We start from the raw sequence: 70,966 nt of genomic DNA on the forward strand, positions 1-70,966 counted from the left end.
GTATCCCTGCCTTCGGGAGGCAGTGCTCTCGGCCCGTCGGGCCGCGGCGCCTTCCAGGAGATTCTTGAGCTCTCCCTGGATTCGCCGACCCTCGGTGGTTGATGGCTCCGGCATCGTGCGGAGGAGCATCGTTGCGGCTGCCAGGTTCTGGCCAACCCCGCTGGATGCGGGCGGCGGCCTGAGCCTGACATCGTTGGCGACGCGGTGCTGGAGACCTTGGGGCAGGTGACGTATTTCTTCGACCGGGGGTTGGCCCGCCCATACCTGCCCGACGTCCCGGCGGATCGTCTCAAGCGCCCCTGTTCCCTCGTCGAGCCTGGCCTGCGCCCCGCGGACTTGCTCGAGCTGTGGGTCGTGACCCCCCCGGAACGGGGACCACAACTAGCTCCCGCGGGATGTCGGCGCGAGGCACCGGCCTAGGAAAATCACCGTCCTCCGGCATGCCAAGATGGTTGCCTTCGGAGGGATCCCCTAGCTCGACGTGGAAACATTCGCGGCTTGGGCCGCAGTCCTCGTCGTCAAGGCTGCGGCTTCCGTCGGAACAGTCGGAGAGGCAGTAGTCACATGCGGTCATGAAGTCCTGCATGGCACTGGGGTTGCCAAATCCAGAGAAATCCCAACAGATGCTGGGATCGTCATCTTCCTCGGACCCAGAGGGCCCGTAGGTCGAGACGTCCGTCAATCGGTCCCAAGGCGACCGCATATGGAACCCCAGTGGGGTTGCACTCGCCTCAATGAGAGCGCTCGCCAAAGCGAGGTCGCTTGGCCGGTTGAGGCCGAGTCGAAATGACGTAAGATGGGAGTTAGTCAGTACCTTTTGGTCGACGAGGAGCGACGTAGTCACATCGGGGACTGGTTGCACCGTCGTCTCAGGTACGAGGGCGACGTCCTGCAAGCTCTCCGCGAGTGCGCCGGCGTCGTCTTCTTGCTCGGGATCAGCGTGTCGCGGGGGGACGGCGCCTGCCTTCGTATCGAACGCGAGGTCGACGCCCGGCGTGCCCTCCGCTGGGGCGCTGGGAACGTCGATTCGCTCGACGGCCGACGAAGCGCGGCCTCCCGCTTGGCCTTGGTTGCCCCGCCTTCTCCTCCGTTGGCGGGGGAGAGGACGGGGCGAGCTCGAACGTTGTTCTTCCACCACGCGGGGAAGATGTCGTCGGTTCCGCCGCCGGTGGGCGGGTTGTCGGCCGCCATTGTCGTTGTCGCGCGGCGGTGGAAGGAGTATCATGTCGTAGCCGCCGTCGAACGACATGAACTCGAGACTCCCGAAACGGAGCACCGTCCCGGGCCGGAGAGGTTGCTGGAGACTGCCCATCTGGAGCTTGACGGGAAGCTGTTCGTCAGCACGCAGCAGGCCCCTACCTGGCGCGCCAACTGTCGGCGTTTCGAGACCGGGGGGTCCCCGAGCCGACGAGTGAGTGTGCCGCGTGCCCCAGCCCAGATGGGTCGAGCGCGTGGGTGAAAGGGAATTAGGCTTACACCTAGTTCCTATATAATTTTGGTGGTTGAATTGCCCAACACAAATAATTGGACTAACTAGTTTGCTCTAATGTATAAGTTATACAGGTGCTAAAGGTTCACACTCAGCCAATAAAAAGATCAAGTTTTGGATTCAACAAAGGAGCAAGGGCCAACCGAAGGCACCTCTGGTCTGGCGCACCGGACTGTCCGGTGTGCCACCGGACAGTGTCCGGTGCACCACCGGACATGTCTGGTGCACCAGAGGACTCCAACTCGAACTCGCCACCTTCGGGAATTTCCAGAGGCGACTCCGCTATAATTCACCGGACTGTCCGGTGTACACCGGACAGTGTCCGGTGCGCCAAGGAGGAGCGGCCTCAGGAACTCGCCAGCTTCGGAAAACTCCAACGGCTAGTCCGCTATAATTCACCGGACATGTCCGGTGTGCACCGGACTGTCCGGTGCAACTCCGGAGCAACGGCTATCCGGCGCCAACGGCTACCTGCGATGCATTTATTGCGCGCGCAGTGCGCGCAGAAGTCAGGCGCGCCCATACTGGCGCACCGGACAAGGAACAGTAGATGTCCGGTGTGCACCGGACACCCAGGCGGGCCCACAAGTCAGAAGCTCCAACGGTCAGAATCCAACGGCAGTGATGACGTGGCGGGGGCACCGGACATGTCCGGTGTGCACCGGACTGTCCGGTGCGCCATCGAACAGACAGCCTCCCAACGGCCACTTTTGGTGGTTGGGGCTATAAATACCCCAACCACCCCACCATTCATTTCATCCAAGTTTTCCACTTCCCAACTACTACAAGAGCTCTAGCATTCAATTCTAGACACACCAAAGAGATCAAATCTTCTCCAAATTCCACACGACATAATAGTGACTAGAGAGAGTGATTTGCTTGTGTCCTTTCGAGCTCTTGCGCTTGGATTGCTTTCTTCGTTCTTGATTCTTTCATTGCGATCAAACTCACTTGTAATTGATACAAGAGACACCAAACTTGTGGTGGTCCTTGTGGGAACTTTGTGTTCCAAGTGATTGAGAAGAGAAAGCTCACTCGGTCCGTGGGATCGTTTGAGAGAAGGAAGGGTTGAAAGAGACCCGGCCTTTGTGGCCTCCTCAACGGGGAGTAGGTTTGCGAAAAACGAACCTCGGTAAAACAAATCCGCGTGTCACACTTCTTATTTGCTTGCGATTTGTTTTTCCACCCTCTCTCGCGGACTCGTTTATATTTCTAACGCTAACCCGGCTTGTAGTTGTGTTTATATTGGTAAATTTCAGTTTCGCCCTATTCACCCCCCTCTAGGCGACTATCAATTGGTATCAGAGCTCGGTGCTTCATTAGAGCCTAACCGCTCGAAGTGATGTCGGGAGATCACACCAAGAAGGAGATGGAGACCGGCGAAAAGCCCACTACAAGCCACGGGAGCACTTCATCGGAAGAGTCCCGCACCAAGAGGAGGGAGAATAAGAAGAGCTCCTCCAACAAAGGGAAGGAGAAGAAATCTTCTTCTCACCACAAAGAGAAGAAGGAAAAATCTTCTTCCCACAAGCCGCATCGGAGTGGGGACAAGCAAAAGAGGATGAGGAAAGTGGTCTACTACGAGACCGACACTTCATCAACATCGACCTCCGGATCCGATGCGCCCTCCGTAACTTCTAAACGCCAAGAGCGTAAGAAGTTTAGTAAGATCCCCCTACACTATTCTCACATTTCTAAACATGCACCTCTACTTTCCGTCCCATTAGGCAAACCACCAACTTTTGATGGTGAAGATTATGCTAGGTGGAGTGATTTAATGCGATTTCATCTAACCTCACTCCACAAAAGTATATGGGATGTCGTTGAGTTTGGTGCACAGGTACCATCCGTAGGGGATAAGGATTATGATGAGGATGAGGTGGCCCAAATCAAGCACTTCAACTCTCAAGCAACAACGATACTCCTCGCCTCTTTAAGTAGAGAGGAGTATAACAAAGTTCAAGGGTTGAAGAGCGCCAAGGAGGTCTGGGATGTGCTCAAAACCGCGCACGAGGGAGATGAGCTCACAAAGATCACCAAGCGGGAAACGATCGAGGGGGAGCTCGGTCGGTTCCGGCTTCGCAAAGGGGAGGAGCCACAACACATGTACAACCGGCTCAAGACCTTGGTGAACCAAGTGCGCAACCTCGGAAGCGTAAAGTGGGATGACCATGAGGTGGTTAAGGTTATTCTAAGATCTCTTATTTTCCTTAACCCTACTCAAGTTCAATTAATTCGTGGTAATCCTAGATATACTAAAATGACCCCCGAGGAAGTAATCGGGCATTTTGTAAGTTTTGAGTGCATGGTCGAAGGCTCGAGGAAGATCAACGAGCTTGATGATCCATCTACATCCGAAGCTCAACCCGTCGCATTCAAGGCGACGGAGGAGAAGAAGGAAGAGGCTACACCAAGTCGACAACCAATAGACGCCTCCAAGCTCGACAATGAGGAAATGGCGCTCGTCATCAAGAGCTTCCGCCAAATCCTCAAGCAAAGGAGAGGGAAAGACTACAAGTCCCGCTCCAAGAAGGTTTGCTACAAGTGTGGTAAGCCCGGTCACTTCATAGCTAAATGTCCATTATCAAGTGACAGCGACAGGGGCAACGACAAGAAGGGGAGAAGAAAGGAGAAGAAGAGGTACTACAAGAAGAAGGGCGGCGATGCCCATGTTTGTCGGGAGTGGGACTCCGACGAAAGCTCAAGCGACTCCTCCGACGACGAGGATGCCGCCAACATCGCCGTCACCAAAGGACTCCTCTTCCCCAACGTCGGCCACAAGTGTCTCATGGCAAAGGACGGCAAAAAGAAGGTTAAATCTAAATCCTCCACTAAATATGAATCCTCTAGTGATGATAATGCTAGTGATGAGGAAGATAATTTGCGTACTCTTTTTGCCAACCTCAACATGCAACAAAAGGAGAAACTTAATGAATTGATTAGTGCTATTCATGAAAAGGATGACCTTTTGGACACTCAAGAGGACTTCCTTATTAAAGAAAATAAGAAGCATGTTAAGGTTAAAAATGCTTATGCTCTAGAAATTGAGAAATGTCAAAAATTATCTAGTGAGCTAAGCACTTGCCATGAAACAATAGACAACCTTAGAAATGAAAATGCTAATTTGTTAGCTAAGGTTGATTCTCATGTTTGCAATGTTTCAATTCCCAACCCTAGAGATAATAATGATGATTTGCTTGCTAGGATTGAAGAATTGAACATTTCTCTTGCTAGCCTTAGAGTAGAAAATGAAAATTTAATTGCTAAGGCTAAAGAACTAGATGTTTGCAATGTTACAATTTCCGATCTTAGAGATAATAATGATATCTTGCGTGCTAAGATCGTTGAACTTAATTCATGCAAACCCTCTACATCTATTGTTGAACATGTATCTATTTGTACTAGATGTAGAGATGTTAACATTAATGCTATACATGATCATATAGCAAAATTAGATGCCAAAATTGCCGAGCATAACTTAGAAAATGAAAAATTTAAATTTGCTAGAAGTATGCTCTATAGTGGGAGACGCCCTGGCATCAAGGATGGTATTGGCTTCCAAAGGGGAGACAATGTCAAACTTAGTGCCCCTCCTAAGAAATTGTCAAACTTTGTTAAGGGCAAGGCTCCCATGCCTCAGGATAATGAGGGTTACATTTTATACCCTGCCGGTTATCCCGAGAGCAAAATTAGGAGAATTCACTCTAGGAAGTCTCACTCTGGCCCTAATCATGCTTTTATGTATAAGGGTGAGACATCTAGTTCTAGGCAACCAACCCATGCTAAGTTGCCTAAGAAAACTCCTATTGCATCAAGTAAACATAGTCTTTCATTTAAAACTTTTGATGCATCTTATGTGTTGATTAACAAATCCGGCAAAGTAGTTGCCAAATATGTTGGGGGCAAGCACAAGGGATCAAAGACTTGTGTTTGGGTACCCAAAGTTCTTGTGTCTAATGCCAAAGGACCCAAAACCATTTGGGTACCTAAAGTCAAGAACTAAACTTGTTTTGCAGGTTTATGCATCCGGGGGCTCAAGTTGGATACTCGATAGCGGGTGCACAAACCACATGACAGGGGAGAAAAGGATGTTCTCCTCCTACGAGAAAAACCAAGATCCCCAACGAGCTATCACATTCGGGGATGGAAATCAAGGCTTGGTCAAAGGTTTGGGTAAAATTGCTATATCACCTGACCATTCCATTTCAAATGTTTTTCTTGTTGATTCATTAGATTACAATTTGCTTTCTGTATCTCAATTATGCAAAATGGGTTACAACTGTCTTTTCACTAATATAGGTGTCACTGTCTTTAGAAGAAGTGATGATTCAATAGCATTTAAAGGTGTGTTAGAGGGTCAGCTATACTTAGTAGATTTTGATAGAGCTGAACTTGACACATGCTTAATTGCTAAGACTAACATGGGTTGGCTCTGGCACCGCCGACTAGCCCATGTTGGGATGAAGAATCTTCATAAGCTTCTAAAGGGAGAGCACATTTTAGGACTAACCAATGTTCATTTTGAGAAAGACAGGATTTGTAGCGCATGTCAAGCAGGGAAGCAAGTTGGCACCCATCATCCACACAAGAACATCATGACGACCGACAGACCACTAGAGCTCCTACACATGGACCTATTCGGCCCGATTGCTTACATAAGCATCAGCGGGAGTAAGTACTGTTTAGTTATTGTGGATGATTATTCTCGCTTCACTTGGGTATTCTTTTTACAGGAAAAATCTCAAACCCAAGAGACATTAAAGGGATTCTTGAGACGGGCTCAAAATGAGTTTAGCTTAAGGATCAAGAAAATAAGAAGCGACAACGGGACGGAGTTCAAGAACTCACAAATTGAAGGCTTCCTTGAGGAGGAGGGCATCAAGCATGAGTTCTCTTCTCCCTACACTCCACAACAAAATGGTGTAGTGGAGAGGAAGAATAGAACTCTATTGGACATAGCAAGGACCATGCTTGATGAGTACAAGACTTCAGATCGGTTTTGGGCCGAGGCGGTCAACACCGCTTGCTACGCCATCAACCGGTTATATCTACACCGAATCCTCAAGAAGACATCTTATGAACTCCTAACCGGTAAAAAGCCCAACATTTCATATTTTAGAGTTTTTGGTAGCAAGTGCTTTATTCTTGTTAAAAGAGGTAGAAAATCTAAATTTGCTCCTAAAACTGTAGAAGGCTTTTTGCTTGGTTATGACTCAAACACAAGGGCATATAGGGTCTTTAACAAGTCCACTGGACTAGTTGAAGTCTCATGTGACGTTGTGTTTGATGAAACTAATGGCTCTCAAGTAGAGCAAGTTGATCTTGATGAGATAGGTATTGAAGAGGCTCCGTGCATCGCGCTAAGGAACATGTCCATTGGGGATGTGTGTCCTAAGGAATCCGAAGAGCCTCCAAATGCACAAGATCAACCGTCCTCCTCCATGCAAGCATCTCCACCAACTCAAAATGAGGAAGAGGCTCAAGTTGATGAAGAAGAAGATCAATCAAATGAGCCACCTCAAGATGACGGCAATGATCAAGGGGGAGATGCAAATGATCAAGACAAGGAGGATGAAGAGCAAAGGCCGCCACACCCAAGAGTCCACCAAGCAATTCAACGAGATCACCCCGTCGACACCATCCTCGGCGACATTCATAAGGGGGTAACCACTAGATCTCGTATTGCACATTTTTGTGAGCATTACTCGTTTGTTTCCTCTATTGAGCCTCACAGGGTGGAGGAAGCACTCCAAGATTCGGATTGGGTGGTGGCAATGCAAGAGGAGCTCAACAACTTCACTAGGAATGAGGTATGGCATTTAGTTCCACGTCCTAACCAAAATGTTGTAGGAACCAAATGGGTCTTCCGCAACAAGCAAGATGAGCATGGTGTGGTGACAAGGAACAAAGCTCGACTTGTGGCCAAGGGATACTCCCAAGTCGAAGGTTTGGATTTCGGTGAAACCTATGCACCCGTAGCTAGGCTTGAATCAATTCGCATATTATTAGCCTATGCTACTTACCATGGCTTTAAGCTTTATCAAATGGACGTGAAAAGTGCCTTCCTCAATGGACCAATCAAGGAAGAGGTCTATGTTGAGCAACCTCCCGGCTTTGAAGACAGTGAGTACCCTAACCATGTCTATAAGCTCTCTAAGGCGCTTTATGGGCTCAAGCAAGCCCCAAGAGCATGGTATGAATGCCTTAGAGATTTCCTTATTGCTAATGGCTTCAAAGTCGGAAAGGCCGATCCTACACTCTTTACTAAAACTCTTGAAAATGACTTGTTTGTATGCCAAATTTATGTTGATGATATTATATTTGGGTCTACTAACGAGTCTACATGTGAAGAGTTTAGTAGGATCATGACACAAAAGTTCGAGATGTCTATGATGGGGGAGTTGAAGTATTTCTTAGGATTTCAAGTGAAGCAACTCCAAGAAGGCACCTTCATTAGCCAAACGAAGTACACTCAAGACATTCTAAACAAGTTTGGAATGAAGGATGCCAAGCCCATCAAAACACCCATGGGAACCAATGGGCATCTCGACCTCGACACGGGAGGTAAGTCCGTGGATCAAAAGGTATACCGGTCGATGATAGGTTCTTTACTCTATTTATGTGCATCTCGACCGGATATTATGCTTTCCGTATGCATGTGTGCAAGATTCCAAGCCGACCCTAAGGAAGCTCACCTTACGGCCGTGAAACGAATCTTGAGATATTTGGCTTATACTCCTAAGTTTGGGCTTTGGTATCCTAGGGGGTCCACATTTGATTTAATTGGTTATTCGGATGCCGATTGGGCGGGGTGCAAAATTAATAGGAAGAGCACATCGGGGACTTGCCAGTTCTTGGGAAGATCCTTGGTGTCTTGGGCTTCAAAGAAGCAAAATTCGGTCGCTCTTTCCACCGCCGAAGCCGAGTACATTGCCGCAGGTCATTGTTGCGCGCAATTGCTTTGGATGAGGCAAACCCTGCGGGACTATGGTTACAAATTAACCAAAGTCCCTTTGCTATGTGATAATGAGAGTGCAATCAAGATGGCCGACAATCCCGTCGAGCATAGCCGCACTAAGCACATAGCCATTCGGTATCACTTTTTGAGGGATCACCAACAAAAGGGAGATATCGAGATTTCATACATTAATACTAAAGATCAATTAGCCGATATCTTTACCAAGCCTCTTGATGAACAATCTTTTAACAAACTTAGGCATGAGCTCAATATTCTTGATTCGCGAAATTTCTTTTGCTAGATTGCACACATAGCTCATTTATATACCTTTGATCATATGCTATGACTAATGTGTTTTCAAGTCCACTTCAAACCAAGTCATAGGTATATTGAAGGGAATTGGAGTCTTCGGCGAAGACAAAGGCTTCCACTCCGTAACTCATCCCTCGCCGACGCTCCAAGTCTCTCTCCATTCTTGGGGGAGAAAGCATGAGCACCAAGAAAAGGACTTTGTCTTTGGGGAGAAAGTAAGAGCCCAAGGCAAAAGGACCGGACTTCGTCTTTGGTATAATCTTAACTCACTCATTTATGACCACTTCGAGGGCTCTAATGATTCCGTTTTTGGCGATTCATGCCAAAGGGGGAGAAAATATGAGCCCAAAGCAAAAGGACCGCACCACCACCAATTTCAAAAACTTAGTATTGAATATTATCAATTGATTTTCCTATTATGTTAAAAAGGGGGAGAAAGTAGTATTTCAAAATGATATATCAAACCCCTCTTGAACACTAAGAGGAGGATCTCATTTAGGGGGAGTTTTGTTTAGTCAAAGGAGAAGCATTTGAAACAGGGGGAGAAAATTTCAAATCTTGAAAATGCTTTGCAAAATCTTATTCATTTACCTTTGACTATTTGCAAAAGAACTTTGAAAAGGATTTACAAAATAGTTTGCAAAAACAAAACATGTGGTGCAAGCATGGTCCAAAATGTTATATAAGAAAGAAACAATCCATGCATATCTTGTAAGTATTTAAATTGGCTCAATTCCAAGCAACCTTTACACTTACATTATGCAAGCTAGCTCTATTATGCACTTCTATATTTGCTTTGGTTTGTGTTGGCATCAATCACCAAAAAGGGGGAGATTGAAAGGGAATTAGGCTTACACCTAGTTCCTATATAATTTTGGTGGTTGAATTGCCCAACACAAATAATTGGACTAACTAGTTTGCTCTAATGTATAAGTTATACAGGTGCTAAAGGTTCACACTCAGCCAATAAAAAGATCAAGTTTTGGATTCAACAAAGGAGCAAGGGCCAACCGAAGGCACCTCTGGTCTGGCGCACCGGACTGTCCGGTGTGCCACCGGACAGTGTCCGGTGCACCACCGGACATGTCCGGTGCACCACCGGACATGTCCGGTGCACCAGAGGACTCCAACTCGAACTCGCCACCTTCGGGAATTTCCAGAGGCGACTCCGCTATAATTCACCGGACTGTCCGGTGTACACCGGACAGTGTCCGGTGCGCCAAGGAGGAGCGGCCTCAGGAACTCGCCAGCTTCGGAAAACTCCAACGGCTAGTCCGCTATAATTCACCGGACATGTCCGGTGTGCACCGGACTGTCCGGTGCAACTCCGGAGCAACGGCTATCCGGCGCCAACGGCTACCTGCGATGCATTTATTGCGCGCGCAGTGCGCGCAGAAGTCAGGCGCGCCCATACTGGCGCACCGGACAAGGAACAGTAGATGTCCGGTGTGCACCGGACACCCAGACGGGCCCACAAGTCAGAAGCTCCAACGGTCAGAATCCAACGGCAGTGATGACGTGGCGGGGGCACCGGACATGTCCGGTGTGCACCGGACTGTCCGGTGCGCCATCGAACAGACAGCCTCCCAACGGCCACTTTTGGTGGTTGGGGCTATAAATACCCCAACCACCCCACCATTCATTGCATCCAAGTTTTCCACTTCCCAACTACTACAAGAGCTCTAGCATTCAATTCTAGACACACCAAAGAGATCAAATCCTCTCCAAATTCCACACGACATAATAGTGACTAGAGAGAGTGATTTGCTTGTGTCCTTTCGAGCTCTTGCGCTTGGATTGCTTTCTTCGTTCTTGATTCTTTCATTGCGATCAAACTCACTTGTAATTGATACAAGAGACACCAAACTTGTGGTGGTCCTTGTGGGAACTTTGTGTTCCAAGTGATTGAGAAGAGAAAGCTCACTCGGTCCGTGGGATCGTTTGAGAGAGGGAAGGGTTGAAAGAGACCCGGCCTTTGTGGCCTCCTCAACGGAGAGTAGATTTGCGAAAACCGAACCTCGGTAAAACAAATCCGCGTGTCACACTTTTTATTTGCTTGCGATTTGTTTTTCCACCCTCTCTCGCGGACTCGTTTATATTTCTAACGCTAACCCGGCTTGTAGTTGTGTTTATATTGGTAAATTTCAGTTTCGCCCTATTCACCCCCCTCTAGGCGACTATCAGTGGGCGAGCGCGAAGGGGGGAGAAGCGAGGTGGCCGGAGACGGGCGTGAGAGAGGTGGAAATCCCGCGGCCTTCGTGTTCGTCCCGCGCCCAGGTCGGGTGCGCTTGCAGTAGGGGGGTTACAAGCGTCCACGCGGGTGAGGGAAGCGAGCGGCCCTAAGAGAGCGCCTGTCCCGTCCTCGTCCCGCGCGGCCAACCCTCTCTAAGAAGGCCCTGGTCCTTCCTTTTATAGGCGTAAGGAGAGGATCCAGGTGTACAATGGGGGTGTAGCAGAGTGCTACGTGTCTAGCGGAGGAAGAGCTAGCGCCCTAAGTACATGCCAATGTGGCAGCCGGAGAGATCTTGGCACCCTGCTGGCGTGATGTCGTGGCTGTCGGAGGAGCAACGGAGCCTGGCGGAGGGACAGCTGTCGGAGCGGTCGAGTCCTTGCTGACGTCCACCTGCTTCCGTAAGAGAGCTGAGAGTCGCCGTCGTCACAGAGCTTGTGGGGCGCCATCATTGCCCATCTGGCGGAGCTAGCCAGATGGGACACCGGTCTTGTTCTCCATGACCCGAGTCGGCTCGGGGTAGGATGATGATGGCGCTTCCTGTTGACGTGGCGGGCCTGTGCCCTAGGTCGGGCGACGTGGGGGCTCCTCCGAAGCTGAGGTCGAGTCTGTCTTCCGTGGCCGAGGCCGAGCCCGAGCCTCCGGGTCGGGCGAGGCGGAGATCGTTCGGCAGAGGCCCGGGCGGAGTCTGAGCCCTGGGGTCGGGCGAAGCGGAGTTCGTCGTCTTCCGGGTCTTAGCCCGAGTCCGAGCCCTGGGGTCGGGCGAAGCGGAGTTCGTCGTCTTCCGGGTCTTAGCCCGAGTCCGAGCCCTGGGGTCGGGCGGAGCGGAGCTTCCTATGGCGCCTTTGGCAAGACCTGACTTCCTGTCAGACTCACTCTGCCGAGTGGCACTGCAGTCGGAGCGGCGCAGGCGACGCTGTCCTTCTGTCAGACCGGTCAGTGGTGCGGCGAAGTGACGGCGGTCACTTCGGCTCTGCCGGGGGGGGGGGGGGGCGCGTCAGGATAAAGGTGTCAGGCCACCTTTGCGTTAAATGCTCCTGCAACTCGGTCAGTCGGTGCGGCGATTTAGTCAGGGTTGCTTCTTAGCGAAGCCGAGGCCTCGGGCGAGCCGGAGATGCGTCCGCCGTTAAAAAGGGAGGCCTCGGGCGAGACGGAAGTCCCTCGAGGTCGGCTGCCCTTGGCCGAGGCTAGGCTCGGGCGAAGCGTGATCGAGTCACTCGTATGGACTGATCCCTGACTCAATCGCACCCATCAGGCCTCTGCAGCTTTATGCTGATGGGGGTTACCAGCTGAGAATTAGGCGTCTTGAGGGTACCTCTAATTATGGTCCCTGACATTATTCTATTCAACCAGCTAATCCGTACCAGCTTCTACTATTTTTATAGTGTTTTATCTTTATAGATTACCGATGCAACAATTCAAACAACCGATTTTAATCCGAAGCGAACAACCACACTGTAGCGAAGAAGTGTGGATGGAAATAAGACGAAAAGCAACCAGTGTCATAGTATTCCTTTGATGGTGTTCTTCAGATTAGTGCGAAGACGAGGAAATAAGTGAAGCTAGAAATGATGATGATTATCTAGATTTCTAGACCCACATAGAGAGGATCAGATTTTTTATTCTGAAATATAGCTGAAAGCCACCTACCGCTGGAGTATGAAAGGAAAAGAGCCATACCCCACTACAATGACGTGACCGGGGTTTGTATTGTTTTGAGAAATCAATGAACAGCGGATTCCTATCTATTAATTGTAGCTTCCGGTCTCTCTCTCTCTCTCTGCCCGTGCTTTAAGTGCCGATTTTGTCCTTTTCTGGTGTAGGGACCATGCAGTCATGCAGACGCATCAGCTCATCATGTATATGCCCCCATCACGTTTAGCAGTGTGGCACGGGAAAACGGACGGAGAAGTACGTAAAAACCTGTCGGCTATTTCCGTTGCTGTATTTTATCATTAGAAACAGGATCAAGTTTGAAATAGTAGGAAACAAAAACGATAGTGAGATAAACGGATGTACGAAAATGAAAATAATAAGCGGAAATTGATAATTTAATATAAACATACATTATATTGATGACTGGCTAGCAAGGCAAAAAATATAAAACAAATGAATATAAAGAGACAACATTTTATTATTGTTTGCTTGGTAGTGGTGTATATATAGCTACGATTGGTGTTATTTGAGCCGTTAGACCACTCGTTATTGAGTAGAGTCGATGGCTACGATGACTACTTATGCTATATATATCGCTTAAGAATACAAGGCTTTAGTTTGTGTACTAATATATATTGAGCTTCATCCGAATTTCTTAAATGTGGAATAAAAACAGGTTAAATCTAGGAAAAAAGAGACTCACTCTCGTTTCCATCTCGTTTCTAGATTTTTTTACGGATTAAATGTGAAAAATAGTACGGGTTTCCGTCCGTTTCAACCCTACAGCGTGGTGAACTGATGATGGCATGCGAGTTGTTGTCGCCATGGTCACATATTACTACTACTACTTTACCCGGGCAGGCACATCAATCCATCCTCGTGTAAAACATGCTGAGAGACGTGGTTGGTGCAGTGGTCTTTTTTTGCTAGTAGTATACAAGTAAACTGCACAAGGCATCCGCTGGTGTTCTTTAACAAGGAAAGGAAATCTTGACCTGCAACTGCAACTGACGCCTAACGCCGCCGTGCAAATTCCGGCACCAGGCAGGACGCCGGCCAGTTACCGGCAACGTATACTCTACTCGCGTGAACATCTTTGAAGATTAGACCGATAAATTCTTCAAATTGATGAAGTCATCAAAATCGTATCGCTGTTTACAGGAATGTTATCTACCACTTCCAAAACATAACATCGTCGTTACATTTTAAAATATCCATTGTTCACGGAAAATAATAAACCAATGTCCCAACAATACTCTCTCTGTATTCTCACTAATCTACTATAAAACAGTGAATTTTTTTAAAAAAATACCCTCCAACATCTTTCTAAATGACTATTCAATTATAGTCAGCTTCTATTTCAAAACATCGACTCTAGAATGTAAGTAAGATATAGAAAGACTGTTGAAGATTGAAAATATATAAATAATGATTTTTATACAAATGACTCATTAAATAATAATCTAGAGAGTGAAATTTAAAAATACTTTTGGATATGTAAAAACCCTTGTAATTATTGCCCTACCTGTCCTTTTGCGATCTACACCATAAAAAGGAAAGACTTGCAAAATCGGGCTATTCCAACATCAACGACATTGTGTCTCTTTTCCGTCCCTGTCGTGGAATAGGACAGGCTAGGCTAGAGGCTAGGATTCAGGTTGTCGCTAGTTCGCTACCGAAGCACTATTGAAGCACATGGTGGACGATGGCTTCTCTGGCTTCATGCACATGTATATAATTATAGTATAAAATACTATATAAATAGTATAAATCGTTTTGAATTAAAGTTAAACAAACAACTTAAATATTATTTTGTATTATTTTATATTGTACTATAGTTTTTTAATACAATATTTTTTAAAAAAATTATATTGTACAAATAAGCTCTTAATGAAGCCCGATTAAAATGTAATGTACAGATGGAGGATGATTAGGTTGGATACTACTGAAACCGACCCATCTCAAAAGATAATACTCCCTCTATCCCAAATTAAAATTCGTTTTAGATTATTAATAGATCCATACAACATATTTTAAAATAGGATCTGTTTAAGACTTCGGTTCGAGATGCTCTTAGGCATGTACAACCCTATTTAATATGGTGTTTCTCGAGGTGTCTCTTGAGAGACAAGAGACATGCTCTTCGTGAAGAGCCCGTTTCTATACGACCCTCTATACATATTCTCTCTTAATTGTACTTATAGTCTAACAGAGTCTCTTGTACTTGGAAAACCGAACCAGCGTCTTAGTTTTGTACACGCCCTTAGACTACTCACATGGTAATTTAATGATGGTTTCATGCACCTTTAATAGTGTGACATCACTATCTATGACATGTCATAGTATTTAAAATAAATGAGTTTCGTGGGATGAATTTGGTTTCATGGGAATGAAACCATGTCAACCGTTTTCAAGGTCTTGACAATCGTGTGAAACATCTATTGAGAGTGATTTGTTTCATCTTCACATATTTCACTAATTTCTATTGGTTATTTAGTTAACATTTAATTAGTATGTTAGTCTATAAAATAATGAAGTGAATTTTTTATTGAGAAATATTGTTTTATTCTTAGTTTTACGACACTATCGATGATGTGGCAAAAGACTGTTATGGTGATGCCTTTTACGGTGGCAAGCCGGACACAGTAGCACGGAGGTAGGTGGCTTGTGGAGACCAAATCAAATTCACAATCAGCTGCCGTGTGCCCGTGTCACTTTTACTGATCCGTTGTTGCGCATAAAGCTGCCCGCGTGGACAGCCCCCTCCTCCTGCCCCGTGACCTCCACTGCGCGCGCGGGCACCAATGGCGGCCGCGTCGCTCAAGTTCGCCTCCCCCAAACCCTTGGCCTCCGCACCGTCCGCGCTCCTTTGCGGGCGTCGCGCCCAGGCGCGGCCCCTCCCAGCAAGTCGCCTCCCTCCGCCTACCCGCGTCGCCGTGCAGCCCCCCGCCGCGCCGGTCGCGACGCGCATCGGCTCCTTTGACAAGGTGCCCTCCCGCTCCGTTGAGCGGCTGTACTTCTGCGTTGGGTGTTGTTGTGGTGGTTGCTTCATTTCGTTTGTTGCTGTCGTGGTGGTGGTGTTGGCGCCAGGTGCTGGAGGCGCTGATCGGCGGGACCGACTTCTCCGAGGAGGATGCGGAGGCGACGCTGAAGCTGCTCCTGGACGAGAAGGACGAGGCGCGCATCTCCGCCTTCCTCGTCCTCCTCAGGGCCAAGGGCGAGACCTTCGAAGAGGTGTGGTTCGTGAGGACGCGACCAATTTCGTTACGGGCAGCCCGGGACGGCTTGGATTTCTGCGGGCGCTGATTGTTTTGTGTCGTCGACTCTGTTTCAGATCGTGGGGCTTGCGAAGGCGATGTTGAGCTGCTGCATCCGAGTCGATGGTCTGGACGACGCCGTCGACATTGTCGGGACAGGCGGCGACGGCGCAGACACCGTCAACATCTCCACCGGGTCCACCATCCTCGCCGCCGCGGCCGGCGCCAAGGTCGCTAAGGTATTGCGATTTTGCGCTTTTGGGATTATCGACCTTGGTCCTTGGATTTGGACGTTGGCTGTCCTGCTGATGCGTCGATTACGTTGAGCAGCAAGGAAGCAGGGCTAGCTCGTCGGCGTGCGGCAGCGCCGATGTGCTGGAGGCGCTCGGGGTCAACATCGAGCTTGGACCCGAGGTACAAGCACGTTTTTTTTTCATCAATTGTCAGATTCTGCTACAGGTATTCTAGTATAACACGATGGCAGCTCCGTTAACGCGCCCAAAATTAGGACGGTGATTTCCGGGGTGATTTCCCGGGTGGGACGCAAGTCCACTGTTGTTTTCTGCTTTTCCATTTGGTTTTTGGGCAACCTATTACTTTTAACCTTTCTATTTGTTGTTAGTGTACCTTTGAACTACCAGGGCATAGGGTACCTGAGGGCTTGTTTGGTTAGGGTGGATTCAAGAGTTAGAGGGGACTAGTTAAAATTGAATAGAAAGATATATAATCCCACTCAACCCCCTCCGTATCCGATCCTCATGCAACTGAGCAAGGCCAGACAAGGTCTTTTACCACCCACATACCGCAGAAGTGGCATGGAAACTTAAACTTCAGATCTGACTATCCTAGTGAAGGGAGCCTGGAGCCGCCCTTTTTTCTAGAAATATGTTGTGTGATGGCGCACCCTCAACCCCACCCACCCTATGATTGATATGAAGATTGGGACCTCTCAATTTTATTTTATTTCTACAACATGCTTATTAAGTATAGAAGGAGATACAAGTGAAATGTTAGTATTCAATTATTGTGTGTGGATTAAAATGCAAGATTATATAGTCAAACCAATGATTATGTGTACCAGTAAACTTGTGTGATTTAAGCAGTCATTTCCTGAAGCTGAAAGGTGTTCCATAGTTATGAATTTATTTCCACATTTCTCAACATTTATACGGACGAGTTTCACCCATTAGTTTAAATGCAATTCATAGATTAGGAGAATATTTATCCAGAGATGTTCCTACTCTCGCTTAGATGTCTGTATGTTCAATTGCCAGGAGAGCTTTCTTGATGTTTCAGTTTTTCAAACTAGCTGCTCATTTGTTTACTTTTGTGTGAGAGTTTGACAATATGCTTGACACGTATAGGCTCATCAGCTCATGTCTAGTTCGTGCTCCTCACTTATGACTTTATGTATTATATGATCTATTTCCAGAATGTACTACTAATTGAAAATAAGGTTCTCTGCCTCTAATAACATTTCTGTTTGTCAAAATTTTCAACTATACTCTTGAGTGGTTAACTACAACATACAGGACTATCAACTATACCTACCATTTATCTAATCGAGGGATAGTTTAAATTGCTCACACTTAGTTGGTTTAAACAGGTATATCTGTACTTTGTGCACCATATGGTCCAACCGCATAGGCAATTCCTCTGACCTTGTTGTGCTCTTGAGTGCATGAATTTACTATTGTCATATACTACTATGTTTCTTCGTCCCCTACCAAAAAGGCTTTCTGTCCATTGTCCTTGACTAACCTTCATGTACTGTATTTCAATTTTAGCATTAGCTGCCAATTGGGACTAATAGCTTAACCTTGCTACTCTTTCATATTGCAAGGGTATTAAACGATGTGTCAATGAGGTGGGTGTTGGATTCATGATGTCTGCAAATTATCATCCTGCAATGAAAATTGTCAGACCTGTGAGGAAGAAGCTTAAAATAAAGACAGTTTTCAATATCCTTGGTCCTCTACTGAATCCAGCAAGGGTGCCTCATGCTGTTATTGGTGTTTACCATGAGAATATAGTAAGCATATATTCATCTGTCCCTTTCTAGTATGATGCAACTATACAACAAACATAGTATGTCCCATGATTATCATAAAAAATGGAGATCAGATAAAGGCGTCTCGAAGATTCAGTCAACCCATTAAACTAATTCTGTCTGTCAGATTGATGCTCCTTTTAAGTTACTCTGTTGTGAGGAAATATTATTTATAGTTTCTGCAAATATAACAGCGCTTTATTGAAAATAGAAATAATCTAACAAGCTTCATATGGTTATTGTTGATCCAATGCAATACTCATTGACCCAAAGTGCTGCAATCTCTTGTCAATAGGTTACCAAGATGGCTAAGGCTGCTCAGAAATTTGGAATGAAGAGAGCATTGGTCGTCCATTCAAAGGGTTTGGATGAAATAAGCCCACTTGGTATGCACACATTTAAATAGTTTCACTCTGTCGGTGCCACTGTTTTGGCTGTGCTTGCTCAAGAAGTACCTTGTATATTCTTGGTCCGCTATGTATTTGTGGTAGAACGACGGATCCTACCGGGCAGATTGCGCAGGTTGTAGGGTGGGGAACTGGGGATTGGGCGCAAGAAGGGCGGCGGCGCTGGGGCGCCGTCGTGACCCTGGCTAGGTCGCGTTCAGGGAGAAGATCCCAGGAGACTCTGGCTTCCTCTAGGAAGCCAGAATAAATTGGTATTCCGCTTGCCTTTTATTCAAGTGTTTACAGATCTATATATAGAGCTATCTCAAGTCTATCTACTAGCTTTGGATAAGTATAACTATCTAGATAGAGCTGATCTATATCTACTAGCTTTGGATAAGTATAACTATCTAGATAGAGCCTTGGGCCCCACCTGGTGTGCCCCCTTAGGTAGCCTTGGCCCTGTTGCGCCTAACATAGGCTTGGCCATACATAACATCTCTCCCCGCCTTCTCAAACAGCTTGTCCTCGAGCTGTAAGCTGGGGTAAGCAGCACGGAACTCTTCAAGCTTTTCCCATGTGGCGTCATCTTTAGGCAGTCCACGCCACTGTACGAGAACCTGCCACACGCCCCGCTTAAGTTGAGCGCGAAGCACCTTGGCCGGCACAGGAAGCAGCTGGCCATCCATCACTGGGTCAAGCGTCCCCGGAGTTGCAGGAGGATCCCCACGATGCGGCTTCAGCAGGCTGACGTGGAAGACATCATGGATGCGGGCGCCATCTGGCAATTGCAGGCGGTAGGCTACCGACCCAATCCTTTCCTGGACACGGAAAGGGCCGGCGTAGCGAGGTCCCAGCTTCCCCTTTGCGCGCGAATGGAGGGACTAAAAGGTGCGGTGCAGCAGGCGTAGCCACACCCAGTCACCCACCTAGAACTGGACCTCCCGATGCCCAGCGTCGTAATACTTCTTGGCGAGCTGCGGGGCCTGCAAAAGTCGCTAGCGCACCTCGGCCAGCATCTCATCTCTGGAGCGTAGCATGGACGGTGGGGATCTGCCATAGACCACCTCGAAGGGAGTGGCACGCAATGCTGTGTGGTAGGAGGTATTATAGCAATACTCCGCCCAGGACAGCCAATCCACCCATGCCTGCGGTCGATCGCCGGTGACACACCGCAGATACATTGCAATAATTTTGTTGACCACCTCCGATTGTCCATCCGTCTGTGGGTGGAAGGCGGTGCTCATTGTTAGAATAGGAACCCATACCCTAATCAGGGGTTGGAAGTGATATTAAATAGAGAGAGTAACTGGGCCAAGGCCCATTACACAGGGGTATAACGGTCATTACACAGGGAATAACACAAACCCTAGACGGGTAGTCTAACACCCCCCCGCAGTCACAACTCTATCCTGTACAGATGTTGAGACTGGATCGGAAGTCTAAAAAGACACTAGACGGTAACCCCTTGGTGAAGATGTCGGCGAACTGAAGCGTGGTGGGGACGCTGAGAACGCGGACGTCACCGGCAGCGACACGCTCGCGGACGAAGTGCAGGTCGATCTCCACATGCTTCGTGCGCTGATGCTGCACGGGGTTGGTGGAGAGGTAGACCGCGCTGACGTTGTCGCAGTAGACGAGGGTGGCGCGCTGGAGGGGACTGTGAAGCTCGTGGAGGAGCTGGCGCAGCCAGGAGGCCTCGGCCACGCCGTTGGCCACGGCACGGTACTCGGCCTCAGCGCTGGAGCGAGAGACGACGGGCTGCCTCTTGGCGGCCCAAGAGACGAGGTTGGCGCCCAGGAAGACGGCGTAGCCGGAGGTGGACCGGCGCGTGTCGGGACAGCCAGCCCAGTCAGCGTCGGTGTAGACCACGAGCTCCGACGTCGGGGATGGGCGGAGTAGGAGGCCGTAGTCGAGGGAGCCGCGGAGGTAGCGTAGAATCCACTTGAGCGCAGTGAGATGGGGCTCCCGCGGAGTGTGCATGTGCAGGCACACCTGCTGGACGGCGTAGGCGATGTCGGGCCTGGAGAACGTGAGGTACTGTTGCGCGCCGGTGAGGCTCCGGTAGGACGTCGCGTCGGCGACCGGAGGCCCGTCGTCCTCAGAGAGCTTCGCCTGAGTGTCGACAGGCGTGGTGCAGGGCTTGCAGTCAGACATGCCAGCCCGCTCCAGGATGTCGATGGCGTACTGGCGCTGGTGGAGGAAGAGACCCTGAGGCCGACGTTCGGCGGTGACGCCGAGGAAGTGGTGGAGGGGCCCCAGGTCCTTCATCGCGAACTCCCGCTGAAGGGCGACGATCGTGCGGTGAAGGAGGTCGGCGGTGGATGCCGTGAGCACAATGTCGTCGACGTAGAGCAGGAGGTAGACGGTGTCGTCGCCGCGCCGGTAGATGAACAGGGACGTGTCCGACTTGGCCTCGACGAAGCCGACGGAGGCCAGGTAGGAGGCGAAGCGGCTGTACCAAGCCCGTGGCGCCTGCTTGAGGCCGTACAGGGATCGGTTCAGCCGGCAAACCAGGTCCGGACGGTCAGCGTCGACGAAGCCGGTGGGCTGGCTGCAGTAGACAGTCTCCGTCAGAGTGCCATGGAGGAAGGCATTCTTGACATCGAGCTGATTGATCGCCCAGTCGCGGGAGAGGGCGAGGGAGAGGACAGCGCGAACAGTGGAAAACTTGACGACAGGGCTGAAGGTCTCGTCGTAGTCCACTCCGGGGCGCTGGGTGAAGCCCCGAAGGACCCAACGGGCCTTGTAGCGGTCGAGGGAGCCGTCTGAGGTCAGCTTGTGGCGAAATAGCCACTTGCCGGTGACCACGTTGGTGCCTGGTGGACGCGGCACCAGGTCCCAAGTGTGGTTGGCCAAGAGGGCCGCGTACTCCTCCTCCATAGCGCGACGCCAGTGTGGGTCGGCGAGGGCAGTGCGAACGGAGGAGGGTACCGGGGAAGCGTCGGGTGGAGTGCTGGTCGTAGCGGCTGCCAAGATGAGCCGGTCGACGGGGCGGAGAACGCCAGCAGCGCGTCGAGTCACCATCGGGTGGACGTGCCCGGGGTCGCGATGGATGGCGACCGGGTGGTATACGGATGACTCGGAGTGAGCCACCGGAACGTCGGGAGCGGCTGGAGGGGCCGGCTCACGGCGGTGATAGACGACGGCGGGGTCGGCGAAGCGGGCCGCGCTCGTCGATGGGCACGCGTCGGGGGGTGCCGAGGTAGTGGCGTGGCCGCGGCGATGGTAGACGAGGGCGGGGTTGGCGAATCGAGCCGGAGTCGACGGGGCCGCGCGTGGCGCAGGCGGGGTCGACGGGGCCGTGCGTGGTGCAGGCAGGACCGACGGGGCCGCGCGTGGCGCAGGTGGGGTCGACGGGGCCGCGCGTGGCGTAGGCGGGGTCGACGGGGCCGCGCGTGGCGCAGGCGGGGTCGACGGGGCCGCGCGTGGCGCGGAAGAGGTCGTGGGGGCCGCACGAGGAGCAGGTAACGGCGCAAGACGGGGAGCCGAAGGTGGGGGAGGAATCGGATCGGACTCGAGGAGGGAGTCAAGATCGGTGGGTGGGGTGGAGCCAGCAAGGGGAAACACATCTTCGTCAAAGACGACATGACGAGAGATGATGATGCGGTGGGAGGTGAAGTCCAGACACCGGTACCCCTTGTGGTCAGGGGAGTAGCCAAGGAATAGACAGCGGGTGGAGCGAGGAGAAAGCTTATGTGGATCGGTAGCGGAAGTGTTAGGGTAGCAGGCACAGCCGAACACGCGAAGGTGGTCATAGGAAGGGGTTGTGCCGTAAAGGGCGAAGTGGGGGGTAGGGTGGCGTACCGCCTTCGAGGGAAGACGGTTGAGGAGGTGGGTGGCAGTATGCAGGGCCTCTGCCCAGTAGCTGGCAGGGAGAGACGCCTGGAAGAGGAGACAGCGGAGCATATTAGTGATGGTGCGGATCATGCGTTCGGCTCGGCCGTTCTGGGTAGAAGTGTAGGGGCACGAGAGACGCAACTGGACGCCATGAGTGAGGAAGAAGGAGCGAGAGGCGTTGTTATCGAACTCGCGGCCATTGTCACACTGCAGAGCACGGACCGGGCGACGAAACTGAGTGGATACCCAGGTGAAGAAGTGTGTGAGGGTGGTGAATGTGTCCGACTTCAACCGAAGCGGGAAGGTCCAGAGAAAATGGGAAAAATCATCCAAAATCACCAGATAATATTTATAACCAGAAAGACTGAGTACAGGGGAGGTCCAAAGGTCACAATGAACCAGATCAAAAGCCTGCTCAGCCCGAGAAGAAGAAGTAGTAAATGGGAGACGAGTATGTCGGCCTAACTGACAAGCATGACAGAGACCCTCAAAATGTCCCCTACTACATGAAAGATCGAGACTACTGGTAATCTTGGTCATGACGTCGGGTCCAGGATGGCCGAGACGTCGATGCCATGTGGTGGAGGAGGTGGTGGAGACCAAGGCAGGAGGTGGAGACACGCCGGCGGTGGAGGGCTGGAGCGTGTAGAGAGGCCCCGAGCTGTCACAGCGGGCGAGAAGGGTCCTGGTGGCCAGATCCTTCACAAAAAAACCAGAGGGGTCAAACTCAATGGAACAGGAGTTGTCAGTAGTGAATCGACGAACAGAAAGAAGATTGTGGGTGATGTGGGGAGCTACGAGAACATCGTTGAGGTAAAACGACCCAGGGAGAACCGAGGCACCTACTGAGGTGACTGGCAGAGTGGAACCGTTTCCAACGACGATCGAGGATGGGTGAGAGGGGAGTGGGGGATGAGAGCGAGAGAGCGTGCCTGTCGTGGGGGTGGTGTGGTACGAGGCACCGGAGTCGATCACCCAGTCGGAGGGGGGTGGGGTCATCGCCATGGTGCTGAAAGCAGCAGCGAGGGAGGTGCTGTCCCAACCACCAGCCGGCGGGGACCAAGGCGTCGAGGTGTGGGTCCCCGGGGGCAGGAGCGCGGGCGGAGCCTGGGGCACGACGGGAACACCATAAGGAGGTGCGCCGTAGTGAGGTGTAGTCAGGAGGGCGGGCGCCGGAGGACGGGGGGTACTCGGTGCCTGGCCCGGCCACATGGCGATGGTCCCGGTCCAGGGGTTGTAGAAGGACGGCCACGCGTGGCCGCCACCCCGGTCGGAGGGACCACCACGAGAGGAGCCGCCGCTCCCACGGCCGCCCTTGCGGGAGCGACGACCCCCGTCGGTCGTGGAAGTCGGACGAGGGGCCGCCGGGACGGCAGGTGGGGGGCGGGTGGGAGCCCCGGTCGACGGAGGACGGGTGGCCTGGCCCCCTGATGGCGGCTGACCACTGGTGGGAGCGCTGTAGAGGGCCGAGGCAGGAGTGGGTGCCTCATTCGCCATGGTGAGCTCCTCGAGGAGAAGCTCGTTCCGCACGGCGTGGAAGGTGGGGAAGGGCACGCTCCTCTTGATGAGAGCCTTCAGGTGGCCGTAGCGGGGGCTGAGGCCACGCAGGAGGTTCAGCACCAAGGTACGATCGGCAACTGGCTCACCGAGATCGCGGAGAGAGTCAGCGAGGCCCTTCATCTGGCGGCAGTATTCGTCCACGGAGAGGTCCCCCTGAGAGAACAGGTGGAACTGGGCGTCGAGGTGGAGTGCCCGAGCATCCCGATTCCCGAGGAACTGGTCCTCGAGAGCGAGCCATGCCTGGCGCGCAGTGTCCGCCTGGTCGCGGATGATGTCCTGTAGCTCAACGGTGATGGTGCCGTGGAGCCACGAGAGGACAACGCTGTCCATGAGGCACCAGGAGCGAGGCGACGGAGTGTCGTGGTCGACGAGGACGTGGTCGTCAAGGACGAACCGCCGCAGCGTGAGAAGGACCTGTCCTCGCCACCGGGGGTAGTGGGAGGACGCCGGATCCAACACCACGGACACGAGGGCCCGGATGTTGTGCAGGCCGGCGGCTTGAGCGTGGAGCGCAGCGATGAGGTCGGCGTCGGCGTCAGAGGCGTGGGGGTCCTCTGGGGCGCCGCATCGGCGAGTGTCGGACGGCCGAGGAGGCGCTGCGTGGTGGCCATCTGGGTGGTCAGAGCGGCGCCCAGGGCACGCTCACGCTCCAGGGCGAGGGAGGCAGCGCGCTCGCGCTCCCGCGAGGCCGTCACAGCGGCCTGGATCGTGGCGAGGGTGTCGACGAGCGGGGAGTCGGTGGAGGGCGCGACGCGGTGACTCCAGGTGGGTGAAGCGAAGGCGGGAAAGCCCGGTGGGGAGCTGCGACGCAGGGGCAGCGGGGAGGAGGCGTGGATCGGACCAAGGCCGGCGATGTAGGGGGCCCCCCATGGGTGAGCTCGCTGCTGGGTGCAGCAGGGGCGATGGGGGGGTGTGTGCCAGGGCCGGTGATGTCCCCGACGTGGAATCCGGCCGTGGTGGCAGCAGGGGCGTCCATCGGGCGTTGACGCAGCAGGGGGACGGGCGTCGAGCGCTGGTGGCGCGGCTCCTGGCGAGGTCGGCGGCGCAGTGCTGTGCAGTGCGCGCGGGGACGCACGGCAGCACGTGGACCTGGGCGCGAGGCGGCCTGGGCGCGGACCTGGGCGCGAGGCGGCCTGGCGCTGGGCGGCGTCGGGGTCGGCGCTGGGCTGCACGGCTCCCTGGCGCGAGTCCAGCCGGGGCTGCGTCCAGCGGCGGCCGACCAGGGCTCGCCTGGACGAGAGGCAGCGAGCGGCGACGGTTGCTCCTGGCGGCGCGACGAGCCGCGAGATTAGGGGCAGGGCGGGCGGCTCGGCGGTGGGGAAGGGGAGGGAGGTAGAGGGCCGGCGGCTGGAGGAGGGGCCGGCGGCCGAGGGAGGGAGGAGGCCAGCGGCGCTGGCTGTGTGGAGGCCGGCGGCGGCGGCTACAGTGGAGGGAAAACCCCCTGGCGGCTGTGGCTGCTCGGGGAGAGGAAAAAAAGACTAAACCTAGCTGATACCATGTTAGAATAGGAACCCATACCCTAATCAGGGGTTGGGAGTGATATTAAATAGAGAGAGTAACTGGGCCATGGCCCATTACACAGGGGTATAACGGTCATTACACAGGGAATAACACAAACCCTAGACGGGTAGTCTAACACTCATCTTTAGTGTCACCCCCGCCATCCTGAAGAGGTCGCGCCACACGTGCCCGGTGAAGACGAGGTCCCGGTCATTGACAATAGACAACGGGAACCCGTGTAGTCGTACGATGCCATCGAAGAATGCCCGCGCTACGGACGACGCGGTGTAGGGGTGGCCGAGGGCGATGAAGTGGGCGTACTTGGAGAAGCGATCCACCATCGTGAGGATGACGGACTTGCCTGCCACCTTGGGCAGCCCCTCGATGAAGTCCATGGAGATGTCGGCCCACACCTGGGACGACACCTCAGGGGGTTGCAGGAGGCCGCCCGGCTGCTGCGCCAGTGTCTTGTTTTGCTGGCACGTGGTGCAGGTGCGCACCCAGTCCTAGACGAGCGCGCGATCATGTGGAATGTAGAAGTCTGCCCGCAGTCGATGGAGGGTCTTCTGGACGCCCACATGACCCGCCGAGTGCGCCAGTGTCAGCACCTGGTGGCGCAGGTCGTCGTAGTTCGGCACGAAGATGCGTGTGCCGTGCAGGAGCAGCCCGTCGACGAGGCGCCATGGCGCAGCCAGTATGCCCTCCCGCAGCTGCTGGAGGAGGTGCTGCCCGTCAGGTGCAGCTGCCAGCGCCCGCCTGATGTCGTCCAGCAGGGAGAATGTCGGGCCCGAGATGGCCCGTGCCGCCATAGCCGTGTCCTCCACGGCAGCCTCCGAGTCGTGGCGGGACAGGGCGTCGGCCACGGTGTTCAGGCGCCCCGGCCTGTATTCCACAGAGAAGTCAAAACCGAACAGCTTGCTGGTCCACTGATGTTGAGGAACTGTGGACAAGCGCCGATCCAGCAAGAATTTTAGACTATAGTGGTCGGTACGAACAGAAAAGTGGCGCCCCCACAAGTACGGGCGCCAGTGACGGACGGCCTGCACGAGGCCGATGAGCTCCCTCGTAGGCCGCCAACTTAAGGTGGCGGGCTGCAAATGGCTTGCTGAAGTAGGTGAGAGGTCCCGCGCTCTGATGAAGGACAGCACCGAACCCTGCACCTGACGCGTCACAGTCGACGACGAAGAGCTTGGCGAAGTCCGGCATCTGGAGCACTGGACCCGTCGTCAGGGCGTGCTTTAGGGCGTGGAAGGCTGCTATCGTGTCATCGTCCCAGGCAAACGCGTCTCGTCGCAAGAGACGCGTCAGCGGGGCTGCAATGAGGCCGAAGTCTTTGATGAACTTCCGGTAGTACCCTGCCAGTCCCAAGAAGCCCCGGAGGCCTCATGCAGACCGCGGGGGCGGCCAGGAGGCCACTGCCGCGACCTTGTCAGCGTCCATGGCGACCCCGCCCTCGGAGATGACATGGCCAAGATAGGCCACCGATGTGGCGCCGAAGGAACACTTGGAGCGCTTCAGGTGGAGGTGGTGTGCCTGCAGTGCCTCAAGGACGATGCCCACATGCACTGTAGATCAGGATATCGTCGAAGAAGACAAGCACAAACTTTCCAAGATATGGCGGAGTACGTCGTTCATCAGAGCCTGGAAAGTAGCAGGCGCGTTCGAGAGGCCGAACGACATGACCAGGAACTCATAGTGGCCATGATGGGTGCGGAACGCCGTCTTGGCGATGTCATCGGTGTGCATTCGCACCTGGTGGTAGCCTGAGCGTAGGTCCAGTTTGGAGAAGAAACGGGCTCCATGGAGCTCGTCGATGAGCTCGTCCACCACCGGGACCGGGAACTTGTCCTTGGACGTCTTGGCGTTGAGGGCGTGGTAGTCGATGCAGAAACGCCACGAGCGGTCTGCCTTGCGAACCAAGAGCACCGGAGCGGAGAAATGCGACGTGATGGGTCGTATGATGCCTTGTGTGAGCATGGCCTCACACTGTCGCTCCATCTTGTCCTTCTGCAGCTGTGCGTACCGGTATGGTTGTACGGCCACTGGAGCTGTACCGGGCAGCAGGTGGATGCGATGGTCGTAGGGGCGGGCCGGAGGCAGTCCCGTGGGCTCGTCGAAGATGGCGCCATGTTGCTGAAGAAGGACGTCCATGAGGGGCTGTTGGGCAGTGTCGACGACTGCCACAACCAACTGCTGCGGGGCAGACTGTTGCGTGGCCCGCACACCCTGCCAGTGGATGCGCCGGCCCTGGCGCCGGAACGACAGGGTCAGTGCTCGGAAGTTCCACTGGATGGTACCCAGTGTCTCCAAGAAGTCCACGCCGAGGATGAAGTCGAAGCAGCCCAGGCGCATCCCGACGCACGTGATGGAGGACTCGTTGTTGATGATGACGGGGACGTCGCGGGCGATGCCGACGCAGGGTAGGCGGTCCCCGTTGGCCACCGTGACCCGAAGGTGCTCGCCACCCGCCATAGCTAGCCCGAGGCGGCTCATCATGTCACCGTTGAGGAAGTTGTGGGTTGACCCTATGTCCATGAGCGCGAGTAGTCGCTCGCCGTTGATGGTGACTGGTAGGAGCAGTGTCTTGTCCGTCCAGATGCCCGCCAGCGCGTGTAACGAGACCACCGGCGCGTCGGCTCTAGTGACGTCTGAGGCGGCCGGCTCCTCTAGGGGGTCAACCCCACCCTCACCGGTCGCCTCGTCGAGGAAATCGTCGACCTCCAAGTAGAACAGCCGCTGGCACACGTGTCCTCGTACGTAGGGCTCGTCACAGTTGAAGCAGAGCCCCTGCCGGCGCCGCTCCTGCTGCTCGACCGGGGACAATCGGCGAAACGGGCATGTTGGAGTCGTACTGTCGCCTGACGTCATCGTACCGGTCGTTGGAGCCCCGGGCGGTGCTGGTGTCGCGCGTCCCCAGCTTTGCGCCCGTTGCGGTGGTCGTGACCCGCGCTGTTGGGATGGGGGCCAGGCCGCCGCGTGCCGTTCGAACGCCCGTGCCAGGTACATGGCAGTTTGTAGACCCTGCGGGTCGCGTAGCTCAATGTCCACCCGCAAGTACTCGGGGAGGCCGCCCACGAACAACTCCATCTTCTGCATGGGGGAGACGTCTCGAGCTCGACACAGCAACGCCTGGAAGCGATCCGAGTACTCCTGGACCGTGGACAGGAAGGGGAGGCGTCCCAGCTCTGCAAGGTGAGAACCGTGCATTGCTGGACCGAAGCGAAGGCAACACAGCTCGGCGAAGCGGTCCCAAGACGGCATGCCCTCGTCCTGTTCCAGGGCATAGTACCACGTCTGTGCCGGCCCCTTAAGATGGTACGAGGCCAGCCACGTGCGATCCGAGGCTGGCGTGCGCTGCCCCCGGAAGAACTGCTCACAATGATTTAGCCAGTTTAGCGGATCCTCGGAGCCATCGTATGTGGCGAACTCCAGTTTGTAGTAGCGTGAAGGCGCGCGCGCCTCAGCGCCCCCGTAGGTTGCGGTCTCCACGTCGTCGTCTCGAGGCAGCCCATGGTACGGTGACCACGCTGCTGTCGCTGCGACCACGTGAGGGCGCAAGGGCCCCCGACCCGAGAACAGTGGGTCGTAGCCGCCTCCTAACAGCACCCCGGGAGGTCCCCCGGCGGCGCTGCTGGGTAAGGAAGTCGTGAGCGCCGGTCGCGGGGATGCCTCGGAGTACACTGGTGGTGAAACCGTAGACGCGCCCTGCGCCCAAGATGGGATGGGGGATGGGGATGGTGGGAAACGGATCATATGGATGGGGGTTGTGGTCTACGGTGGTGCGGTGGATGAAGGCTCGGGGTCGATCGGCATGCCGTACTGGTAAGAGATTGGTTGTCGGGCGAGTGGAGGGAGTAGCGCAGGTGGCTGCGTGGGTGGGGGCAGTGCGGCCGGCGGTGGCTGCGCCGTCAGGGACGGGTGCGGCGGCTGGGGTGGATGGACGACTTGTGGATTGGGGAAGGGGAGGTGGCCTCTCAGCACGGCGTGGCTGAGATCCGCCAATGACGCCGCGATCTGGGCCGGGGTGAGCGCGGGGGCGGCCTGCTGGTTGATGGTCGCGCCGGGAGGGCCAAGCGCCATGGCCTCTGACGGCGCAGGGACCGCGGCCAGGGAGACGATCGGCGCTACGGACGGGCTTGTGGCCGGCGGCGGCTGCTGTCCTGGTGATGGCGACTTGAAAGAACTCATGATCGTCGAGTCCTCTAATACCAGATTGGTAGAACGACGGATCCTACCAGGCAGATTGCGCAGGTTGTAGGGTGGGGATTGGGCGCGAGAAGGGCGGCGGCGCTGGGGCGCCGTCGTGACCCTGGCTGGGTCGCGCGCAGGGAGAAGATCCCAGGAGACTCTGGCTTCCTCTGGGAAGCCAGAATAAATTGGTATTCTGCTTGCCTTTTATTCAAGTGTTTACAGATCTATATATAGAGCTATCTCAAGTCTATCTACTAGCTTTGGATAAGTATAACTATGTAGATAGAGCTGATCTATATCTACTAGCTTTGGATAAGTATAACTATCTAGATAGAGCCTTGGGCCCCACCTGGCGCGTCCCCTTAGGCAGCCTTGGCCCTGTTGCGCCTAACGTAGGCTTGGCCATACATAACAATTTGACAGAAGATTCTTTTTAATTGCTGCAGGTCCCGGATATATCCTTGATGTTACTCCAGAGAAGATTGAAAAAATGTTCTTCGATCCATGTAAGCGTTTCTTACTTTTCTCTTGAAAACTGTTAAAGGAGACTGCAATGGGTATCATTTTATTTTGGTTGCATCAATTTGCACTTCCAACTCATATCATGCTTTCTTTTCTATGTTATATAAGCTTGTTTACTGCTGAAGTAGGCATTCATCATAACCAAATCAATGAACTTTGGATGAAGGGAAACACTAACTTCCTTTGAACTAACTTCATCTGTATGTATTACAATCTAGTGGATTTTGGCATTCCTCGCTGCACATTGGAAGATCTGAAAGGAGGCGATCCAGCGTTTAATGCAAAAGTTCTCCAGGATGTTCTTGCTGGTCAAAGGGGGGCGATTGCAGATGCCCTTGTAAGTTAGCCCTAGCTACCTCTTTCTGGTTTCTGCGCATTGTATATTTCCTGCATATATCCTGATGAATTCACAATGTTCTGTACCCAAGATCTTGTTAATCAGCTGTGCTAACTAAAATTCAGTGTATTGATTACCATTATTTTGGTACAAAACTGTTTTCATGGATTACTTGCTTAAAATAGGAAAACTGATTAAAAATTGTAGAAGTGGACTGCACTTGTAATGATCAATTGCCATTTGGTGCATATAAGTTTTAGGCTAATTCCTAATTATTACACAGGTTCTAAATGCTGCGGCGTCCCTACTTGTCAGTGGTAAAGTGAAAAATTTACATGACGGTGTTGCTTTAGCACAGGAGACACAGCGGTCCGGGAAAGCCATCAATACACTTGAGTCTTGGATAAAAAAATCAAATGTAAGCACATAATAGCTTCTAATGGGGTCTTCTATGTTTCATGAGCTAAACATTGAACATGACACATTTCCCATCCCCTGTTGATACAGAGTTCCAGAGACTGAGTGAAGTTGAGTAGCAATAGATGGATTTCTGCAATAAGACATGAGGAATGGTAGCAAATAAGGGCTCCGCTGAGTCCATCCATCATCCGTGTATGATTGGCTTTCTTCTCGTGTTTTGTTCATGATTTGTGTCAGAAACCTAGGTGGCATCTAGTCTGGTTTATGTATTGCCAGTGCTGTTGTGTAGAAAAATCTCCGTCGATATTCTAAGCTTTTTGGTTAGAAAGGTGCGCTCTTCATTGTCCTTGACGGAACTCGGGGTAGATGAACATAGGCCATCTGTTGTGATCTTGTGATGCTGCATTACGTTTGCAATGGATCATATATTATGCAATGGCATGGGAAGATTATACCCATTTGTAATGGGGGAGAATCAGGGCTTAAACATTTCTACAATAACGTGCGAAGAGTTGTCCCCATTGGTAACGCATGTCCTGAAATATGAATAAAGCTGCAGGCAGTTGATATTTTGCAACTGAAAGTCCGTCGCCTCGAGTAATTGGAGCTCGTCCTTGATTCTTATATGTATCATTATCAGCAGCAGTTCAGTATATCAACCACACTGCTTTGATTCTCAGAATTGACAAATTTGGCTGTAGAGAAAATCTAAGTATCGTATAGATTACGTTTAAGATGTAGAAAGTGATAGGTTCCTATCACAATTACTCAACCGGTTTGGTGTTCATGTTGATTTTGAATGATTTTTACTAAAGTTAATTTTCGTAGAAGTGAGCCGAAAAGCTAGGCAGTTAGCAGTAACTTTTGTTGGCTAAAAGTTGAAACAAACCTGACCTTTTTCTACCAGCTGCACAATAACTGCTACTGTATTTTCCATTTCTTTTCAATCGAGCCAGCCTGAGACTATAACTCTAAAATTCTACCCTAAAAAAATATTCTGTCATTGCCATCAAAATTCTCTACTTTATATTATAATCATCCGCAGTCATATTACTCTATATCTCAACTCTATATCAACTACTATATATTATATTATTTTTATTTCTTTTCCATTCTCTACCCAACTATCCAAGCAGTACCAAACAATAGATAGCGTGTGTGCTGTACTGCTCTCCGCCTGCCTCCCGTTCTGGCAAAAACAGAACGAGATATAGCGTTTCCGGGTTTCTACTGCGTGCTGTACTGCTCTCCGCCCACTGCAGCTCCTTTTCGTCCTCGCGTTATGCTATCGTTCAGTAGCGTAGGGCGAGCAGTTGCCAATGCGGACAGCCTGAGCAAGGCCAAGCTTTTCTGCATAACAGTGCATAACAGTCCAATCCAGTAACTCAAGTACTCACTCTCCCTGAATAAATTGATTTCTCCCCCTTCCCCTGAATAAATAGATTTCTAGAGTTATCTTCCATATATCTCTAAATAAATAGATTTTTAGAGTTGTCTTAATTCAATTTTTACAACTTTGACTAGATTTCTAGGAAAAAATCTGCCAAATTTATTGCATCAAATTAGTATCATTAGATGCATTATAAAATATGTTTTTATAATGTGTCATTTTATTTAACAGACATTATTAATCTTCACTATAAAGTTAATCGATTTAAGATAGTTAAACCTGCACAGATTTTAGAAATTGGTTTATCTAGAGTCGGGCGGAGTATAGCACATCTCACGCAGTCACGCAGACAATTATATAGAGTTGCGATCAGCCAAGACTGTCTTCAAAAGGGCTCTATATCCTTTCTTTATATTTCATCTTCTCTAAAGATCACCTCTTCTATATCTTATTTTTCTCCATCAGCGTCCACTGTATCTCATTCTCTATATATTATTGTTTGAATAAAGATGCAGTCGGTACAATTTAGGGTTTAAAAAGCAGCATATTACTTTCATCATGACGACTTGACAGATTCTATTGACGATTTTTACATAAACGATTCTTATAAAACATATAGACAGTTGAAGCGTTTGGTTGACGGAAACCAATTATGACAGTTAGACTAGGACCAGAATCCAAAACAAACAAGACGTTTGGCCACCAGCAAAACTCAGGAATATCAATATGATAAATTATTTTAATTTAATATTATATAGTAATACTATAGGTGTGATTGGATACATGAGCGCTAGGTACCTAGTTTTTATTAACATACAAAACTGGATGCGACAACTTATCCGGCAGGCGGGGCAGGAGACGGACGAAAAAAAGTCGGCTCAGATATGGGCCGGCGGAGCGGAGTGCTTGGCCGCTTCGCTTTGACGACCGACGCGGCGCGGATGGCGGACTCGCTCTCGCTGGGCGGCGCGCCCGGGTCCCGCCGGCTGGACTTGCGCCACCGCCGATCCCACAGCAACGACCAGCACTTGACGGTCTCGGCGTCCGAGTCCCTCTCCCTGCACCACCACAGTCCGCAAGCCACCAGCAACCGCACGGCGCATCGGTTAATATCAGTCAACACAGCGGCAAAATTAGAAAGTCGACGAACCGCGGTGTCGCAATTGAACAGTACGTGGTTCCCAAGCCTACCGCAGCCGAGCTGCTTGATAGTTGATGCACGTCATGCTGCTAGATACGCGGACAGACAGGGCTGGAATATAAACCATCGGCATAGGGCACTTGACTTACACTTAGGCCTTGGCGGCACCTCAGCAGCTAAATGTACTCGCTGCGTTCTTTTTTTTTTAATTTATCACGGTTTATTTTTAAAATAAACTAGTTGGCGATAAACATTCGACAAACTGAGGTTGTGTGCAGAAGACGACACCTAGGCGTTCTTTCCCTTGGAAATGTCGCGCCGGCTCTGGATAGCTCGGATTTGTGCCAACTTTCAACGCATGGATTTGATTTGATGGGGCCATATACTATACTATACTATGAATTATGATTTCCAAGAATATCACTATTCAACGAAACTAAACTCGAGGATCGATCGATTGATTACCTCTTGCTGCAGTCGGATGCGATGGTGGGGCTCCGGCAGCCGGATGCGGACGACGGCGTCCGGGCGGGGCGCGGCGCGGTGAAGCTCCGGGTGAGCGACCGCGGCATGTAGAAGTTGAGCAGGACGCCGTCGCTGCTGCTGCGGAAGCGGAAGCTGCCCCCGCTGTCCCGCCGCCGCGCCGACGCCCTCCTCGCTGCCGCGGGCGGCAGCTGCCCGCCGGGCGCCGGCCGTGAGGCGCCCGGGTCCTTCCCCTCTGCCATGGGCGCGGGCGCGGCTTCGCCACAGTCGCCCCCGCCCGCGGCCTTCTCGACGAGGTCGGTGAGCGAGAGCTCGTACTCGGACTCGGGGAGGTCGTGCAGCATCTCCTCCCGCCGCCGCGCGATCTCCTGCGCCCTCTCCGACGGCCCCGCGCCCGTCGTCGGACACGGGCTCATCCCGGGCACCCACAGCAGGCCCGCTGGCCGATCCGAGCTCGCCTGCAGCATATGCCTAGTCCTCCGTCGGTCTCGGTCACCCCCACCTCGACGGTGATCAGTGGATGGGTGCGACCTGCGAGCCGGCGACTTGGAACGTGGCGGTGGCGCGGGAGGCCACGCACGCAGGGACGCACCGCCAGCGATACACGGCAGGGCGGCAGGCCAGGCCTGGATCTTCGGCTCACGAAACAACCAACGGACGAGTGCGCTGCGTCTGCGTGGGGGCAGGGGGCACGGCTGGAATCTAGAAGCCAGGCAGAGGCAGCGGGAGTGCGAGCATCGCCGCGTGCGTGCCTTGGGTCGCAAGCATACGGCCGGGTATACAACGCTACGAACCTAGAAGATGGGTGACTGCAACACTCTGATCATTCTCTATTGATGCTGCTGAACTGACAGCAACCATCGGCTTGACCTGATATGCATCTGAGTTGTTATCGTCTCCACCGAGTCCATGAAAACAGTGATCGATCACAAGTCGCAAAATCAGCTTGATTTTTTCTTTAATATATTCAGTCCAACGCTTAGCTCTTTTCCCCCTCACCAGATATATTATAACTATATAAGATGTGACCTCTACAATACAGAGCGAGGATTAGGACATACTAAAGGTCCGGATGCTGAAGCATATATGTACAGGCAAGCGATCAAAACTATGGGCCAAGAGAGCTGTGCTACTTATACTCGCAGCTTAATCCTACGCTAGCAATGTCATAATTTGATCACGCATGCCGTCTTGAGACGAGACCTTCATCCGAGAACCAATCTTCTGGGATGTTAGCTCTCACCGTCCTTTTTATGTTGACCGTTGGAGTTTATTGAAACCTAACAAAAATAAAAGAAAGAAAGAGTGCAACAATGAGCCCTTCGATACTTCTTTCAATTTATTCAAAAAAAAATATAAGTGCACAGTTCGCACAACAGCCTAGTAACACGAAAACGAATCCTCACCTGACTTCCGTTTGGTGAACTTTGCCCAGGTGTCTGTGCAGTAGGTGATCTTCCAGGGGACAGTATTGTCGGTAAAGTCCCAGGTGACTGACCATGGTTCGAAGCCGGGGAACGCAAGACAGAACTACCATGGTGGTATGGTGAGAACGGAGATGCCATAGGAGTCCTTCGAAACCCCTGAGATAAGGGCCCACCACCAGGAGATATAGCAGGTGACAGCGATTTGCCTGGAGTCAACATGTTTATCCTGATCCTGTAATAGAACAAGAAAACCATGAGCTGTGGCATAGATTTAGATTAGCTATTCAGAATAAGCAGGAATTAGTGAAATACTTACTTGTTATGTACATCAACATACTCATCTGTTTCATCATAGATTTCTTCCTGCGAAGTGAGTCATGTCAGTTTACAAGATCTGAGAGAAGCCAAACTTTGTCCGAGAAAAAAGAAATTATTACCACACTCAAGTTCAACTATGATTTTCCCCCTAGTTTCTCACCTAATTGAATGGTATCTAAGATGGCTAAAATGTTGCAAAAAAAAAAAGATGTTTCCATAGGATACGGAGAACACTTATATAGCATCATTAGCTGGAGATCTAAGTGCATATTTGGAAAGCACGGTAGATATGTTATGCTGTGAACAATGCAGATACTTGTTCCAAACCATGAGGAGTTAATTACGAATATGCGCAAACCTGTAGAAGTTCTTCCATGACATCTTCCATTGTGATTATTCCCACTGCCTCCTCATCCATTGAATAGCTTGGAAGTGGATCGTTGTTAAAATCAAGAATGTTTTCCCGCTTCCTTTCTGATTTCTTATTGTATGGGCGCCCATCTCCATGCTTCTCTATGTTAATTCTACGACTTACGGCAGTGCTACCATAAGAAGGGGATGAGCCTGAAAGCCAAAGAAAGACCAGTATAATTTCCTGGAAATATGTGTGACCAGCGAAAGGAAAATGGAACAGTACTGTGCATACAGAAACACACAATTTTTAGCGTGAAGCTTAATCACTGTAGAAAAGTTACTAGAAAAAAATTAAAAGACATGTACCATCAGCACGAGCATCTTTGGGGTTTATTTTATAATCGGCAGTTGTGCTCTTTTGCTTTTCAGTGGATACTCCTGCTTCCTTTGTTCGTTTAATTACCACAGCCATGTGGCTGTGACCTTTCTGGAACTCATTTAGAATGTCATAGAGAGGAAGATCATCAGCCACCCTGATATACAGAACAATGGCAACATGTTGTGGTAATTAGAAGACAATCAATGCAGATTACTAAGGAGAAAGATATGCGCCCAAACTATCCAAAACATTTATGAATAGTACAGTTATTCATCTGGAAATAAGATTGCACAAATAAGAATGAATTTATGGTTGCCCCTAGGGGCTAGGGCTGGTTTGATGATACCTTGGAATTTTTCTGATAGTAAGATTACGAATGGGCACTTCATCTTCAGCGCGGCAAGTAATCAAGTTTTTTACCTGAAACGATGGATTTTTTCTATTGGTCAGAAAACAAACAGGAAATTATAAATTGTTCATGTCATTGGGTTACCCTGGAAAAAAATAGATCAGGGTAGCAATTGATGTTATCCAAAAGTGTAATTAATTTAGGTCACTCACCAATATAAGGCCGATAATATTGCTTGGCATCCCAGAGTATATAGGAACACGACTATGCCCTCTAGTCATTATCATGCCCATTGTGTGTCTACAGAAACATCAAATAGTTCTATGAGTATAATATAACAATTAGGAAACACAAATACTCTAGGTTGAAAGGTTCATACAAGTCCAGCTTAGCATTTATGTCAAGTGAGAATGTTTCAGATATAGCAGTCATGGCATCTTTTGCAATCTTTTGAGTCAGCTCCAGAGCTCCTGTAATGATAGTGGTTTCATCATGAGTCAGCTCTCCACCTTTTCCAGCCTAACAGAAATGTAACAGAACACCATGAGTTAGATGGTAGCCCATATTGTTGTTAGCTCTTGACAGGTAAAATTAAATAAACATCAAAAAGATAATATTGATGTCATATAGGAATGTGCAATCACAATTGTTTGGGCACTCGTCTTTGTTCACTCGTATTAACTATTAAGTGTTAAAACATAATAAAAAAGCTTATCTGGGATCCAATGAATGAGAAAATGAGGAACTCTAAGATACCTTTCGAGTTGCATGAGTAAAATAGGTACAGTAATTCAAACAGCATAACATGTAGCAAATGAATTAACACAACATGAATGCAATAAACTGATAGTTACATATGACAATCTTTAAACTGGATATGAACCTTTCGAAGAGAAGTGTATACTAACCTCATTGCCATGCATATCAACTAACGTCTTTAGCTCAGCTCTTCTCATTAGTGCAAAATGTCCCTTTCCCAGGAGCCAGTCCAATAACTAAATGGAGACAATTATATGAATCAAATAAGGTACTGCAAAGGGTAGTAACAGAATGTTATGACTGGCATCATCTATAGGCGCCGGGACCACGCCAGTGGCTAGGCCACACCGCAATTAAGGACACACAATGTTCAGGATTTTTCTACTTATATATTTTGCATTGCTTCCATAAAAATAGGATCATGACTGATTCTTGTTAGAAGTTTTTTATAAAAATAAAAATCATTTGCTTAGGGGTCAAGCCTCTCTATATAAGAAGAGGAGATGCATCAATCTAATCAAGCAAGAGATTGGGTTCAACAACCGCCATCGTGGGTTTGAGTTCGCGGTGGACGATTGGGTGTGGCTCCGTCTCCTCCACTGTCTAACACACTCGCTAGAGTCCAGACCCAAGGGAAAGCTCGGACCACGCTATGTTGGCGCCTTCCAGGTGTTGGAGCGCGTCGGACATGTGCTATTGTCTTCAGCTTCCAGAGGGCGATCGTCTCCATGACGTGTTCCACATGGGGCTGCTCAATTCGTTTCACGAGGACCCCGGCGACTCCACTGCCTGTGCCGCCCAAACAGGACGGTCGATTACTGCCCGCGCTAGAGCGTGTGTTGCGCTCTCAACTACGTCGGGGCACCTAGCATGTACTCATTCAATGGTGTGGCTTTCCCAGCGATGACCCACTTGTGAGCCATTTCAGCAATTCAAGGACCTTTACACGTGACGTCCAGCTCAAGAACGAGTTGTTCAAAGAGACAGAAAGAAATGTTATGATCGACATCACCTATAAACGCCGGGGCCGCGCCAGTGGCTAGGCCACACAAGCGGTTAGAAGCAAAATGCTCATGATTTTGCTTCCTTAGATATTTTGTATCGTTTCCATAAAAATAGAATTATGATTGATTCTTGTCAGGAGATTTTCACGGAAATAATTGCTTAGGGGTCAAGTAGGCTTCTATATATATGGAGAGGATATGTTTCAATCAAATCAAGCGATGAAATTATCTTGTGTGGCCTCAAGGACGATGTTCCACATTTCTCTCGCTTCCTTGCTCCCTATGTGCAACTACGACACATGTGCTGATGTGCGCCGCTAGGAGTACATACCGTGACCAATATCCTACCCATACAACCTACACAGGTGTTGTAGGATTACGGATCATATCACACATACTACATATACTACAATAATAAAGAACTTTGCTGCCCTCAAACAAACTGGCTGCCTTCTTTTTTATTTGGTGAAAAACACGTTCTATAGAATTGACAAATTCTGGCAATCACTTAACGGTGAGATGCATAATTAATTTAGTTCCATAGAATTGCTAACCAGTAACAGTCAGGGTTATCGTGGAAGTGATTAAATTAAACTGTCCTGTATGTTGAACCGCTTTCCCCAAATGAGTCAGCCACGTTTAGACGTGTGCACATATAGACATCTCCATTTACTTAGTCAGGCTGCATTATAAGATGAAGACAAAGGTTCTTGCTTCACGGTTCCAATTACTTCTTGCTGCGTCATTGGGCTGATACCAAGTTAATTAAGCGACTTCATAGTCAGCGTGCACAAGCACAATCCAATCCAATCCAATGTATTTTATAAAAGGAAGAAGAGCCAAAGTTGACCCCGGTGCAATTGGGAGGACTAGACGAGCATGGAACGAAAATTCCTTTCGGTTGTCAAATTAAATAATGAACCGGGTAGCGATCGATCTGCATGATACATTGATACCCTACTCGGCGGCCGCCCACCTGTGCTGTGCTGTCCTGTCCTGTCCCATCCCAAATTCAGTCGGACAATCCAGCAAGCAGGCACAAGGCTCCAACCCCTCACTATCTCTTTCGAACACGACGAACAAATCAGCCGCCGCGGTACAGCAACAGCACGTAACGTACCTTGCTGATCGGGTAGGCGACGGGGAAGAAGAGGATGAGCAGCAGCCGGACCACGGGCGCCGCCTTGGCCCCCACGCTGAGCCCGTAGCGCGTGCAGATGGCTTGCGGCATGATCTGGGGGTGGGGGGGAGTAGAAGCAGAAGGAAGCGAATCAGCTGGCGGCTCGATTCATTCATCGGGGAAGCGGAGTGGGAAGTAATTTTCAGGAATTAGGGGGGGGGGGGGGGGGGGGGGGGGGGGGGGGGGGGGGGTGGATCAATCTGGTAACCTCCCCGAAGGCGAGGATGAGCGTGACGGAGATGAGGACGGCGACGTAGGGCGGCACGAGCGTGTCGAGGAATATGGGCAGCGCCTCCATGGCGAGCGAGTTGCCGATGAGGAGCGTGCAGAGGAGCAGGTGCTGGTTCTTGACGACCGGGAGGATCCTGGCTGCGCGCGCGAGGCAGCAGAGGACAAGTCAGGTTAGAATCCAAACAGGGTGGGGGTCCGTACGGTAGCTGCTAATCAGAAGCAGCAGCAGCAGCAGCCAGGCAACTGCTCCGGCCACGCCGCGCCGCGGAGGAGGAGGAGGGGGAGGAGGTGTACCGGCGTTGAGCTTGTCCTTGGGCGTGCCGGCCTTGGCGAGCACCTCGAGGTCGACGAGGCTGAGGGACATGAGGCCGAGGGTGAGCCCCGACATGAGGCCGGCGAACATGACGAGGCCGACGCAGGACATGAGGTACACCCAGAACATGGTGCCGCAGCACGCCTCATGGCTGGCCATCGGCGAATCGCGCGGCGCTGGCGGGGCGGGCTCGGCGCTCTCTCTCTCTCTCTTGGCCGCAGGGGAGGGGCGGGACCAGGACGGCACGGCACGCACGGGTGGCAGGGCCTCCCTCCCTCACTGCTGGAGCGCGTGGGCGCCTGTGCTGTGCCTGGTAACTGGAGTAGCTAGCTGGGGTCGCGTGGTCTGCTTGGCTCGGCCTGAGGCCCGTCAGTTGAGTCGACGGCCTCTCTCCCTCCATTTTATGGACGGCGGCGCCTCCCGAGTCCATCATGTCCCACTGTCCCCAGTGCCCTTCTTCCTCCCTCGTGCCGTTTTGCCGTCGCATCTGGCTGGCTTTTCCCGTTCCCTTGTCGTTGCCCGCTGTGGCTCTGTTGCCGCAGCACCCTGCCCGCGCGCCGCGCGGCCTCCTGCCTGCTCCTGCTTAGACTAACTGCAACGCCGCCCCTAAGCAGCCCCCTTCCCTGCATGCCGTCTGTAGGACTAGTTTGGGTACTCTAGTAATAAAAGGGATTAGAGTAGATTGAGATGTATTGTGAGAGTTTTTGATCTATTGAGGATTTATACACTCTCCAATCCCTCCAAACCACTTTAATACTAGAGTACCCAAACTAAGCCGTAGAGGACACTCTACGGCCGCAGCGGTGTCCCTGCAGCGCTCCCTACGCGTCGGCCTCCTCTCTCCCTTCAGATAAAGCGTGTCATTGTTCATCCCCTAAACACTAGGCAGTGGGTCCACGAGTAATTGTTAGTAGATAAAAAATTGATAGTTGATATAGAAAATGATATTTTATAGTTGTAGTAGGGTATAGGGGGAGTATTTAAGGAAAACCGCTGCGGGAGATGAAAAAATAGAGGGAAAAATAGGGGAAAAATTTAGGGGTAACGGTTGCGGATAGCCTTACGCAGCGCTTAGACTGTCTGCAACGCTCGACGCCAGCCGCTCCTCTCCCCTTCCATGGCGCCTGCAGGGGGGCGCTCCACGCGCGCAGCGCTGCCCCCTGCAGCGGCCCCTAGCGCGCGGTCCTCTTCTCTCTCCCCCTCAATCTAAGGGATCACTGTTCATCCCCTACAGCACTGTGCTGTGGGGCCATAAGTAATTGTTAGTAGATAAAAAATTGGTAGTAGATATAAAAAATGATATTTTATAGTTGTAGTGGGGTATAAGAGGAGTATTTAGGGGGAACCGCTGCGGGAGATGAAAACATAGGGGGTGAAATATTGATGATGTGACCCAAAAAAGTGATATAGGGGGAAAATTTTATGGGTAACACTTGCGGATAGCCTTAGGCTGTACGCAGCGGTAAACGCTAGTCATCCCCCTCCCCTTGCATGCCGCTTGTAGGGGGCACCCTACGGCCGCAGCGGTGCCCCCTACAGCGCCCCCTACGCGTCGGCTCCCTTCTCTCTCCCCCCAGATCAGCGTGTCACTGTTCATCACCCTAAATATTGTGATGTGGGTCCACGGGTAATTGTTAGTATATAAAAAATTGATAGTTGATATAGAAAATGATATTTTATAGTTGTAGTGGGGTATAGGGGAGTATTTAGGGGGAACCGCTGCGGGAGATGAAAAAATAGAGAGAAAAATAGGGGGAAAAGTGATATAGGGGAAAAAATTTAGGGGTAACAGTTGCGGATAGCCTTAGACTGTCCGCAGCACATGCCGCTCTCGCTCCCTCTCTCTGCATGCCGGCTACAGGAGACCCTCTACCCCGCATCGTTTTGGCTCTACACAACCCCCTTAGGGTATCGCAGCGGTTCTTCTTATTTTTTTTTTCATATATCACTTTTTGTGTCACATCATCAACATTTCATCCCCTATTTTTTATCTCCCGCAGCGGTTCCCCTAAATACTCCATCTATACCCCACTACAACTATAAAATATCATTTTCTATATCTACTATCAATTTTTTATCTACTAACAATTACTCGTGGACCTATAGCACAGTGTCGTAGGAGATGAACAGTGAACCGTTGGATTGAGGGGTAGAGAGAAGAGGGCCGGCGCGTAGATCGAGTGGCGTGTAGGGGGCAGCGCTGCGGGGTCAGGGGAGGGAGCTGTAGCCGCTACGAAGGGGAGGGGGCTGCTCAGCGCTCTCCGCTGCGGCCAGCCTTAGCGAGCGGAGCTCTTCTATCTCCCTCCAGTTCTGGCGTGTCACTGTTCACGTGATCTAACATTGTTTGGTACTGTAGCTGTGGGCCCGCGATGAATTGTTAGTAGATGAAAAAATCGTAGTGGATAAAAAGTAGGTTTAGAAAATAATATTTTATGGTTGTAGTGGGGTATAGGGGAAGTATTTAGGGGGGAACCAATGCGGGAGATGAAAAAGCAGATGATGAAATGTTGATGATGTGACAAAAAAAAGTGATATAGAGAAAAAAAATTAGAAAGAACCGTTGTGGATAGTCTTACCACCGCCAGTCCCCTCCCTTCCGTGTGACGGCTACAGGAGCTAAAATTCGCTTAGCCCTGCCCCTAGCAGGCTTCTCTCCCCCCTCTCCCTCGCCCCACGTTATGGCGCTGTCAGTTGCTACTGTTGACAGTCTTGTAGTTGTTAGTTAACAACAAACTGATAATAGATATAAAGTAGGGATAGAAAACTATATTTTATGTGTAGAGAGATATATAGGGAAATATATATAGAAACGGTTGCGGAAAGAGTGAATATATGAAAAAGAATCTTAGTAACGTGACTGTATAGTACTCACTTCGTTTCTTTTTATTTGTCGCTGGATAGTGTAATTTTGCATTATCCAGCGACAAATAAAAAGAAACGGAGGGAGTAGCATGCTATCATTTAGGAGAAAAAAATTTAGAGAACACGCTGCGACGACAGCTTGAGCGCACCGCTAGCACCACTACGACCACGGGTCAGTAACGGCAGCTGGTCCTGCCTGCCTGGTGCCTCTAGGGATGGCAATCGGCCAGTCTTCAGGCTTCAGCCCGCTGCCCCGCTGCGACGCTGCCCCGAGCGGTCGAGCTACGCCTGCGCGGCTGCGACCAGCGACCGTCCCAAGCTGCGATTTGCATGCAGATTTATATTTTACAGTACCATATCCACCGGATACCCGATACCCGACGGATACCCGGTAGGTACGGGTACGGGTCCAATTTTGTACCCGATTGACTTGGTGGGTATGGATATTTGTATAAGGGTCGGGTATGATATCGGGTCGGGTATTATCAGACCCGAACACAACCCGACCCGCTGCCATCCCTAGGTGCCTCTGCCAGTCAGTCTGCCCCTGGATGCTGCTGCCGGTGGTGGACCCGTCGGTGCACGGGCAGCACGGCCCGCGCTGCGTATGTGGGTTGGAAGCCCTGAACGCAACCGACGTTGCGTTCGCCGGCAGTGGAGTGCGGAGGGTCCGATAAGTTTTCACGTCGCGTGTCGTGCTCGTGTGTAACGATCGGGCCGGATCGTCATTCGGCACTCGGCAGGCAGTAACCACGCACCCACCACCACGGTTCGTGGGTCGTGACATTGGGGGCCGGCAGATACGTGACGGCACCGGCCAGGGGCCAACCCACAAAATGTACTGGCACGGTACCGCATTCCGTTTTTTTTTTCTCCAAGGCACTTACCTCACCATTGACTTGATCCACTACTCAAGTCCAGGAGCTGACGATGCTTTGGAATCGCTCCCGAGTGATCGGGAGTCAATTTGACAAAACGTAATGGAACATCTTGCCTTGCCGGTAAGATTTCTGTTCTAAGGGGATGACGGTGGCAACCAATCGTACCTGCGCGCGCTGCAGCGTGTTAATTCTCGGATATGTACAAAAAATAACGGTAGATCCGACTTTGGCCTCCTTAAAAATACGAGTTTTTTTTTCTAAAAAAAATATAGTGAAATTCTTGTATTTCTACCCACAGTCACCCGCGGGTTTTGCTGAGTGTAAACTTGTTGGTGTTTCAAACCTCGCTCCGACAAATAAATTTATTGTACGTGTTCCGAGCTCGAGCGGTGCACACGGTAGGCACCGGATTTATACTAGTTCGAGCAGAACATCAATACTTCTAATCATAGACGGCTTGCGTTTCCGGCACCATTGACGATCAAAGCTCATAGTATGGATTACAAGCAGGCGAGAGAGAGGGAGGCGAGGCTTCCAAGTCTCTTATTCGTGATGGAGGTGGTTACAAAGTAAGTCCTAGCTAAGGTAGTGTTTGGTTGAGGAGCCAAGTAGAATGGAGCCGTTCCATCCCTGATTCTAGGAACGGAGCCGCTCTGTTCTGTGCTTGGTAATCTGGAATGGAGCGATTCTGTTTTTTGTTTGGTTGCAGAGTGAACGGAACGGAGCGTGACTGTGAGAGCGGGATTGGAACGGAGCGGCTCCGTCCCATTGATTTTTTGGAGCGGAATGGTTCCGGATCTGAGGAGAATATTCCCTAATTGGAGCCATTCCGTTCTAGTTACTTTGTAACCAAACAACAACAAAACTGGGACAGAACGGTTCCGTTCTATTTGGCTCTTCAACCAAACACTACCTAAGTCTTGTCTGACAACGGGGCTCTTGCATCTGGGTCCTCCTCCTGTTCGTCAGTCCTTCTAGCGTCGTCTCATCTGTGGTCCGTCCTTGCGTCCGAGAGAACTCACTTGTGTCCGGGGGCCATCCTCCTTCTTTTATAGGCTAAGGAACGAGGTCGGCTAGGGATGGCTTCCTTAGGAAGGATCCATCGGGTGATGGTAAAACTAGACATTTTACCATGGGGATAAAGTCACGCGTGCTTGCGATCGCCTGGGTGTCTCATATTCTTTATTGCGGACGTCGCTCGGTGTGGGCTCGAGCACCATCATTCTGGGTATGCCAACCCCTGGCCTTCGTAGCCCTAGACTCGGCACGGTTCATCGTGTTGCGCCTTGGCAGTTGCCTGTGCACTCAGGCGTTGTCCCGATATGTCATGAGTGCGCCGCTGGCCGAGGATGTGCGGGATGTTGGGCACTGACACGTGCTGACACCTTTGTCAGGTGGACCCAAACACTCAGAAACGGTGGGAGAGAGCTCAGGTGCACGACAAGATGAATTACATGGAACTGTAGCTTCTCATTATGCGTGTCCCTGGAGTAGATGTGGAGGCGCCTCTGGAGCCTTTGCTGCGAATCTCGTGGCTATGAGCACGCCACATCTCGCGGATGACACGGGAGCTCGAGCCTCCGAGGACTTCGTCGATCAAGTTACCAGGGGTAAGATGGGGAGAGAATTGATTCCAATGAGGGTTGGCTCGGGAGCGTGATGCGGTGGGTTGTGAGGGACACGATTGCAGCATGCGGTTGCGAGGATATTGCGCTAGCTCGCATTGTGGACTTTTGCCACCACGCTGCCATACATCGATGGTAAATTCCAGTATGCCATCGGTCTGTTTGAGAGTTTGTTAGTTGCGGATCTGGACCCATTGCTGGGTGATTTCGACGTTGTTGCGATCGTCATGTTGGGGGTGGTATTTGCGAAGGAATTAGCTTTCACAATTGTTCGTAGTCTCATGATTTGTAATCTTCCATGGCTTTTTGTGCAACTCAATCATTTGATAACGTGTATGGGTTCTAGGGCCCCTGACACTGCCTTGTCTCGAGCCCTCCTCGAATATAGGGGGTGCGATTCGTGCAACTTTTGTTCGTCTGCCATACTCGTGCGTGGCGAGCCCTTAAGCCCCTGCTCAATGCAGAGGTCCGTCTAGGGGTTTGTCTCGTCTTTTCGATTTACTCTCCCCCGTGCATCCCCATCGCGGGAATGAGGGGAGGTGAGCAGTGCCATGCTTTCTTCGATGGGATAGCAATTGCGCTCGGTGAGCTTCAAGCGGTTAATTTGGGTGAGGCCCTTGTTCCTTTTGCAGGATCCAAGTGCGGGGTTTGCTGGGGACCATCCTCATACTCTCGGGCATTGACTAATATAGTTGTAGGTTCTATTCGATCGGAACCGATGGCTTGCTGCCTCTCTTCAGGATAAACCATGAGTCAGACTCTGCCAGAACTTGAATACGAGCTGGTGACACCCTTAATGTTTTGTACGTCAGGGTTCTAGCCGCTAGTGTGCCCGTCTTCAGCTGCCCCTCACTCTATTTTCTCTAGAGCGGTCGTGAGCCCTTTACGTTCCAGCCTTTGAACTCTAGAATTCATGGCTGCTTTGCCATGAGTTTTTCGCTTTTCGGTCCCGGCCAAAGGAATTTGAATGGATTTGAGTCCTTACTGGGAAGTGATCTCTTGTCCTTCATGAACAGGTTTGGGTCCTTGCCGGGAAGTGATCCTTCGGTGTTCGTCTAGTTCCTTAGGCCAGTGCATTTTCAAAGGGTGGCTTAGTCGGTTCTTGCTCCCTTCGACTTTCTTGAGACCCTGTATGAGTTGGGCAAACAAAATGAAAAGGATAGGTATTAGTGTGGCCATATTTACTTGGAAGAGTAAAAATGTCACACCTAGTGAAGAATACAAAATTTGTTAACGTGATAGGTTAGCTCTCTGATGCGTTTTCCCCTCCTCCTTTCCCTGTCTCCGAGCCCTTAGGCATACGGTCTGGGGTTGGGGTAAAGGTCGGCTCGGGAGCGTCGAGGCCTTGCTACGGGTAAAATAATCGCAGCTGTTCGATGTTCCACAGGTTGACCCGGAATCAAATGAAACGGTCGGATAGCCACAGGATTTACTGGTTAAAATTTCCATCGTCCCTAACTGCTATTGTCGGTCACTTTCTTCAGGCTAGGCCAGGAAATTGACAGTTTCGACGGCCGACCTTTATTTTTCTCCTGCATAAAAATATCCACAGTCTACCGTATGCAAGGACGATGTAGTACTTACTAGGACTACGGGCTTTTGTTTTCAAAGCTCTACATCATCACTACTTGACCCTCTTGCAAGTCTAGGTGTATACTACACCTGTACAATCAATCCAAGTGACTCGCTACCTCTCTCTGCGATAAACCATGAGTTAGACTCTGCCAGAACTCAAACACGAGTTGGTGACGCCCTTAACATTTCGTACGTCAGGGTTATTTTCTCTAGAGCGGTCGTGAGCCCTTTACGGACCAGCCTTTGAACTCCATAATTCACGGTTGCTTTGCCATGAGTTTTTCGCTCTTCGGTCCCAGCCAAAGGAATTTGAATGGGTTCGAGTCCTTACCGGGAAGTGATCCCTTGTCCTTCATGAACGGGTTCAGGTCCTTGCTGGGAAGCGATCCTTCGGCGTTCGTCTAGTTCCTTAGGCCAGTGCATTTTCGAAGATTGGCTTGGTCAGTTCTTGCTGCCTTCGACTTTCTTGAGACCCTGCATGAGTCGGGCAAACAAAATGAAAAGGAGAGGTATTAGTGTGGCCATATTTACTTGGAAGAGTATAAATGTCACACCTAATGAAGGATACAAAAATTGTTAACGGAATAGGCTAGCTCTCTGATGCGTTTTCCCTTCCTCCTTTCCCTGTGTCCGATCCCTTAGGGCACGTTCGGTTACACCAATCCCCTCTCGGATTGGTGTAACCGAACATGCCCTTAGTCATACAGTCTGAGGTTGGGGTAAAGGTCGGCTTAGGAGCGTCGAGGCCTTGTTATGGGTAAAATCATCGCAGTTGTTCGATGTTCCAGACGTTGACCCGGAATCAAATGAAACGGTCGGATAGCCACAGGATTTACTGGTTAAAATTTCCATCGTCCCTAACTGCTATTGTCGGTCACTTTCTTCAGGCTAGGCCAGGAAATTGACAGTCTCGACGGCCGGCCTTTATTTTTCTCCTGCATAAAAATATCCACAGTCTACCGTATGCAAGGACGATATAGTACTTACTAGTACTACGGGCTTTTGTTTTCAAAGCTCTACATCATCACTACTTGACCCTCTTGCAAGTCTAGGTGTATACTGCACCTGTACAACCAATCCAAGTGACCCGGAATCAAGTCAAACGGTAATGTCCAGAAAACTTGCCGGGAAAGATTAGAAATCTTACAATGTCCCACGTGCTACCTTTCAAAGATCGTTGAACTCTGGCTATATTGTAGATCGCTGTGGGTTTTCTTTCCATAAAGTAATTATATTCAGACACTCGCTCCCACCCCAGTATAATACAGTTCATTATATAGTTTCCAAAAATATATTGAAATATGAGGTATTCATTCTACGTGATGGACATGCTCACACTTGATAAATTTTGTGAAAGAACATGATTTGAGCATAAACTTTTTAAATTAGGTTCAATCTACGGGTATATATGTCATTTGACCATGCGTTGAGAATAACCTTAGGCCATCTTCAACAGATCCCGTATTCTATTTCATATCACATTCTTTATTTTAAACTTTACTATGTAAACAGTGTCATCTACTAAAGACGACCTTGTAGCACACAACCTCCTAGAGTCCTAGTAACCGATGCCTATGACCATATTTTAATATATTTTAATCTATTGGCATGTATGATGGAGTGATCAGTTGATCGAGTACTATCAGCAGCACTGTCCTGACTACTCCCTCGGCCCATAAAAAATGTACACCTACCATGTCAGCATCGATTAATTTATCGCAAATTTAATTAAATTTATAATAAAAAGAATCGGTATTTATGCTTTTGATATAAATTTATTTTTAAAATATATTTTATACAGCTATTCCAATAATATTCATGCATGTTATATTACGATTGCTCATACATATTTATATATATAAATAGTTAAAGTGCTCCTTAAAAAGCAAGAATTGCGTTTTTTTTATGGATGGAGAGTAATAGGGAGCCAGCACATACTGCACAGGTCACTGGTGCTAGCAATTTTTTAAACACCGTGCGAGTGGAGGTTACTGGTTGTGATCTCTCATCTGATGGATGGATGATTCTCTGATAATCCCTCTCGGTGTTGGTGGCGCTTGCCTTTCATTTCAAAATGGGCCGCGAGGACGATGCAACCGGTGGCGGCATATTCTGCCGGGGCGCCGTCGATTTGGGTGCGGACCATATCCGGTGCGTGGTCACATTGTTGCCGAATGGTGATGCACGAGCACGACGGCGACGAGCTTGTTTGGAATATATGGCCGGTAGGTGCTGCCAAACCTAAGGAGAAATTTTGTACTCCCCTCCGTACCAAATTAGAATTTGTTTTAGGGCTAATTTGGTAACCTCATTTTCACACGGAATTTTTATTTTCCAAGGAAAATTAATTTATTTTTTCTTGGGAAAATAGGAATCACTTGGAAAATGTAGTTCCCAAACTAGCCCTTAAGGTTTTATAGATCTATACAATATTAAATGTATTTGTTTTATATATGTGTCAAGATTTATCATTATCTAATTAAATATATACATAAAATCAGAACTAAAACGAATACTATTTTAGAACAGAGGTGTCAGGGACCATAATTAGGGGTACCCTCAAGACGCCTAATTCTCAGCTGGTAACCTCCATCAGCATAAAGCTGCAAAGGCCTGATGGGTACGATTAAGTCAGGGATCAGTTCACACGAGTGACTCGATCACGCTTCACCCGAGCCTAGCCTCGGCCAAAGGCAGCCGACCTCGAGAGACTTCCGTCTCGCCCGAGGCCCCCTTTTTATGGCGGACACATCATCGGCTTGCCCGAGGCCTTGGCTTCGCTCAGAAGCAACCTTGACTAAATCGCCGCACCGACTGACCAAATTGCGGGGGCATTCAACGCAAAGGTGGCCTGACACCTCTATCCTGACACGCGCCCCCGGCAGAGCCGAAGTGACCGCCGTCACTCCATTGCTCCACTGGCCAGTCTGACAGAAGGACAGCGCCGCCTGCGCCACTCCGACTGCAGTGCCACTCGACAGAGTGAGTCTGACAGGCAGTCAGGCCTTGCCAAAGGCGCCACGGCGAACTCCGCTCCACCCGACCCCAGGGCTCGGACTCGGGCTAAGACCCGGAAGACGGCGAACTCCGCTCCGCCCGACCCCAGGGCTCGGACTCGGGCTAAGACCCGGAAGACGGCGAACTCCGCTCCGCCCGACCCCAGGGCTCGGACTCGGGCTAAGACCCGGAAGACGGCGAACTCCGCTCCGCCCGACCCCAGGGCTCGGACTCGGGCTAGCACCCGGAAGACGACGAAACTCCGCTTCGCCCGACCCCAGGGCTCGGACTCCGCCCTGGCCTCGGCCGAACGACTTCCGCCTCGCCCGACCCCTTGGCTCGGGCTCGGCCACGGCAACAAAAGGCAAACTCAACCTTGGCTTCGGAGGAACCCCCACGTCGCCCTGCCTAGGGCATAGACCGCCACGCCAACAGGAGGCGCCATCATCATCCTACCCCGAATCGACTCGGGTCATGGAGAACAAGACCGGCGTCCCATCCGGCCAGCTCCGCCGAAGGGGCAATGATGGCGCTCCGCAAGCTCTGTGACGACAGCGGCCCCCGGCTCTCTTACGGAAGCAGGACAACGTCAGCAGGGACTCGACCGCTCCAACAGCTGTCCCTCCATCAGGCTCCGCCGCACCTCCGACAGCCACGACATCACGCCAGCAGGGTGCCCAGATCTCTCCGGCTGCCACATTGGCATGTACCTAGGGCGCTAGCTCTCCCTCCGTTAGACACGTAGCATTCTGCTACATCCCCATTGTACACCTGGATCCTCTCCTTACGACTATAAAAGGAAGGACCAGGGCCTTCTCAGAGGAGGTTGGCCGCGCGGGACCGAGGACGGGACAGGCGCTCTCTTGGGGCCGCTCGCTTCCCTCACCCGCGTGGACGCTTGTAACCCCCCTACTGCAAGCGCACCCGACCTGGGCGCGGGACGAACACGAAGGCCGCGGGACTTACACCTCTCTCACGCTCGACTCCGGCCACCTCGCCTCTCCCCCCTTCGCGCTCGCCCACGCGCTCGACCCATCTGGGCTGGGGCACGCAGCACACTCACTCGTCGGCTTAGGGACCCCCCTGTCTCGAAACGCCGACAGTTGGCGCGCCAGGTAGGGGCCTGCTGCGTGCTGACGAACAGCTCCCCGTCAAGCTCCAGATGGGCAGTCTCCAGCAACCTCTCCGGCCCGGGACGGTGCTTCGTTTCGGGACTCTTGAGTTCATGTCCTTCGACGGCAGCTACGACATGATACTCCTTCCACCGCCGCGCGACTACGACAATGGCGGCCGACAACCCGCCCGCCGGTGGCGGAATCGACGACGTCTTCCCCGCGTGGTGGAAGAGCAACATTCGGGCTCGCTCCGTTCCCTCCCCCGCCAACGGAGGAGGAGGCGGGGCCGTCAAGGCCAGACGGGAGGCCGCGCTTCGTCGGCCGTCGAGCGAATCGACGCCCCCAACGCCCCGACGGAAGGCACGCCGGACGTCGACCTCGCGTTCAAGACGGAGGCAAGCGCTGTCCCCCCGCGGCGCGCTGACCCCGAGCAAGAAGACGACGCCGGCGCGCTCGCGGAAAGCCTGCAGGACGTCGCCCACGAACCAGAGATGACGGCGCAACCAGTCCCCGATGTGACTACGTCGCTCCTCGTCGACCAAAAGGTAACGACTAACTCCCATCTTGCGTCATTTCGACTCGGCCTCAACCCGCCAAACGACCTCGTTTTGGCGGGCGCTCCCATTGAGGCGAGTGCAACCCCACTGAGGTTCCGTATGCGGTCGCCTTGGGACCGACTGACGGACGTCTCGACCTACAGGCCCTCTGGGTCCGAGGAAGATGACGATCCCGGCATCGGTTGGGATTTCTCCGGACTTGGCAACCCCAGTGCCGTGCGGGACTTCATGACCGCATGTGACTACTGCCTATCCGACTGTTCCGATGGAAGCCGCAGCCTTGGCGACGAGAGCTGTGGCCCAAGCCGCGAATGTTTCCACATCGAGCTAGGGGATCCCACCGAAGGCAACCATCTTGGCATGCCGGAGGATGGTGATCTCCCTAGGCCGGTGCCTCGCGCCGACATCCCACGGGAGCTAGCTGTGGTCCCCGCTCCGGCGGGGGGTTACGACCCACAACTCGAGCAAGTCCGAGAGGCGTAGGCCAGGCTCAACGAGGGAACAGGAGCGCTTGCGCCGATCCATCGGGACGTCGGACAAGCATGGGTGGGCCAACCCCTGGCCGGAGAAATACGTCATCTGCCCCAAGGTCTCCAGCACCGCGTCGCCAACGATGTCAGGATCAGACCGCCGCCCGCATCCAGCGGGGTTGGTCAGAACCTGGCAACCGCAGCAATGCTCATCCGCGCGATGCCGGAGCCGTCAACCACCGAGGGTCGGCGAATCCAGGGAGAACTCAAGAATCTCCTGGAAGGCGCTGCGGCCCGGCGGGCCGAGAGCACTGCATCCCGAAGGCAAGGATATCCCTCGGAACCTCATGCCGCGACTTCCCGATTCATGCGGGAAGCCTCGGTCTACACCGGGCGCACGCGCAACACCGCGCCTGTGGCCCCGGGCCACCTCGGCAACGAGCACCATCGACGCGACCGTCGGGCTCACCTCGACGAAAGGGTGCGCCGAGGCTACCACCCCAGGCGTGGGGGGCGCTACGACAGCGGGGAGGATCGGAGTCCCTCGCCCGAGCCACCCGGTCCGCAGGCCTTCAGTCGGGCCATCCGACGGGCGCCATTCCCGACCCGGTTCCGACCCCCGACTACTATCACGAAGTACTCGGGGGAAACGAGACCGGAACTGTGGCTCGCGGACTACCGCCTTGCCTGCCAACTGGGTGGAACGGACGACGACAACCTCATCATCCGTAACCTCCCCCTGTTCCTCTCCGACACTGCTCGTGCCTGGTTGGAGCACCTGCCTCCGGGGCAGATTTCCAACTGGGACGACTTGGTCCAAGCCTTCGCTGGCAATTTCCAGGGCACATACGTGCGCCCCGGGAATTCCTGGGACCTTCGAAGCTGCCGGCAACAGCCGGGGGAGTCGCTCCGGGACTACATCCGGCGATTCTCGAAGCAGCGCACCGAGCTGCCCAACATCACCGACTCGGATGTCATCGGCGCGTTCCTCGCCGGCACCACTTGCCGCGACCTGGTGAGCAAGCTGGGTCGCAAAACCCCCACCAGGGCGAGCGAGCTGATGGACATCGCCACCAAGTTCGCCTCTGGCCAGGAGGCGGTCGAGGCTATCTTCCGAAAGGACAAGCAGCCCCAGGGCCGCCCATCGGAAGAAGCTCCCGAGGCGTCTGCTCCGCGCGGCGCCAAGAAGAAAGGCAAGAAGAAGTCGCAATCGAAACGCGACGCCGCCGACGCGGACCTTGTCGCCGCCGCCGAGTATAAGAACCCTCGGAAGCCCCCCGGAGGTGCAAACCTCTTCGACAAGATGCTCAAGGAGTCGTGCCCCTACCATCAGGGGCCCGTCAAGCACACCCTCGAGGAGTGCGTTATGCTTCGGCGTCATTTCCACAGGGCCGGGCCACCCGCCGAGGGTGGCAGGGCCCACGACGACGACAAGAACGAAGATCGCCCAGCAGGAGAGTTCCCCGAGGTCCGCGACTGCTTCATGATCTATGGAGGGCATGCGGCGAATACCTCGGCTCGGCACCGCAAGCAGGAGCGCCGGGAGGTCTGCTCGGTGAAGGTGGCGGCGCCAGTCTACCTAGACTGGTCCGACAAGCCCATCACTTTCGACCGGGCCGACCACCCCGACCATGTGCCGAGCCCCGGGAAATACCCGCTCGTCGTCGACCCCGTTGTCGGCGATGTCAGGCTCACCAAGGTCCTGATGGACGGGGGCAGCTGCCTCAACATCATCTACGCCGAGACCCTCAAGCTCCTGCGCGTCGATCCGTCCTCCGTCCGAGCAGGCGTTGCGCCCTTCCACGGGATCATCCCTGGGAAGCGCGTCCAGCCCCTCGGGCGACTTGACCTCCCAGTCTGCTTCGGGACACCCTCCAACTTCCGAAGGGAGACCCTGACGTTCGAAGTGGTCGGGTTCCGAGGAACCTACCACGCCGTGCTAGGGAGGCCATGCTACGCGAAGTTCATGGCCGTCCCCAACTACACCTACCTGAAGCTCAAGATGCCGGGCCCCAACGGGGTCATCACCGTCGGCCCCACGTACAAACACGCGTTCGAATGCGACGTGGAGTGCGTGGAGTACGCCGAGGCCCTCGCCGAGTCCGAGGCCCTCATCGCCGACCTGGAGAACCTCTCCAAGGAGGTACCAGACGTGAAGCGCCATGCCGGCAATTTCGAGCCAGCGGAGACGGTCAAGGCCGTCCCCCTCGACCCCAGTGGCGACACCACCAAGCAGATCCGGATCGGTTCCGGGCTCGACCCCGAATAGGAAGCAGTGCTAGTCGACTTTCTCCGCGCAAACGCCGACGTTTTTGCGTGGAGTCCCTCGGACATGCCCGGCATACCGAGGGAGGTCGCCGAGCACTCGCTGGATATTCGGGCCGGAGCCCGACCCGTCAGGCAGCCTCTGCGCCGATTCGACGAGGAGAAGCGCAGAGTGATTGGCGAAGAGATCCACAAGCTAATGGCAGCGGGGTTCATCAAAGAGGTATTCCATCCCGAATGGCTTGCCAACCCTGTGCTTGTGAGGAAGAAAGGGGGGAAATGGCAGATGTGTGTAGACTACACTGGTCTCAACAAAGCATGTCCGAAGGTTCCCTACCCTCTGCCTCGCATCGACCAAATCATGGATTCCACTGCTGGGTGCGAAACCCTGTCCTTCCTCGATGCCTACTCAGGGTATCACCAGATCCGGATGAAAGAGTCCGACCAGCTCGCGACTTCTTTCATCACGCCGTTCGGCATGTACTGCTATGTCACCATGCCGTTCGGTTTGAGGAATGCGGGCGCGACGTACCAGCGGTGCATGAACCATGTGTTCGGCGAACACATCGGTCGCACAGTCGAGGCCTACGTCGATGACATCGTGGTCAAGATGCGGAAGGCTTCCGACCTCCTCTCCGACCTTGAAGTGACATTCCGGTGTCTCAAGGCGAAAGGAGTCAAGCTTAATCCTGAGAAGTGTGTCTTCGGGGTCCCCCGAGGCATGCTCCTAGGGTTCATCATCTCCGAGCGAGGCATCGAAGCCAACCCGGAGAAGATTGCGGCCGTCACCAGCATGGGACCCATCAAGGACTTAAAAGGGGTACAGAGGGTCATGGGATGTCTCGCGGCCCTGAGCCGCTTCATCTCACGCCTCAGCGAAAGAGGTCTGCCTCTGTACCGCCTCTTAAGGAAGGCCGAATGTTTCGCTTGGACCCCTGAGGCCGAGGAAGCCCTCGGCAACCTGAAGGCGCTCCTTACAAAGGCGCCTGTCTTGGTGCCGCCGGCGGACGGAGAAGCCCTCTTGGTCTACGTCGCCGCAACCACTCAGGTGGTTAGCGCCGCGATTGTGGTCGAAAGGCAGGAGGAAGGGCATACATTGCCCGTTCAGAGGCCAGTCTACTTCATCAGCGAAGTGCTGTCCGAGACTAAGATCCGCTACCCACAAGTTCAAAAGCTGCTGTATGCTGTGATCCTGACAAGGCGGAAGCTGCGACACTACTTCGAGTCCCATCCGGTGACTGTGGTGTCATCCTTCCCCCTGGGGGAGATCATCCAGTGCCGAGAGGCCTCCGGCAGGATCGCGAAGTGGGCGGTGGAAATCATGGGCGAAACAATCTCGTTCGCCCCTCGGAAGGCCATCAAGTCCCAAGTGTTGGCGGATTTCGTGGCCGAATGGGTCGACACCCAACTGCCAACGACCCCGATCCAACCGGAGCTCTGGACCATGTTTTTCGACGGGTCGCTGATGAAGACGGGGGCCGGCGCGGGCCTGCTCTTCATCTCGCCCCTCGGAAAGCACTTGCGCTACGTGCTGCGCCTCCACTTCCCGGCGTCCAACAATGTGGCCGAGTACGAAGCTCTGGTCAACGGATTGCGGATCGCCATCGAGCTAGGGGTCAGACGCCTCGACGCTCGCGGTGATTCGCAGCTCGTCATCGACCAAGTCATGAAGAACTCCCACTGCCGCGACCCGAAGATGGAGGCCTACTGCGACGAGGTTCGGCGCCTGGAAGACAAGTTCTTCGGGCTCGAGCTCAACCACATCGCTCGACGCTACAACGAAACCGCAGACGAGCTGGCTAAGATAGCCTTGGGGCGAACGACAGTCCCCCCGGACGTCTTCTCCCGGGATCTGCATCAACCCTCCGTCAAGCTCGACGACACGCCCGAGCCCGAGGTACCCTCGGCTCAGCCCGAGGTACCCTCGGCCCAGCCCGAGGTACCCTCGGCCCCCGAGGGCAGGGCACTGAACGTCGAGGAAGGGCAGAGCGGGGCCACACCAGATCAAGATTGGCAGGCCCCGCACCTGCAATATCTCCGTCAAGGAGAGCTACCCCTCGACCAAGTCGAGGCTCGGCGGGTGGCGCGACGTGCCAAGTCATTCGTCTTGCTGGGCGACGAAGAGGAGCTCTACCATCGCAGCCCCTCGGGCATCCTCCAGCGGTGCATCTCCATCGCCGAAGGTCGGGAACTGCTGCAAGAAGTACACTCGGGGGCTTGCGGCCACCACGCAGCGCCCCGAGCCCTTGTCGGAAATGCTTTCCGGCAAGGCTTCTACTGGCCAACGGCGGTGGCTGACGCCACTAGAATTGTCCGCACCTGCGAAGGGTGCCAATTCTATGCGAAGCGGACACACCTGCCCGCTCAGGCTCTGCAAACAATACCCATCACCTGGCCCTTCGCTGTATGGGGTCTGGACCTCGTCGGTCCCTTGCAGAAGGCGCCCGGGGGCTACACGCACCTGCTGGTCGCCATCGACAAATTCTCCAAGTGGATCGAGGTCCGACCTCTGAACAGCATCAGGTCCGAGCAGGCGGTGGCATTCTTCACCAACATCATCCATCGCTTCGGGGTCCCAAACTCCATCATCACCGACAACGGCACCCAGTTCACCGGCAAAAAATTCTTGGATTTTTGCGAGGATCACCATATCCGGGTGGACTGGGCCGCCGTGGCTCATCCCATGTCGAATGGGCAAGTAGAGCGTGCCAATGGCATGATTCTACAAGGGCTCAAGCCTCGGATCTACAACGACCTCAACAAGTTCGGCAAGCGATGGATGAAGGAACTCCCCTCGGTGGTCTGGAGCCTAAGGACGACGCCGAGTCGTGCCACGGGCTTCACGCCGTTTTTCCTGGTCTACGGGGTTGAAGCTATCTTGCCCACTGACCTGGAGTACGGCTCCCCGAGGGTGAGGGCCTACACCGAACAAAGCAACCAAGCTAGCCGAGAGGAATCGCTGGACCAGCTGGAGGAAGCTCGGGACAGGGCCTTACTACACTCGGCGCGGTACCAACAGTCCCTGCGACGCTACCACGCCCGAGGGGTCCGGTCCCGAGAACTCCAGGTGGGCGACCTGGTGCTTCGGCTGCGGCAAGACGCCCGAGGGAGGCACAAGCTCACGCCCCCCTGGGAAGGGCCATTCGTCATCGCCAAAGTTCTGAAGCCCGGAACATACAAGCTGGCCAACAATCAAGGCGAGATCTATGGCAACGCTTGGAACATCAAACAGCTACGTCGCTTCTACCCTTAAGATGTTTTCAAGTTGTTCATATACCTCGCACCTACGCAAAGTTTAGTCGTCAAGGAAGGGTCGGCCTAGCCTCGGCAAAGCCCGACCCTCCCTCGGGGGCTAAAAGGGGGGAGACCCCCTCTGCGTCGAATTTTTCCTCGAAAAAGGATCTCTTTTTAGCAGGATTTCTTTCGTGCTTCTTGACTACTTCGGAAAGCGGATCCTGGAAACGACGAGGTACACGTAAGCAGCCAAGGCTGACCGAGCCGAGGGACTCCTACGCCTCCGGGATACGGATACCTCACTCATCACCTTCTGCGATAAGTAACTTGCGCTCGGATAAAGCGACTCCGTGGATCGAACGAGTCATCACGCTCGGAAGCTCTCCTGCCGAAGCAGTCCTTCAAGCTTTCTCGACTGAGTCGGGGACAGGGCCTCATGGACGAGTGAAAGTACGCGTAAGCCGTAAGGCCGACCGAGCCGAGGGATTCCCACGCCTCCGGGATACGGATACCTCACTCGTCCCTTCCGCGAAAAGCAGCTCTCGCTCACACAAACATCCCTGTTACCGACAGAGTCCAGATGCTCGAAACAAGAGGAAAAAAAGACGCGGCTTCGCAAGCGCGGCGAGGGTGTGTTCTTCTGGCCTCGGCGGCCGCAGAAAGCACACGCTACAAGATGATCTGGTCCTGCAGGCTCGGATCTTCACGCTGAAGGGAGCCGTAGCACCCTCGGCATCGACGACGTCTTCAGCAAAGCCCGACCCAGCCTCGGGCGGCGCCGCTGAAAGGGAAATGTGCCTTTGGGCCATTTCTAAGTATTTTGGTGATTGAGTGCAAACACAAGTGCTTAAATGTGAATCAATGCTCATGGATGAACAAAGTGCAAATCTTCAACAAAGGTATGTTTCTAAGTCTTAGTATATTGGTTTTGTGTACTAATATATTTATCTAAGTGTAAGAAACAGAAAGAAGAAGAAAAGAAAAGAAGTGGAGAGTGGCTGTGTGCAGCCAAAGGCTGTTTCGGGCTGGGGCACCGGACTGTCCGGTGTGCACCGGACACTGTCCGGTGCGCCAGACCAGCGTGGAGCAAACCAGCCGCTCTCGGGTTTTTCTCCGGCGACTTCGGCTAAAATTCACCGGACTGTCCGGTGTGCACCGGACTGTCCGGTGAGCCAACGGTCGGCCGGGCCAACGGTCGGCCGCGTGATCGGCGCGCGACACGTGGCCGAGCCAACGGTCGGAAAGGTACACCGGACTGTCCGGTGTGCACCGGACATGTCCGGTGCGCCAACTGTGCGCAGATCTGCATCAGAAAGCAACGGTCGGATGAGCTTTTTATGGAAACAAATCGGGCACCGGACAGTGTCCGGTGTGCACCGGACTGTCCGGTGCGCCCGACGACAGAAGGCAAGGATAGCCTTCCAGATGTGTTCTCAACGGCTCCTAGCTGCCTTGGGGCTATAAAAGGGACCCCTAGGCGCATGGAGGAGAACACCAAGCATTCCTACAACCTTTCTAAGCACCAAGACATTGATCTAGCGCATTCGATTCATTGTGATAGCATATAGAGCTCTTGTGGAGTTGTGTACTCTTTGAGTTGTGTTGCGAGCTCTTATTGTTGCTTGTGTGCGTGTTGCTCTGATCTTTTGAAGTCTTGTGTGCGTTGCTCATTCCCTCCCTTGCTCCGTGATTCTCTGTGAACATCTTTTGTAAGGGCGAGAGGCTCCAAGTTGTGGAGATTCCTCGCAAACGGGATTGAGAAAAGAAAAGCAAGAACACCGTGGTATTCAAGTTGATCATTGGATCACTTGAGAGGAGTTGAGTGCAACTCTCGTCCGTTGGGACGCCACAACGTGGAGTAGGCAAGTTTTGTACTTGGCCGAACCACGGGATAACCACCGTGTCATCTCTGTGATTGATTTCTTGTGGTTATTGTGTTTTGACTCCTCTCTAGCCACTTGGCCATAATTGTGCTAACACTTAACAAGTTTTTGTGGCTTAAGTTTTGAAGTTTTACAGGATCACCTATTCACCCCCCCCTCTAGGTGCTCTCAATTGGTATCGGAGCCGTTCTCTTCAAGAAAGGGACTAACCGCCCGAAGAGATGGATCCTAAGGGGAAGGGAATCGTGATCAACGACAAGGAAAAGGAGTCCTTCGTCAACGAGCCAAAAGATGACAAGCCTACCGACTCCGGCTCGGGCCATAGACGGAAGGAAGGGAAGAAGAAAAAGACAAGGCGCATCAAGGAGATCGTCTACTACGACGACAGTGATGAGTCTACTTCTTCCCAAAAGGACGACGACCACAACAACTACGAGCAAAGGAAACCGGTTAATTCTAACTTTTCCTTTGACTACTCTCGTATTCCGCAAAGTTCAAATTCACATTTGCTTTCCATTCCACTCGGCAAGCCCCCACACTTTGATGGGGAGGACTACGGATTTTGGAGCCACAAAATGCGTAGTCACCTATTCTCTCTCCATCCTAGCATATGGGAGATTGTAGATAGTGGAATGCACTTCAATAGTTCGGATAGCCCTATATTCATTAATGAGCAAATCCATAAGAATGCACAAGCTACTACTGTTCTTCTAGCTTCATTGTGCAGGGATGAATATAACAAAGTGAGTGGCTTGGATAACGCCAAGCAGATATGGGACACCCTCAAGATCTCTCACGAGGGCAACGACGTCACCATGCTCACCAAGATGGAGCTGGTGGAGGGCGAACTTGGGAGATTCGCTATGATAAGGGGGGAGGAGCCAACCCAAACATACAACCGGCTCAAAACCCTTGTCAACAAGATAAGAAGCTATGGAAGCACGCGATGGACGGACCACGACGTCGTCCGGCTAATGCTAAGGTCCTTTACCGTACTTGATCCTCATTTGGTGAATAATATTCGTGAGAATCCCAGGTACACCAAAATGTCGCCCGAAGAAGTTCTTGGGAAGTTCGTAAGCGGGCGAATGATGATCAAGGAGGCAAGATACGTGGACGACGCATTGAACGGTCCTATCCATGAGCCTCAACCCATTGCTCTCAAGGCAACAAGGAGCAAGGAGGCGCTACCAAGCAAGGTGGCGCAAGTTGAGGCGGCCGGGCTAAATAATGAGGAGATGGCCCTCATCATTAAGCGCTTCAAGACGGCGCTTAAAGGTCGCAAGGGACAGCCAAGCAAGACCAAGATAAAGGAGAAGCGCTCATGCTTCAAATGTGGTAAGATCGGTCATTTCATTGCTAACTGTCCCGATAATGAAAGTGACCAGGAAAAAGGGGACAAGAGGGAAAAGAAGAAGTATTACAAGAAGGCCAAGGGCGAGGCACATCTAGGCAAAGAGTGGGACTCGGACTGCACCTCCTCCGACTCCGACAATGAAGGACTCGCCGCCACCGCCTTCAACAAATCAACCCTCTTTCCCAACGAGCGTCACACATGCCTTATGGCAAAGGAGAAGAAGGTATGTACTCACAACTCTACCTATGCTTCTTCAAGTGAGGACGAATCTAGTGATGAGGATGAAGTAGATTATTCATGTTTGTTCAAGGGCTTAGAAAGATCTAAGATAGACAAAATTAATGAATTAATTGATGCCTTGAATGAAAAGAATATACTTTTAGAAAAGCAAGAGGATTTGTTATATGAAGAACATGATAAGTTTGTAGAGGCTCAAAAATCCCTTGCATTAGAAATTAAGAGGAATGAAATGCTTGCTTGTGAAGTGTCAACATGCCATGATTCTATTTCTAACTTAAAGAGCATAAACGATGATTTAAATGCTAAACTAGTAGAAGCGAATAAATCCAACTCTTGTGTTGAATATGTTGAAATTTGCACTAGGTGTAAGGATATTGATATTAATGCTTGTAGCGAACACTTAGTTTCTATTTCAAAATTGAATGATGAATTAGCTAGTCTTAATGCTCAACTTAAGACTAGCAAGAGTAATTTTGATAAACTAAAATTTGCTAGGGATGCCTACACGGTTGGTAGACACCCCTCAATTAAGGATGGGCTTGGCTTCAAGAGGGAAGCCAAGAACTTAACAAGCCATAAGGCTCCCATTCCCACTAAGGAGAAAGGGAAGGCCTCTATGGCTACTAGTGCTAAAAAGAACCATGCCTTTTTGTATCATGATAGGAGACAAACTGGAAATGCTTATAAGAGTAATAATGAGTACGATGATTTTTCTCATGCTATGTTTGCTTCTAGTTCTTCATATGTGCATGATAGGAATGTTGGTAGAAGGGATGTTGTTCATAATATGCCTAGGAGAAATGTTGTTAATATTCCTAGGAAAGTTAATGAGCCTTCTACAATATATCATGCTTTGAATGCTTCCTTTGCAATTTGTAGAGAGGATAGAAAGGTAATTGCTAGGAAGTTAGGGGCAAGATGCAAGGGAGACAAAACTTGCATTTGGGTCCCTAAGAATATTTGTGCTAACCTTGTAGGACCCAACATGAGTTGGGTACCTAAGTCCCAAGCCTAAATTTGCCTTGCAGGTTTATGCATCCGGGGGTTCAAGCTGGATTATTGACAGCGGATGCACAAACCATATGACGGGGGAGAAGAAGATGTTCACCTCCTACGTCAAGAATAAGGATTCCCAAGATTCAATCATATTCGGTGATGGGAATCAAGGCAAGGTAAAAGGGTTAGGTAAAATTGCAATTTCTAATGAGCACTCTATCTCTAATGTGTTTTTAGTAGAGTCTCTTGGTTATAATTTGCTATCTGTTAGTCAATTATGCAACATGGGGTATAACTGTCTATTTACGAATGTAGATGTGTCTGTCTTTAGAAGAAGTGATGGTTCACTAGCTTTTAAGGGTGTATTAGACGACAAACTTTATTTAGTTGATTTTGCAAAAGAAGAGGCCGGTCTAGATGCATGCTTAATAGCTAAGACTAGCATGGGCTGGCTGTGGCATCGCCGCTTAGCACATGTAGGGATGAAGAACCTTCACAAGCTTCTAAAGGGAGAACACGTGATAGGTCTAACTAATGTTCAATTCGAAAAAGATAGACCTTGTGCAGCTTGTCAAGCAGGGAAACAGGTGGGAGGCTCTCATCACACCAAAAATGTGATGACGACATCAAGACCCTTGGAGATGCTGCATATGGACCTTTTTGGACCCGTCGCCTATCTGAGCATAGGAGGAAGTAAGTATGGTTTAGTTATTGTTGATGACTTTTCCCGCTTCACTTGGGTGTTCTTTTTGCAGGAAAAGTCCGAAACCCAAGGGACCCTCAAACGCTTCCTCAGGAGAGCTCAAAATGAGTTTGAGCTCAAAGTGAAGAAGATAAGGAGCGACAACGGATCCGAGTTCAAGAACCTTCAAGTGGAGGAGTTCCTTGAAGAGGAAGGGATCAAGCACGAGTTCTCCGCTCCCTACACACCACAGCAAAATGATGTGGTAGAGAGGAAGAACATGACGCTCATCGATATGGCGAGGACGATGCTAGGAGAGTTCAAGACCCACGAGTGCTTTTGGACGGAAGCCGTTAACACTGCTTGCCACGCCATCAACAGGGTCTACCTTCATCGCCTCCTCAAGAAGACGTCGTATGAGCTACTAACCGGTAACAAACCCAATGTATCGTACTTTCGTGTATTTGGGAGTAAATGCTACATTCTAGTGAAGAAGGGTAGGAATTCTAAGTTTGCTCCCAAAGCTGTAGAAGGGTTTTTGTTAGGTTATGACTCAAATACAAAGGCGTATAGAGTCTTCAACAAATCATCGGGTTTGGTTGAAGTCTCTAGCGACGTTGTATTTGATGAGACTAATGGCTCTCCAAGAGAGCAAGTTGTTGATGGTGATAATGTAGATGAAGAAGATGTTCCAGCGGCCGCCATACGAACCATGGCGATTGGAGAAGTGCGGCCACAGGAACAAGATGAACGAGATCAACCTTCTTCCTCAACTATGGTGCACCCCCAAACCGAAGATGACGAACAGGTATCTCAAGTGGAGGCGCTTGATCAAGGGGGAGCACAAGATGATCAAGTAATGGAGGAAGAAGCGCGACCGGCACCTCCAACCCAAGTTCGAGCGATGATTCAAAGGGATCATCCCGTCGACCAAATTCTGGGTGACATTAGCAAGGGAGTAACTACTCGATCTCGACTAGTTAATTTTTGTGAACATTACTCCTTTGTCTCTTCTATTGAGCCTTTCAGGGTAGAGGAGGCCTTGCTAGATCCAGACTGGGTGTTGGCCATGCAGGAGGAGCTCAACAACTTCAAAAGAAATGAAGTTTGGACACTGGTGCCTCGTCCGAAGCAAAATGTTGTGGGAACCAAGTGGGTGTTCCGCAACAAACAGGACGAGCACGGGGTGGTGACGAGAAACAAGGCTCGACTTGTGGCAAAAGGCTATGCCCAAGTCGCAGGTTTGGATTTCGAGGAGACTTTTGCTCCTGTGGCTAGGCTAGAATCAATTCGTATCTTGCTAGCATATGCCGCTCATCACTCTTTCAGGTTGTACCAAATGGATGTGAAGAGCGCTTTCCTCAACGGGCCAATCAAGGAGGAGGTGTACGTAGAGCAACCCCCTGGCTTCGAGGATGAACGGTACCCCGACCACGTGTGTAAGCTCTCTAAGGCGCTCTATGGACTTAAGCAAGCCCCAAGAGCATGGTATGAATGCCTTAGAGATTTCTTGATTGCTAATGCTTTCAAGGTTGGGAAAGCCGATCCAACTCTTTTTACAAAGACATGTGATGGTGATTTGTTTGTGTGCCAAATTTATGTCGATGACATAATATTTGGTTCTACTAACCAAAAGTCTTGTGAAGAGTTTAGCAGGGTGATGACGCAGAAATTCGAGATGTCGATGATGGGCGAGTTGAACTACTTCCTTGGGTTCCAAGTGAAGCAACTCAAGGACGGCACCTTCATCTCCCAAACGAAGTACACGCAAGATCTGCTAAAGCGGTTTGGGATGAAGGATGCCAAGCCCGCAAAGACTCCGATGGGAACCGACGGACACACCGACCTCAACAAAGGAGGTAAGTCCGTTGATCAAAAAGCATACCGGTCAATGATAGGGTCATTACTTTACTTATGTGCTAGTAGACCGGATATTATGCTTAGCGTATGCATGTGTGCTAGATTTCAATCCGATCCTAAGGAGTGTCACTTAGTGGCGGTGAAGCGGATTCTTAGATATTTGGTTGCTACGCCTTGCTTCGGGCTCTGGTATCCAAAGGGGTCTACCTTTGACTTGGTTGGATACTCAGATTCCGACTATGCTGGATGTAAGGTCGATAGGAAGAGTACATCGGGGACGTGCCAATTCTTAGGAAGGTCCCTTGTGTCATGGAATTCTAAGAAACAAACTTCCGTTGCCCTATCCACCGCTGAGGCCGAGTATGTTGCCGCAGGACAGTGTTGCGCGCAACTACTTTGGATGAGGCAAACCCTCCGGGACTTTGGCTACAATCTGAGCAAAGTCCCACTCCTATCTCTACTACTTATTAAGGCTCTAAGAGTAGTCTGCCCATTCCTTGTTCTGCCACCATTCCGGTTCTGCCATTCCCATCCGCATTCCGGTTCTGCCATTTCCATCCGCGATGCCCCGCTGTTCTGCCATTCCAGCCTCTCCTCGCCTCCATTCCCATCCGCGATTCGTTCTGCCATTCCAGCCTCCGCGATGCCCCGCTGTTCTGCCATTCCAGCCTCTCCTCGCCTCCATTCCCATCCGCGATGCCCCCGCTGTTCCGCCATTCCAGCCTCTCCTCGACACCGAGGCTCCCATTCCCATGGCAAAAAAATCACAGGAGTAGAGACTGGCAAGAGAACTTGACCACGATTGGTTCTTCTAAAGCAGCACAGCTTATAAGCTGGTACCGCGATTGTTGGCTGGTCAGTATGGTACTATATTTTGCAAGTGATGATGACGGCAGCCAACAATTTTTTTGGTGCGGCCCATGTCACATGCCCAGCAGGCCGCACGCCTCTGGCCCCGGCCCAGCCTGACGTTCGAGTCTCCCTCTATCGCTCTCCCTGCCCAGCGGGCCTCCCTCCACCTCTCCCTTCAAGCGCTTCCTCGCTTCAGTCTCCCGAGACGTGGCGGTGCCTTCCTCCTCGCAACCTCTGCGCCATCTTTGGTCCACACCCGCACGCTACCTCTCCACGACCTCCACTCCGCCAGATCTACTCCTTGCTCTCTAGCATGCACGCTTGGAGGTCGTGGAGCTGAATGAGAGGGCGTCGTCCGGAAGAGGAAAGTTTGGGGAAGCACGCTTGGAGGTCGACACCATAGCTCCAGCTTCGTGCGAATGGGCTCCAAGTTGCTCCAGATCTGCGCGTCCAGGTTGTGGCGGCGATGATCGAGGACTAGATCCACGTCCAGGCTGCTGCGGCGACGGCGGAGGCCTCAATCCGGGTCTAGACCAAGGTCATGGTGGCGACGAAGGTGGAGGCCGAGGTGGAGGGCGATGCTTCCACTCTCAGTCTTGGGGTGGGGTCTTAGGGATGACAGATGAGAGTGGGGTGCAGTGGTGGCTCATCGACATCAGCCATTGGCACCCTTCCCCTGCCCAGTTCGACGATGCACCCTCCGTCCTACTACTTCACGATGGCACCACCATCTCCAGGTACCGTGCCGATGGAGGAAAGGAGAAACAAGGTATTTTGAAGGTACCGAAAAATTTAGTTGTGTCTTCTGTAATTTGAACTGGCCAATGGCCTTTGTTGTTGAATGATTATGTCTTCTATAATTTGAACTAGCCAGTGGCCTTTGTTTAGTTTGTGTTTGTACCATTATGGTGAATGATGTGGTGGATGCACCTAAATTCAGATTGAACTGCATTCATTTTTATTGTCATTTCGAGGCCCTAAATTCAGATTGTGTGCATGTGTGGGCTGCTCCCATCAACTGAATGAAAAAATTTAGATACCGGGAACAAAGCAACCTATCCTGAGCTACATTTGGACAGTCGACAATCAACAAAAAATAGGTGCATACCCAATTTCTACTGAACATTCAGTTAACAGCATGGACAAATAAAATACAACCCATCTGAATTTGCACAGCCAACTTCTACTGAACATTCAGCTTTCAGGACACAAAAACCCAACTGAATACACATGAACACAACTGTCCTCATTCAGTTTTCAGGGCACAAATACAACAAAGGTTTCAATTTTCCTAATTCACTACAACATATTACAGAAGAACTAATGGGGACAAGCATCCCTAGATCTTCATGCCCTGCTACTTTCTGATACCTTTTGTTTTAGTATATTATTTGTGACTAGCAGCTTTCAGATTGCATGGGATTGTGGAGGCATCTATCTTACTACTTACAGGTGGATCTGCTGTTGGTTTGCTTGTAGGTGATTAGCTAGATTGTGTTATTTTAAGTCCCGACAATTCAGTTTCTACTATACATGCTTGCCCTTTCTTGAATCTACCCTTATAGGTATCGCTACTAGGCATGTTGTTGATCGAAAGGAACAAGCAAGCAACATAAGTGGACTACCCTTGAAAATTGTGACCTGGTAAGTCCAGTAAGTGATGCTTGCATCACAATGCATTCACTTGAGACTACATGAATGTCCCCCTCCTAATATTTTAGAGATTAGACGATGAGGAATAGCCCTCTCACTATATTCATCTACATTTGAAGATATGGTCGTGTGGGCCATCCAATTCCCTTCCCTTCTGCTTTTGCCAACTTGAAACCGTTGCAGTTAATCCTTTGTGAGGCCTCACCACAACTTACAGGACCATAGCCGAGTTCTCTCTAGCTTTCAAGAACGAAAAGTAGTGTATGACATCAACCTGTCAAAATTAGCAAGCAACGTCAGATGTATTTATTTAAAGATCCTTGCATATTGGCATTCGTACCCTAACCTTTGTTCAACATCAAACAAAAATATTATTTGCAAGTCTGTTGTCCTAATCAAGTGTTGTTGAGTAGAGAGATTCCTTGAAAAGAATCACTTTTTAAACTAGCAATAAAATTGACATGACTGGTTATATTCATATTTCAAAACTATACTAGGGTAGGTAAACTGCCAACCCAAAACCAAACATGAACCTACATAGGCAGGGAATCACTCAAGCAAAGCCCTTAAGTTAGCAGTCCTTAACAGTCCTCTTACAGTTTCTTCTCCAGTCCTGGATTGTTTTAGCAACTAAAGTCAGTGATTTCTTCTTTGTCTACAATAATGCTATGGCTTAATGCCCTAATCTTTATATTCCTCTTCTTATATCTGCACTTCCATGGACACTAGGTGACACTAAATTCACAAGATGTCTTCATTGATATATAAGAAACCCTGATGCACAAAACATGGAACTCGATAGATATTTGTGCTCTAATTTATTATTGCATTTACATTTTTTGGTTATAATATCAAAGGACCGCTATTGTGGGGGGCTCTAATGGCATTTCTTATATTGACAACATGTCTTCAGTGATATCTCAAAGTAGTGCAAAGGGAGAGTTACCAAGTTGATCAGTTTTTTTCTAGAAATTTCACTACAGCCGGTTATAGCTACTAATGAACATGCATTTAGGTTATCATCTCTAGCTAAAAATATCTACTGTACTTATCATTCACTATAGGCGAGTAGAAAATTCTAAAGGGTGTTGCATGAATATGACTAGCAAAAATTATGGTTTATTTTAATAGTTGAGAGTGATAATGATCTATTGTTACTTAGCCTATAAAACTTCCTTGTGGATTACTTAGCCTATAAATCTTTATCATTTGCTTTTGCTGCAAAGCAATCGTTATGAAGTTTTTAAAACATGCTTCCATCCACAGGTTTGATCCTCAATTTCACTGTTGACTGGTTATTTGGGAAGTGCTCGGAGAAGGCCATTTGCATAAGGCTCATTTTTTCCAGGTAAACCTCAAATGCACTGATGCTACATACTACTATTTTACATTTGTTTCTTGACTTCTGAATTCTCATGCAAATGTCCTATTGTAGAGTGATGCAATGTGTGTATTGCATATTATGGCTTAAGTTATTAACTGCACTGAAATACAGAAAAAAAAGAACTGAAATTGTTCGCCTTGTCCAAACGAAAGTACAGTGAACACCAAATGGACCATGCTTGAGTCCTGAGCGGCAATAATAGAGTTATGTGAACAAATGGAGCATGTTTGAGTCCAGAGCAAGTAAGTAATTAATGTCTTCAATATTTATGTGGTGCGTAAACTGAACATAGGAACAACACTTTTTTAGGTAAATTACTAGCTTTGTTTTTTATATACATTTGAATTATTCCTATCAAAGATTCCTATTAAGGTCAGGGTTCTGAAACAAATTCAAACGATGTGTAGTTTCAGTTCAGAATTTCCATATTGAATATAGCTGAATAATAATATTATATTGCCGATCACCTTACTTTAGGAACCTGCTCACAACAGATTATTGTAGCACAATACTATTCATATTAAAGATGCTTACAGAAATGTTACTATAAATCCAATGTAGTTGCATTACCGGACATTCTCTTTTCATTCCAGTCCAATTTTTTATTGTGATTATGATCCCCTGCCCCCTAATGTGCAGCTTGAATTGGTATAATCAACTTTGTAAGAATACTCGTCTAAATCCAGATATCAAAATGGAATGTTCATTGTATTTTTTGTCCTAAGTCAATCCACCATCTATTTGGCAAAGTTTATAAATGTGACGAGCACTGCTTTCTATTACGAATTTGGCAAAGTTTATACAGACAAATGTGATGAGCACTGCTTTCTTCTGACACCTCTTGTATGAGCAGGGACTTCGTTCCCTCCGTTGAGCAAATTCAACAACTCTCTGAGCTCCTCCCTCGCATTTTTTTCTGAGCTAACCTGGCCATTTGCTCCGTCATTTAGCATTTTATTACGAGTTTGTGAGATCGTAGGTCTTTACTTTTTCTTAGATGATGTCGACTGTGCTGTGACGATCTACTCCTTATTTCTGACACCTTGTGTGAGCCTTGAGCAGATTAGCTAACCTGGCCATTGGCTAGATAGAGATTTTAGATGATCTGAATCTAACTGTTTTCACTATATTAAGTTCTGAATCTAACTGTTTTCACTACATTACTATTGTTTACCTTCGCATTTGGTTTCAAAAATACTGGCGATATCTGTTGCGTTTACATATCACACAAGTTTTTGTTGATTATTGGTATACTAAGATATTTGCCACCTTCACACAAGTTTTTCTTGATTACTGTTATACTCAGATCAGCACTTAAAATAATCTGAGACTTAAATCACATTGCAGTGAGTTATATTCAGATCAGCACTAAATTTTGTTCATGCGATGTACTCATAGCAGTAGCGCTAAATCTTTTAAGTGACTCATTCCATGACTTAAATACATTTTTACTGATTACCTCCCATTTCTTGCTAGCTGTTTACGTGCATCTGTTCGATCCGTGGCTTCTCGGCGCTCTCCCAGGTATACTCAGATCAGTGGTATATTCAGGACAAGTTTTTCTTGATTAGTGTTATTTTTCTTGACTCGGCGGCTCGCCCAGGCACCAGCCCGAGGATGACGAGCCACGCGGACGACAGCACGATGCCACGACGCGTCCAACAGCCGGAGCCGAAGGCCGAGAGGATGAAGACGTTCGACATCACCGTCCCTTCATCACGGGGTTCGCCATCACCGGCTTCATCATCACCAAGATGACGACCAACTTCACCGAGGAGAACTTCAAGAACTCCAAGTTCATCCAGGAGCACAAGAGACGCTGACCAACCGGTGAGCCCCTCGATCCGTCCGCTTCTAGATCTCAGTTCTCCTTGCTGATGCTTCTAGATCTTGGCCCTTTTTGTTTAATTTAGAGAAAAGTTATGGTTGGGAGAGAGCCTTTTGTTTTTAGGCAACTCGAATGTAAACTATTTTTTGTTGAATGTGCATGGTCATGGTGGCTGGTTCATTAACCATTATGAAGTGCTTGTAGATGAGAGTTTCTGGCTGCAATAAATTTATGCTGAAGAGTGATGTGATCTGCAATTCTGCATGCATGTTTTTGAACAATCAGAATAGGTCATTTTCAGAAATGATTTATCACTAAGCTCATCAATGCCATTTATTTATCTTACCATATACCTCATAAATTGATAACCTGATTTTATACACAAGAGTTGATTGTATTAAGCTTGCTATTTGACTGTATTAAGCTTGCTATTTGATTCCTCAAAAAAAGCTTGCTATTTGATTAAAACTGTGCCTTTTCTGATGAAATGGTGGAACTCAGTGTTGAAGACTTTTTTAAACCATTCTAGAATTTACTAATTTCTATTTACAGATCTGTTGTATTTCATGTATATAAATCTCTGGCAGATCAAAGGAATCACTATAACCTCAGTT

At 51.0% G+C, this 70,966-nt stretch overlaps 2 protein-coding genes, 1 non-coding gene and 1 pseudogene across 3 annotated transcripts; 2 read left to right on the forward strand and 2 right to left on the reverse strand.

Moving 5' to 3' along the window:
* The first annotated feature begins 15,395 nt into the window (after positions 1–15,395).
* On the forward strand, positions 15,396–31,285 carry LOC100192060 (uncharacterized). Its single transcript, NM_001137483.2, has 10 exons — positions 15,396–15,632; positions 15,736–15,879; positions 15,980–16,141; positions 16,233–16,316; positions 17,746–17,934; positions 18,248–18,338; positions 29,876–29,935; positions 30,170–30,288; positions 30,572–30,706; positions 30,796–31,285. Exons 1-10 carry the CDS (start codon positions 15,450–15,452, stop codon positions 30,808–30,810), a joined length of 1,182 nt encoding a protein of 393 aa, NP_001130955.2. The 5' UTR covers positions 15,396–15,449; the 3' UTR covers positions 30,811–31,285.
* Positions 31,286–32,810: 1,525 nt separating this feature from the next.
* On the reverse strand, positions 32,811–34,320 carry LOC103639598 (uncharacterized; annotated as a pseudogene).
* Positions 34,321–34,653: 333 nt separating this feature from the next.
* LOC100279331 (uncharacterized) lies at positions 34,654–40,383 on the reverse strand. The gene is made up of 12 exons (NM_001360966.1): positions 40,018–40,383; positions 39,701–39,861; positions 39,433–39,546; positions 37,458–37,544; positions 36,929–37,068; positions 36,762–36,849; positions 36,547–36,620; positions 36,188–36,354; positions 35,826–36,031; positions 35,466–35,512; positions 35,129–35,381; positions 34,654–35,002 (listed from the first exon to the last, which is right to left on the reverse strand). The coding sequence occupies exons 1-12, from the start codon at positions 40,193–40,195 to the stop codon at positions 34,955–34,957; spliced, it is 1,563 nt and encodes a 520-aa protein (NP_001347895.1). The 5' UTR covers positions 40,196–40,383; the 3' UTR covers positions 34,654–34,954.
* A 28,948-nt stretch (positions 40,384–69,331) lies between these two features.
* Positions 69,332–69,422, forward strand: LOC111590209 (small nucleolar RNA snoR1). Its single transcript, XR_004852919.1, has one exon. It is a non-coding gene; the product is annotated as a small nucleolar RNA snoR1 (small nucleolar RNA).
* Positions 69,423–70,966: the final 1,544 nt, after the last annotated feature.

This window comes from Zea mays, chromosome 9 (genome assembly GCF_902167145.1).
Source record: "Zea mays cultivar B73 chromosome 9, Zm-B73-REFERENCE-NAM-5.0, whole genome shotgun sequence".
NCBI classification, from domain to species: domain Eukaryota; kingdom Viridiplantae; phylum Streptophyta; class Magnoliopsida; order Poales; family Poaceae; genus Zea; species Zea mays.

What these genes read in the sequence shown, in the direction of transcription:
- LOC100192060 (NM_001137483.2), top strand. Translation starts at nt 15,450, where the DNA reads ATGGCGGCCGCGTCGCTCAAGTTCGCCTCCCCCAAACCCTTGGCCTCC. An exon ending in CCGGCGCCAAGGTCGCTAAG is followed by an intron (nt 16,142 to 16,232) that starts GTATTGCGATTT and finishes TACGTTGAGCAG; the next exon opens with CAAGGAAGCAGGGCTAGCTC. An exon ending in GGATGAAATAAGCCCACTTG is followed by an intron (nt 18,339 to 29,875) that starts GTATGCACACAT and finishes TAATTGCTGCAG; the next exon opens with GTCCCGGATATATCCTTGAT.
- LOC100279331 (NM_001360966.1), bottom strand. Translation starts at nt 40,195, where the DNA reads ATGGCCAGCCATGAGGCGTGCTGCGGCACCATGTTCTGGGTGTACCTC. An exon ending in TCATCCTCGCCTTCGGGGAG is followed by an intron (nt 39,547 to 39,700) that starts GTTACCAGATTG and finishes CCCCACCCCCAG; the next exon opens with ATCATGCCGCAAGCCATCTG. An exon ending in GTTCACCAAACGGAAGTCAG is followed by an intron (nt 35,003 to 35,128) that starts GTGAGGATTCGT and finishes TATTTTTGTTAG; the next exon opens with GTTTCAATAAACTCCAACGG.